This window comes from Taudactylus pleione, unplaced genomic scaffold, assembly GCF_031769625.1.
Source record: "Taudactylus pleione unplaced genomic scaffold, aTauple2 ptg000591l, whole genome shotgun sequence".
Taxonomy (NCBI): domain Eukaryota; kingdom Metazoa; phylum Chordata; class Amphibia; order Anura; family Myobatrachidae; genus Taudactylus; species Taudactylus pleione.
In genome coordinates, this window is record NW_028284993.1 from 4,437 (window position 1) to 76,525 (window position 72,089).

General features: G+C 45.4%; 1 protein-coding gene across 3 annotated transcripts; it reads left to right on the forward strand.

Moving 5' to 3' along the window:
- Nucleotides 1-7,369: 7,369 nt before the first annotated feature.
- Nucleotides 7,370-30,424, forward strand: LOC148481220 (ciliary microtubule-associated protein 2-like). 3 transcript variants are annotated; one of them, XM_088453802.1, is made up of 11 exons: nt 7,370-7,439; nt 8,083-8,295; nt 15,708-15,795; nt 16,291-16,449; nt 16,527-16,649; nt 17,217-17,354; nt 17,421-17,564; nt 26,541-26,708; nt 28,287-28,415; nt 28,788-28,909; nt 30,164-30,423. In XM_088453802.1, the coding sequence occupies exons 4-11, from the start codon at nt 16,402-16,404 to the stop codon at nt 30,252-30,254; spliced, it is 963 nt and encodes a 320-aa protein (XP_088309928.1). In that variant the 5' UTR covers nt 7,370-7,439; nt 8,083-8,295; nt 15,708-15,795; nt 16,291-16,401; the 3' UTR covers nt 30,255-30,423. The 3 variants fall into 3 exon arrangements, with proteins under 3 accessions (XP_088309928.1, XP_088309930.1, XP_088309929.1); XM_088453804.1 differs by lacking the exon at nt 7,370-7,439 and having other exon boundaries at nt 8,059-8,295; nt 16,345-16,449; nt 30,164-30,424; XM_088453803.1 differs by lacking the exon at nt 7,370-7,439 and having other exon boundaries at nt 8,059-8,295; nt 16,274-16,449.
- Nucleotides 30,425-72,089: the final 41,665 nt, after the last annotated feature.

Sequence of the window (72,089 nt, forward strand, 5' to 3'; positions counted from 1 at the left end):
ATGAATGAAGTGGTGCTGTACACACTTGTATTTCTATGGTCTGCACCACTTCTGATGGCAGACACCAGCCATGGGGAGGTGGAATATGCACACATGATGAGGTAGCAGAGGTACTAGATGGGGAAAGAAGCATAGGGACAAATGGAGATGGTTGCAGAGGTACAGATGACAAAGGGGGCAGAGACATAGCAGGGGGAAGTATCAGAGGCACAGATAGAGGAGGACAGAAGGAAAATGTGGCAAAGGATGGGAAACAGGAATGAGGCATACCTGTAAGGGGAGGGGCAGAGGCACAGCATATAACGGTGGCAGAGGCACACATTGGTGGCGGTTTAGGGGAACACGTGGGGTGGGTAGGTGGAGAGGCACAGGTGAGGAACGTCTGAGTGCCTCTATTTAGCCCAGCGAGGGGAAGTAGGGGGCGGAGGAGAAAGGAGGAGCTGTGGGGGACCTTGGGGTGGGGCATCATGCAGAGTAGTCGGGAGAGGAAAGTGAAACTCAGCCGGACAGTGAGACTAAAGTCCCCTGCAAGAGTGGGGGAGGAGAGCACACACCACCAATGCCCCCATCTAAAATCTGGCTGGGTCTAATGATCAAAACTGAGGGGCCACTGGTGCTAACGATCCCAACCCAAGCGGCTTCTGACTCACAGACAGAGACATGTGGCTGTGAGCGAGAGGCAGGCTGCAGCTGCGATCATCAGCACCAGCAGCCCATCTGTCAGATCTGTGCCCTGGCGCTTCCTTTACTTTCCTTTATGGGAGTGTTTAGATCCCCTTCAATATATGTACTTGGAAGTAGCGTTCCCGCTAGGCTGTTTTAGCGGGGCGCGGCGCCCTGCCCTCCTTCTGGAAGGCAAAAAGCGCCCTGCCCTCCAGAAGGAGGGCAAAAAGCGCCCTGCCCTAACAGCCTGCCGGAGCCGTCTTCACCCGCGGGTCGCAGTGTCCCGCGGGTGAAGAAATTTGCGGTGACCCGGTCACCGCCGGAGAATAGACGCCGGGCGTATGCGCCCAGCATCTATTCTCTCTGTCTGCAGGGCTTGGGGGCTGCCCGGCGTGTCCGTAAGTGCCAGGCACGCCCCCAAGAGTGACGAAAAGGGGACGCATCTTATAGACACGCCCCCTTTTTGATGACCACGCCCCCTTCTCGCTCCGGCCCTGCGTCACGCCGGAGCTAGAGTGAACACTATGGAAGTGACGTGGATTGAGTGCAGTAAGGAATGACATTGGACAGTAACTAATGTCAGGGTACAAATAATGAAAGGGATCTATCCACTACCCTTCCTTTATACCCCTCAGCTCCATCTGCCGCCCAGCTCATCTGTCAGCGTGGCCTCCCAGCACAACCGGCTGACTGACGTATGCTGCGTATACGCGCAGCAATTTAAATGAACGATTTGAACAATAACGATATCGTTCATATCGTTATCGATCATTTTTTGCCTACCAACGATCAGCGATGTGCGGGCACGTATGGACGATAGCGATACCGTCCATCGGCCATGCATGCTGGCCAACCTGCTCGATATCGAGCAGGTTACTATAGGGACCTCGCTATAGTCATTGGTGTGCTGGATGATCGATATCGATCATCCAGTACACCAGGACGATCAGCCAGCGATATCGTTATCGCTGGCTGATCGGTCCGTGTGTACGGAGCTTTGTAGAGCACTTTCCGGCCCACTTAGCTCCGCCCACCTCATTTGTCAGCCCGCCCCTCAGCCCCGCAGGATGACTGCAGACTGTAATATATGCCTGGCCTCACACTTTAGCCTGCCGTGTGTAATTTAATGTGGTCCGGCCCCACTGCAGGCTGCCTCGGCTCACCGGGAATCTTCCTGCTGACTCCAACAGCCAATCCACCCCTGGCAGAAGACACGCAAATGCAGAAGGTCAATGCAGCGATCTTTAGCATCTGTGAGATATGGCAGCAAAAGACCCACCAGAGTGCCCATTAACACTACGACACCAGACACAGCGCCTCACCTGGGCTCTTGACGTACAGTCAGGTGAATAAATATTGGGACATTGACAGAATTTTCATATTTTGGCCTCTATTCACCACCACAATGGCTTTGAAATGAAACAAACAAGATGTGCTTTAACTGCAGACTTTCAGATTTAATTTGAGGGTAATTACATCCAAATCAGGTGAATGGTGTAGGAATTACAACGGTTCTATATGTGCCTCCCACTTTTTAAGGGGACAAAAGTAATGGGACAAACTAAACAATCCTAAATCTAACTTTCACTTTTAATACTTTGTTGCAAATCCTTTGCAGGCAATTACTGCCTGAAGTCTGGAACGCATAGACATCACCAGACGATGGGTTTCATCCCTGGTGATGGTCTGTCAGGCCTCTACTGCAAATGTCTTCAGTTCCTGCTTGTTCTTGGGGCATTTTACCTTCAGTTTTGTCTTCATCAAGTGAAATGCATGCTCAATCGGATTCAGGTCAGGGGATTGACTTGGCCATTGCATAACATTCCACTTTTTAGCCTTAAAAAACTCTTTGGTTGCTTTTGCAGTATGCTTCGGGTCATTGTCCATCTGCACTGTGAAGAGACGTCCAATGAGTTCTGAAGCATTTGACTGAATATGAGCATATAATAATGCCCGAAACACTTCAGAATTCATTCTGCTGCTTTTGGCAGCAGTCACATCATCAATAAATACAAGGGAACCAGTTCCATTGGCAGCCATACATGCCCACGCCATGACACTACCACCACCATGCTTCACTGATGAGGTGGTATGTTTTGGATCATGAGCAGTTCCTTTCCTTCTCCATACTCTTCTCTTCCCATCACTCTGGTACAAGTTGATCTTTGTCTCATCTGTCCATAGGATGTTGTTCCAGAACTGTAATGGCTTTTTTAGATGTTGTTTGGCAAACTCTAATCTGGTCTTCCTGTTTTTGTGGCTCACCAATGGTTTACATCTTGTGGTGAACCCTCTATATTCACACTTGTGAAGTCTTTTCTTGATTGTTGACTTTGACACATATACACCTACCTCCTGGAGAGTGTTCTTGATTTGGCTAACTGTTGTGAAGGGGTTTTTCTTCACCAGGGAAATAATTATTTTGTCATCCACCACAGTTGTTTTCCGTGGTCTTCCGGGTCTTTTGGTGTTGCTGAGCTCTCCGGTGCGTTCTTTCTTTTTAAGAATGTTCTAAACAGTTGATTTGGCCACACCTAATGTTTTTGCTATCTCTCTGATGGGTTTGTTTTGATTTTTCAGCCTAATGATGGCTTGCTTCACTGATAGTGACAGCTCTTTGGATCTCATATTGAGAGTCCACAGCAACTGATTCCAAATGCAAGTGTCACATCTAGAATCAACTCCAGACCTTAATTGATAATGAAATAATGAGGGAATAGCCCACACCTGTCTATGAAATAGCTTTTGAGTTGATAGTCCCATTACTTTTGGCCCCTTAAAAAGTGGGAGGCACATATAGAAACCGTTGTAATGCCTACACCGTTCACATGATTTGGATGTAATTACCCTCAAATTAAATCTGAAAGTCTGCAGTTAAAGCACATTTTGTTTGTTTCATTTCAAAGCCATTGTGGTGGTGAATAGAGGCCAAAATATGAAAATTCTGTCAATGTCCCAATATTTATCCACCTGACTGTAGCTAATTTGACACTGGAGTACTGGCAACATGTGGTGTGGTCCGGTGAGTCACGGTTCCAGTTGTTTCGGGCTGATAGTAGGGTTCAGAAATGGCGCAAACAACATGAGGCCATGGACCCCAGTTGTCAACAAGGTACCGTCTAGGTTGGTGGTGGTTTCATAATGATGTGGGGTGTGTTCATCTAGCATGGGTTGGGGCCACCTGAAAATGTCACTGACCGTTAACCTCTACGTTGCATAGCTTTATGACCATCTGCAGCCCTTCATGGATTTCATGCACCCCCACAATGATGGAATATTCCAGCAGGATAATGCACCGTGTCATCGGTCCCAAGTCGTCTAGTATTGGTTCGAGGAGCATTCTGGAGAGATTTGACAAATGGTGTGGCCACCATGTTCTCCCAACATGAAATCAAATCTAGCATTTATGGGATGTGGTGGAGAGGTTCATTCCTGCATCTACAAATATCAGGGAGTTGTGGGAAGCTATCCAGACAGCATGGGTCACATCTCTCCAGAAGTCTTCCGTCCACTTGTGAAATCGATGTCATGTCGAGTTGCTGCACTTCACCAGTCTAGAGGGCTTTCTACACGATACTAGGCATCTATCCCATGAGTTTTAGCACTTTTTGTCAGCAGGGATTTATTACAGACATTGCTGCTGCAAGGGAGATCTGTCTCAGGAGATGTCAGATGCTGTTAGCTCTGTCACATGTAATCTAGCAATTCTAACAGTAGGAAAGACCAGACAGAGGCTCCCAGACTAAGCATATGTACATAAGGTAAACTTTCTAAGGCTGCACAATAGAGCTGGCCCTAGCCAATTTGGTGCCCTAGGCAAAATTTTGACTGGTCTCCCTATCAAATAATCCCACCACCAATCTAAGGCCCCTATTTATCAATGAAGTATAACCCCTTTAGCGCTTGCTAAAGGGGTTATGCCATCTTTTCTAGAGAAAACAGTTATAATCAAAGATTACCGCTGTTTGCCATTATAGCTCTCGCTATGTTTTATATATACACTCATTTACATATATACATATACAATATATATATATATATATATATATATATATTAGTAACAAAAGTCAGGTGGCACTCAGAGTCTCAGTAAATCCATGGTTGCTTGGTTGTACAGTGGGGTAAGTGCATATTGTTTTATGTGTTTATATGCCTTGTTGTATGTGTTTCACTTTGTTATGTTGTCCTGAGGAAGGGGTGGATCACCTCGAAACGTCGACCATTGACCATTAAATCCCTCTGGTGAGGGTATTGGATTTACTGAGACTCTGAGTGCCGCCTGACTTTTGTTACTATTACATTTTGGGGGTGCTGTCCTCCATGGAGGGCACCAGAGCAAGTATTGGGCTTCTTGCCCTATGACACGGATAGTGGGAGTGCCGGTGCGCAGTATTGTATGTATGTATGTATATACTATACGGACAGAGGTCGGCGCCACAAAATATAAACGGCAAGGGTGCACATCCAGAGACCAAAGCTGACCCCAAACGCAGAGAAGCGCAGCACTCCATGAACTTCAAGGAAATGACCACAGCACAATGCATAATTTTACGAACATTAAGCGCCGTATTCAATCAGAGGCGAAATCGGACGTTTTCGCCTTCGTTTGCGAATCGGCCGATTTGTGAAAAACTGCGAAAAACTGACATTTTTCACCTAAAAACTGGAGAAACCTTTTCTCCAGCCTAGGGCAGGCGAAAAAATTTACAAAATCCCTATTTTTGGGTAAAAATGTGGGGATTTCTTACAGAACCCTTTGGACAGCCCCCCTAATGATAATTTAGCGAAAACATATTTCATAAATTGCGTACTTTGTCAAAAATCAGGCGCTGAAATTTCAGTCTAAATTTTTTTTCCCCGTAAAAAATGTGTTTAACGTATCGGGTCTGGTATTTCGGAGGGCCATAAGGCTGCGCCAAGTGTTTTAAACATCGCACGTGGCTGGCGCAGGTGGTTCTTTAAAACCACTAAAAAACCACCTGTGCCGGCAACGTACGATGTTTAAAACACTTGGCGCATCTTTATGTCCCTTCAAAATACCAGTCCCAATACATTAAATGCATTTTTCACAAAAAATAAATAAATTTCAGCTGTCATTTTTCGCCAAAGCACGCAATTTATGTAAAAATGTTTTGCCAAAGTATCATTGGGGGGGCTGTCCAAAGGGCTCTGTAAGAAATCCCCACATTTTTACACAAAAATAGGGATTTTGCCCATTTTCCACCTTTTTAAAAATGAAGGAAAGTTTTCTCCATTTTTACATGATGGCGATAATATCGCCGAAAAATCGGGTGATTGAATACGGCCCTATGCCTTGTGCCGTGGTTATTTCCTTGAAGTCCACAGAGTGCTGCAATTACTTCATTTGAGATAGATGAGAGAGAGATCTCTATCTATATATATATATATATATATATCTATTTGAGATATATCTATTTGAGATACATTATATATATATATAGATATATATATATAATATGCAAATGGCCCGGCACTCTGCAAACCCTAGTCAGGGTATATACCTTGCTCCAGGTGCCCTCAGAGGGTAGAGATCACTCCCCTCAATGAAGTCGACAATGGATCAGCGGCACTCAGGAGTCTTTAAAAGTTAGTGAAGAAAAGGTGTCTTTATTTCGACGTTTCGGGGTCAAGTGACCCCGTCTTCAGGAACACACACAGGTTCCTAAAGACGGGGTCACTTAACCCCCGAAACGTCGAAATAAAGACACCTTTTCTTCACTAACTTTTAAAGACTCCTGAGTGCCGCTGATCCATTGTCAACATATATATATATTATAAATATCTATAGATATATATCTATATATATCCCCAAAAAAACAAAGATATCATAGATATGTTTGTGTGTGTGTATGTATATCTATCTATATATAGATAGATATAAATACACACACACACATATCTATGACATTGTTGTTTTTTGGGGGGGATATATATATATATATATATATATATATATGACAGCTCAGCCCCCCTCTCTGCCAACATTGCCTGCCTACGCAGGTTACACTTACTTTTTGATGCAGGTAATGCTGCTGGGCAAGGGCTGGGCGCTGGGCAATGCGGGTGGAGCGCCGGCGGTTAGTCTGGGAGCAGAGCCGTGAGGTCACACATGGCTCTGCTCCGCAAAGGCACATGGGAAGAGTGGCCGTGACTGGGCACGCGCAGCATACCCTCCGCGGCCATCTTCTCTCCTACTGCAGCCAATAGCCAGAATGAGCTTCTATGCAGACGCTCATTCTTCTGACCTGGCTCACAGTCAGTCACCTGACTGGCTGACTACCGTACTGTAGTGCCCGATCGGAGCTGCAACGGGAGGGGGTGAGGCAGCGTCGCGAAGGGTGTGGGGGCAGCATCAGAGCCCTGGAATGCCTCCCCGCCCCAAGGCGTTTCAGTCGCCCTAGGCATTTGCTTAGTATGCCTAGGGCCGGCTCAGTATTTGTGGGAAGGTACATAAAGCAGTTCATATTCTCTGTAGAGCAATCACAGTAAAATGCACTGACAGGTAGCCACTAGCCAGGGCAGGAGGAGACATCATCTGCAGGTTATGAGGAGACAGGCGCTAACACACACAGGACGCTGCATGGCATCTGACGTCACACCACTGTGCCAGTGCTCTGATTGGCTAGTGAGTGTCATCACGTGATGCGGTAGTAGCAGGGAAGGAGACAGGCGTCTCCGTTGTTATGGTGACCAGGCGCAGGTATGGCGGAGAAGAAGAAGTTTAGTGGAGCTCCCTTCGGCAGCCAGGAGGCCAGGTACAAATGTCCAGCCCAGGACGCACAGGCTGCGGGAATATAATGCTTTTGGGACAGTGGGAAACTAAAGCAAACAGAGACATAACAGCACACCTTGGTGTATGAGAAGGTCTATAATGTTACAGCCTAACTTTCTTTAATGTATCGTTAAGTCAGGGGCGTATCTACATCCAGCGCTATCACACACACACAGCAGCTGGCTGGTTAGTTCTTCTATCATGTATGTGAAACAATGTAGCTGCAGCATGACAGGACACGCTGTCCTGGAGCTGAGCAGCCTAAGCCCGTCCTCCCTCCTCCCTGACTGCTCTGTGTATCGTGTGTGTACTGCTGCTGCGGGGATCACTGATTTAGAGCAGACAGGCAAGAGGCAGCGTCTGCTCTTAGTCACAGGCAGCAGCTTCTATAGCACAAATCCTCCTCCCCAACGCATAAAATTGGCTGGCAGCAAAGTGTTAAACACATAAATTACATACAGTACTTGAAGTTGTCTCTGTCTCTGTCCTCTCTGTCACCCGTCCACTACACCCCACGCTGATTGGATAAGGTCCAATGGTGGGGGTGGGACAAACTTTAAATGACAGGCTACTGGACAAATGATTGCCTGTATAGTGGTGAGTGGACTTGTGCTGTGTGTACACAGGAAGGGAAGTAGAAAGGAATTATGCGTTCCACCTGCACATGGATTCTACTTCCCTATGCTGAGTCTGCATGCTGCATCTGGTTAGACAAGCAACCTGCCAGCCAGGGAGCCCAGCAGCCAGCACCAGCCAGGGAGCCCAGCAGCCTGCTTACCAGTGACAGGGCCCAGCAGTCTTCCAGCCCACCAGAGACCTGCCAGCAATCTGCAACCCAAGTAAGTGGAGTGGGTAGCCAATGATAGCTTTGTCCTTATAGGGCGGTATTCAATTGTTACGCCCCTCGCAGCCCCAGCGGGTTGCGAGCTGAAATGTGCGAAAAGTGACCTGTTTGGGCACCCAAACATCACTTTTCGCGGTCGCGCCCAGCACTTTGGTCAGGGGAAGCTGCTTTACACGGCTAAACCTGAACACTTTGGGCGCGATCAGCGCGAAAAACTGCAACAATTGAAAAGCGCCCTGCGATCTCCTGTCACTTTAGACGGGAGATTGGGAGCACTATAACAATTGAATACCACCCATAGTGTAGTAAGGGGGATGAGCAGGAGGGTAACGGGGTAAGAAGTTTGTGCAGTAGTTAATTTCCTGTGTGCCTGTTATTCATAGCAGCCCCAGATAGCTTCATAAAGAGTTTTTTAGTTCTTTTAAAACTGATTAATTTTGTTTTTATTTGCAAATATTTAAGTTATAATTAGAAAGTATAATTATTCCTATAAAAAGGAGGGGAGCGGGAGGGGGGGCGCAGGTCCTTTACTTTGCCAGGGGTGCTCGGACCCCTAGATACACCCCTGCGTTAAGTAGATGGCTGAAATGAGCCCAAGGTATTTTAAAGGGGAGATAGACAATCATTTATAAAGAATAATAATGCCTACAATAGATAATATGGACAAATAATGTTTAGTAATTGAGTCCAAAATGTGGCAAAATATATGCAATAATGAGAATGTGACAACAGTGGGAATCACATAGATTATAATTGAAATGGCACCAGAATAATAGCAGCATCAATTATAGTAATAGAAGTTGCTTTCAAGTAGAGAACTGTTCTATAATGCCCAGATGTCTCCTGATAAAAAAAAGGTTTACACGGTACAATATTGGTGTAAGTCATTCATGTATAAGCAGCGCAAGAAATAAAGGATAATACTCTGTATTAAGTAAACACACCCCTATTTGCACTTTGGGCCTGATTCGTTACTGATCGCAACTGCGATTATGCACGAAGACGGCCGATTGTTGCGTTTGCATTGCAGTGCGCAAATGTCACTGCGATCGGACTGCGATCGCAGTGACTACACATGCCTATAACAGAGTGAGTGTTTGGGAGTGGTGATTGGGGGGGTGGTCGGCAAAACTCAGACATGCCAGTGCATTTGAACGCCATTACAGTGGCGTGCATAAATGCCACTTCGATGGCATATGCAGCTTGGGATCTCACTGCGTGCGATGAGGTTAGCAAATTCTGACCTTGTGCAAGTGTGCGTGAGGGTCTGATGGTACTCGTTGCTACCGATGATTATGCAGATTTGCAAAGTATTATGGATGTGAGTAAGGAGAAGTGGTCATCCTTATTTTAGGCTGCGATGGCACTGAGATTGCATATTTTCGCTGTGCAATTCGTAATGAATCAGGCTCTTTGACCCTCCACACTGTTCCAATAGTTTGGCATTTTGACATTACACAATGACAAAGTCCATTTATACTGAACTCTACCAATAATGATGTAAATTTGCCTTGATGACCTTGAAAAGACACTTTGAAAATTTTTAGGTGAAATGCCAGTTTCATGTTTGGTAAACAGCGAATCGAATTTTAAATGGAAATATAATTTTTTATGTTGTTGATAAATGTGCACTATTTCCCTAGAGTCTATGTTTCTAAAGCATCATATACGGTTCTTTTACCAAAATAAAATGGGCAGACTAGATGGGCCAAGTGGTTCCTATCTGCCGTCAAATCCTATAGTGTATTTTAGCTAGTGGCAGGATTAGCAGTATGAAAGCTCCCACCCATGTTAATACATTTAAACGTGCAGTTGCAGATATGTTATGCAACTTAAAATTAGAACTAAATGTTTATAGAAAAATAAAGTGAAATTAAACCAACTTAGAAAAATATTTTTTTACCATGAAATGCTCTAGTGCTGTCCTTCTGTTGAGATCTTCCTGTCAGGTGTCATACAACAGGGCACAAAAAGCATTTTAAAAAATATATTTTTTTGGAATAACCGAAAAACTGAAATATGGTCTGGTAATTGATGTATATAATACTGCACCAACACTCATGAAGGGATACACCATAGTCTCCAGCTGAACTCTAACTTCGCACTATAGGGGCTTTATTTACGTAGTGGCAGGTTTTATAAGCTGACACTTCCAGGGCCGGCGCTTCCATTAGGCAGCTTTAGGCAGCTGCCTAAGAGCGTCGGGACCTGATGGGCGGCCCGCTGAGGCTGTCTTGGAGAGAGGGCATTGCCTTCCCTCTCTTAGAAGCCACTATTGCAGGCTGAGACCCGGTGAATCCCAGTGGCGGCGCCCATTACACCCGCTCCCTCCCACCCAACCGCGGAGAAGACAAACTAAACAGACACACATAGAGGGGAATTCAATTAGAGGCGAAAAGCCATATTCACCTGTTTTTTTGTGAAAAATTTGCCTAAAAAAAAATTCGCCAAATTCAATTCCAGGACAATTTCGCCTAAGTGGAAACAATTCTCCAAAAATGATTCTCCAATCAATAGCTGGTGAAAAGAAATGCAAAATCTTTATTTTGGGGTGTAAACGTGGTGAAAAAACTCAGACCCCTTGGGACAGCCCACCAAAGGACAAATCTGCAAAAAAAACAGAAACAAAAACCTAAGAACACCCCAAAAAAGACATGTCATTTTTGGGGTGAGAATTTAAAAAGTGGGGGGATAAACATTAAAAGTATCGAAATAGACTTCTTGGGGGTCCCCAAGTATGGGTCAGGGGTTTTTGGGATTGCAGGTGCATGCAGCAGGTGGATTTTTCACGTTTTTTAAAAGTTCACTTTAGAGACATAAAAACATGCTAGCACCCTTTTCAAGCACCCCAAATTTGACTGGTTTACTTAATTTCACCAAAAAATACAGCTTTATGCCATTCTTCACCACTTTTACAAAGACGCTAATAGCAAGCAATTTACACAACTTAAATACCCAAAATAGTCTTATTAGGGCTATTAGTACACATTTATATTGATTCCCTAGGTTAATATATCTTTTTCTGGGGTACAGACTCATTTCCCCAATTCTTTCAGTATTTTTCGCCTGTTCCGCAGTCGCCTATTTCCGTTTTCGCCTGTCTTGCAATTGAATTAGGCGAAAAGCGGGGACGAGCATGGAATAAATTCGCCTCTGAAACAGGCGAATGAAGCGAACAGTCGGACAGGTGAAAACTACACCTCTACTTGAATATGGCTCACAATGCTAGAGGCTGCGGCAGCTGCCTGGGTCCTGTGCCGGCGATGTCATTGGCCGGCCCAGTCTGCTGCTCCGCCTCCAGTCTTCAATGTTCCCTGAGTCCTGGTGCTATGTATGCGCCCCTCCTGGACTGATTCCGGGGGTGGATGGGGGTGGATTGGGCTGCCGGGACGCCAGGTCAGTTCACACTCAGCCCGCCCTTCAATATCTGATCCCCCTCCATGCGATCAGGCAGCTGGATGCTTGATGGAGTTAAAAAAAAAAAATGGCTGACGGAGCCTTTGCTCTGTCTCTAGCCCCTGCGCCGTCAGCCTCAGACTTCAGACCAGGCAGCAGATGTAATGCAGCACTGAGCCAGGCTGCCAGCGCCCAGCAGCAAACTGCCCAATATTATTGTACAGTACTGCAGCACCAGGTATGCACCAGCAGAAATATATATAATTCTATAGTGTCCTGTGTGGGTGTGTATATATATATATATATATATTAGTGTCCTAGTGTTCACTCTAGCTCCGGCGGCAGGCAGGGTGCCGGAGCTAGAGAGGGCAACGTTGTGCGCGCGCCCAAAAAGGGGGTGTGTGTATAAGACGCGTTCCCTTTTCGTCATACTTGGGGGCGTGCCCGGCACTTACGGACACGCCGGGCAGCCCCCAAGCGCTGCAGAGAGGGAGAATAGATGCTACCCGGCGTCTATTCTCCGGCGGTGACTGGGTCACCGCACATTTCTCCCCCTGCGGGACACTGCGTCCCGCGGGTGAAGACGGCTGTGAGGGCAGGGCGCTTTTTGCCCTCCTGGAGGGCAGGGTGCTATTTGCCCTCGTATTATACGTGTGTGTGTGTGTGTATAGATATATATAAGCAACAACTCCGGCACTCCTTCACGCAGTGTAACTTGGACAAACAGCCCACACCTTGCTCCGGTGCCTTCCTTATTAGGAGGACAGCACCCCCAATACACACTGTACAAAAAAATAGGCAGCACTCGGAGACTGGATAAGACTCGTGAAACCCTCAGCCGAGGGACTTTTAATCAATCATAGGTCGACCTTTCGGAGTCTTGCACCCCTTCCTCAGGACAGCAGAATAACACAATACAAACAAACAGACATATTTATATCATAACTACTCACCACTAAACAGGCGCCATGCACACCTGAGCTCCGTCCAGCAGCCGCACTTCCGGTCGCGGCAAGTCCGCAAAAACCGGAAGTGACGTCACCCGGGCGGGACCCAGCGCCATGGCAACCTGCAATAACATACACAGTGCGATCGTGAACAAACTTAGTCATTATCATAATGCAATAGATCCATAAAGTGTATATATCTCAGCACATGTACACTGTGTAAAAAACATAAGATCTGCGTACAAATATCATGCACAGAAAGGATTATACAAACTTTGTTGTGTATAAAAAGTGATACTTACAAAAAGTGTAAAGTGAATACACATACATATAAATACTCAAATAAAATACACATATTCTAACGTGGACATATAACTAAAGATAAAAAATGCATTAGTAACACTATAAAAAACATTTTGCCACTAATGACATTGCCTCTTATTGTCATCAATATGACAAGTAAAAAATCAATACTACATAATGGAGAAATGGAGCCATCTAGTGGGCACAAAAACACCACTACTACCAAATTTAAATGCATATACAATCCTTAATGAACATATTCATGTCATAGAAGATCCACAACATTGGCATATAAAGCCATCCAAAATTACACAAATTTATAAGAAATTAATAAGACCCAAAGAGTCATTTAACCCTCGAGGAAAAAGAGTATCCAATCTACAGATCCACTGTGTCTCCAATTGCAGGAGTTTCCTTCCTCTATCACCACCCCTTAGTGACAAGGGTACATGGTCAATAATCTTATATCTGAGGGTCGCTATACTGTGTTTGTTATGCGCAAAGTGGCGTGCTACCGGTTGTTCACTACCATTAGTGGAGATAGCTGTTCTAATTGCCGATCTATGTTGAGCCATTCTGATTTTAAATTGGCATTCAGTTTTGCCTATGTAATATAGGCCACATGGGCATATAATAACATAGATGATGAATCTAGAGGTACATGTCAAAGGCCACTTAATTTTATATCTTTTCCCCGAGTATGGATGGAGTATGGTATCCCCGGTCTCAAGATATGAACACGTCGTGCACCCTAGGCACTTAAAACATCCATCTTTACGTGTCAAGAAATTGGGCTTAGGCATAGGTTTTAAAAAATTTGTCACATCAGTTTTAACCACCAGATCTTTGATATTTCTCCCTCTGGTATAGCTAGGTAATAGTTTAGTATTGTGCAAACACTTTAGCTCTGGATCAGATGTAATAATGGGCCATAACTTCTTAGCTCTTTTGTTGGTATATTTGCTCTTAACATCGTATTCATGGACCCATGGTAGCTGATTTAGCTTTTTGTCCTTAGGATCAATTCTCAATAACTCTTCCCTACTCAGACAATGCTTTTTGTCTAGCCTTAATCAATTCTTCCACCGGATACCCTCTCCTCTCAAATTTTTTAGACCTGATATCTAATTGTCACTTCCGGTTTTTGCGGACTTGCCGCGACCGGAAGTGCGGCTGCTGGACGGAGCTCAGGTGTGCATGGCGCCTGTTTAGTGGTGAGTAGTTATGATATAAATATGTCTGTTTGTTTGAATTGTGTTATTCTGCTGTCCTGAGGAAGGGGTGCAAGACCCCGAAACGTCGACCTATGATTGATTAAAAGTCCCTCGGCTGAGGGTTTCACGAGTCTTATCCAGTCTCCGAGTGCTGCCTATTTTTTTTGTACAGTGTATATATGTATATATATATATATATATATATATGTGTATGTATGTAAAAATGCGATGTCTGTCAGAAAACAGCTACAGGCGGCACTCCACGGTCTTTATAAATGAAGAAAAGTGACTTTATTCGCCAACGTTTCAAGACCTGGGCGGTCTTGTCATCAGGGTGCAAAAGTGTGACAAATAAGGAAGCTTACCTTAAATAGCGGTGTATTAACAATGGTGTCCATGAACATCCTCAATCCTGAATATTCAAAATATTCTCCAGTACAAACAGGAATTAGATAATCAACTTTTGGACACTGCAGTATATATATGAAAAATTAACATATGACCCTACTTTAATATATAAGTCGGAACTGGATTCCACTTTACACACGGCGGTACTTAGTCAGCATCTAAGTTCTAATCTGCTAAACAACTGGTGCAACCATTTCCAAGAGTCCCGGTGATTTATACAGACTCTCAGCCGCTGCTGATTACACCAAACACGCAGCAACCGGCTCCGGCGGCTGTGTGTTTGGCAGTGTGTAGCGCTGACCGAACTCCGTCCGGTCAGCGCTACACTTGACTCGGGTATAAGCCGAGGGGGTACTTTTTCAGCACATTTTTTGTGCTGAAAAACTCGGCTTATACTCGAGTATATACGGTAGATCACCTGTGCTCAAGCATGGATATCCTTAAAACATGGACTGTATGGCGAGTTTGGGAACCTCTATCATATGGTCAGGAAGCAATTAGTTACTTATGTAGAATCAGTCATGGCTTGCGGTCACTGGGCCTGATTCATTACGGATCGCAAATCGGCCGATGGTACGTACTTCGTATGCATTGCAGTGCGCGTACGTGAGTTAGCATTGCGATCGATACAAAGCCATCACAGACTGAAGGACAGGAGGGTGTTTGGGGGTGGTGATGGAGGAGTGGCTGGAGAAACGTTGGCGTGCCTGTCCGTTTGAACGCCGTTGCATGGACGTGCATAAATTGTCCACTGCGACGGCATACACAGCTTGAGTACTCACTGCGTGCAACGAGCAATTTGAGTAAGGTCATACCTGCTGTAATTGTGCGTGAGGGGCCGATGTTACTCGATGTTCCCGATGTATACACAGCACTGCAAGGTATTACGGATGTGACATAGCGGTAGTGGGCGTCTGTATGTTGGCTGTGCGACGGCATTGCGATAGCTTTCATTAGCATATTGTTTCAGCACACCTGTGTGCGTAATCGCAGCCGCGATTGCAATAGTTATCCGTAGTGAATCAGGCCCCACTGTTCTTTAATGTTTACACACTTTTTAGCCACGAACCAATGAGTGAACAACAAATACATTTTTTTACATAAATAGTTACATTTAGATTTTCTATCTTATCCCATAGATTTGATGTATCTGCGGTTTATCCTGAATTTAAGAAACCTGGTTCCTACACACAAGTACCTTACTGCAAGAGGGCAACTTCAGAGACAGTGAGTACATATATGATACACCACTGGCTAAGAAACTCTAAAGAACATATTTCATAAAATATTAGGAGGGGAACATGCAGTAGCCAATGGCAACTACATAAATTAATTTGTGTCTCTAGAGTCCTGTAAAGTGATATCTGGTTGGTTGCTGTGGATTGAAACAGTTCATGCTCATTGCACCATGTTATTAAATAAGATCTAGTTGATGAAGTTGATTTTAGATTCAAGAAAGTTTATGAAAGATGTACAGTTCAAGGCTACATCCGAATAACAATAATGTCCTTTTAGAGGTCACAGGACACCACTTACCCCCTCTGTCCCTCATCTACCTAAGCCTCTGTTGATTGCAGGGCTGTATTTTATAGGGTAAGACTGGTTTTCTCTATATGTTTTTCTTGAGAAAGAAAACATTTTTCACGTTTTTTCTTATTTTTAAGTAAGAATGTGAATGTTGGACATAAATTGTATCTGTAAAAAGACTGTGATTTAATCCAGGCAAGACGTTTAGGGCCTGGAACCTATAATCCCTATAATCCTTTCGTTCTGGAGCGAGTTGCATCTACGCCTGGATGGAAAAGAGCAGAAGAAACAGAACGGCTGACTGTGATGCCTCATGTCCTGTACAAGGAAACATGGGAGAGGAACCGTTTGCTGGTGAGGTGAAGCTGTAATTTACACTCTGGGAAACATGAATCAATTTTCTGAAACGTTTGTATGCTTGATTACTTTAGAAGCAAAACATGGGGCCGGGTCGATACAACATAAAGTCATTTCTGGAGCTAATGGAAAAGAAACCTGCCAGCGTGCGAGGACTGTGTAACACTAAAGATGTGCGATTCAAGGACGAATTAAAGGTAGAGCATGTTAAACAGTGATAGAGGAGTTCTAGGAATATGCACAATGATCCCCTACACATTGTGGGTCAGCCAAACTGTAGGCTAGTTCTAGGTACACACTGTGCATTTATGGGACCGATTAACCAATTCCCAGCCTAGTGCTGCCGGCGAACGGTCACAGTAATATAAGCATGCCCTGGCAGCGCCCCCTCTGTTTTACACGGTAGCTTGACCCGACGCTGGCGAAGCAAAGTATTTCCATTTTTGCATGTCCCCGTTGTCGGGTACAGTGTAACGCAATCTGAATAAATTACAGTAAGCTGCCATCTCCATAGAGATTTATAGGGGCGGGGGTAAGCCTCACAAACTGATTTCACTGGTGCTAATCTGTTAATAATGTAATAAAAGCACAGAAAAGCCCTTTGGTGAAAACACCAGAGAAAGGACTTTTCTCCTCTTAATAAATAGACACCTGAATCAGTTCTGTACCCCCTTCCTGGCAGTGTGTGAATGATGTCACATGCAGATGAATGTTTGCTATGTGATCTATTTTGTTCATGATTCCTGTTTCTGTCCTCCACACAGAATTGTACCCCAGGACCTGGAACTTACGGCAAAGCAGGGAATCCACACACACTCCTAGAAGAGAGGGCTTCAGAGTCTGCCAGCTCCAAGGGTATAATGGACAGCGAAACGACTAAATGTGGCTCAGCAAGCAGCAATGTAAGTGATTATGGGATGAGAGGGGCCGTGTGTCATTGCTTTCCTAATGCACTGCTCATATTTCAGGAATGTGTGCCGGGACCAGGAACCTACAACCTAAAATGCTCCATAGATGAAACCTTGAAGCACGTTGTGGGTAAAAGAGGACCTTATGACCTATTCACCGGGCCAAGATCACAGCACATCCTGTACGGACACTTTGCTACACCTGTAAGTATGCTACAAAGTGGAACGCTTCCATTAGAGGTCATTGAATGGAAGATGCTGACCACATATAGTATGTACATGTATAAAACTGAATATAAGAAATTAGGGAACCAGTATATGACGAACGGTACAGGAGGTATACAATAGTATATGCCTGTACTTTTTTATTTTCAATTATTATATAAATGGTATACTTCTCTTTAAGTATTGTTTGTGATTTATGGCTATCATGTAATGATCACAATATTCCCTTGTTTAAAAAAATAAGAAAAAGCAATCTTCTCTGTTCTGTGGCCAACTTGGAAATCCAGAAGACTCTGGGCCTGATCAGAGATGGGTGATAATGCACAGACTGCGACTCTGCATGCAGCGGCTGTGCAATAATATGCTTATGCCACAGGTGGCGTCTAGTTTAAAATGATGCCTACTGTATGCATTGCAGATCCGAGGGGTGCAGCATCGGCTCACTCTGTGGAAACATCTGCCATCTGAGTAACCCTGTGTTGCAAGACGCAGACACTGGCCACGGCGTGCCTCAAAAACGGGGCCGACACATCTGTTTTCAAGACCACCCAGTCCCCAAACTGCCGCAGCTTGTCATTCATGTTGTGGCTTAGGGGGCACTGCTAGCGATCTCTCAGAACGAGATCTGCACATGCACAGATCTCACACCATTGGGTTTGCGTACATCTCTGAATAAGGCAGATCTGACCATCAGGAGGTGAGGTTGAATAACTGCACCCTATACAATACAATACAGTACAATAAAATACAGCCACCCACAAGATTTTATGACCTCTTGATCAAAGACACTGCAGGGGTGGTAAATGAATAAATTGTATGTGGAAATTGCCAGATTTGGCCAACTTTATCTGGAGAAACTTGTAACATTGTAGGTCAAATTGGTGTTATTATTGTCCCACTTGGTGCAGTTATGGGTGGAATGTCTATAATTGTTTACGATTAGGGAACTAATACAGAAAACAACATTTAAATTGTTTATTTAAAATATATTTATGCAGCAGGCTCCATAGGGTATCCACAGGGTTACCTTGGGTTATAGTCCTGGCTTGGCCATCGGGCACCACACAGTTAACTTTGTGCTCCCAGCATGCACTGGGCCCCCCTCCTATAACCCCGCCCCCAGGCCAAGGCACCTCAGTTTCAGTTGGTACCCGGCCATAGTCGGGTCACTGCATGGGGGCTGCTGGCAAAAACAGCCCCGAAGTTAAGAAGACTGCAAGTGCGGCTAGTGGGGACAGTCCAGCGGAAGCCCCCACTACCCCCACCTACACCCCTGCTGGCGCTGAGCCACCGGTACTGAACCAGGGAACTCGGCAGGCTTTTCTGGGGGTCCCAGCTAGCAGGACTGTGGTCAGGTGCACAGGGAGCAACAAGGTAAGCACAGGGGGCGTCTGCGGACGGAGCCCACTGTGGCACAGTCCAGTGTCCTCAGGGCTGGGGGCTACCTGAGGGGTGCAGTTAGTGGAGCCAGGTACTCATCCTGCGCTACCACTAGACCACCAGGGATATGGGGCTGGAGCATTAAGGAAGCGCTCCAGCATCCTGAGGGTTAATGGCCTGCCAGAGAAGGTGCTTTTCCGGTTTTAGACTATGGGAAAGACCCCTCTCTCACTGCACCAGCTGCCTTTCTACTGAGGCTTGGCGCGCTGGTGCTTGGGATCCTTCCCCACGGCTCCGCCTACAGAACGCACGGTGGCCATCTTGGATGCACAGCAACGCTGAGTAGGAATGTGGAGCCTGGGTCCCCCACCATCCTACCTCTCCTACAGCTTAATGTTTGGTCAGGTAGCGCTATTCCCACTTCAGACTTAGCATCTGAGTGGTTGATGATAGCGCTGTTAGTGCAGGCATTTATTTCTGCACAGTATGTGACTTTATGCTAGCAAAGCTGTATATTTTCTTCTGTCATCCATTTTTACTGTCCCTGTTTTCTGCTCTGTTCTACCCTAATTGGTGCACACTACTGTCAGGGTGGATATTAAACCTCACAGTGGGTAGTGTTTTACTTACTGTAAGGGGTCATATACTAACATATCTGGTAGTGAGGATTCCGCACATAGTGCTACCCCCGGTTCACTGTTCCAGGTGTAACATGTGTGGGGGAGGGAGAGTTTCCGCAGGATGGGATATGCAGCACTTGTTTGTCCCTGCCTGTCACCCCTGTAGTGGCCAGCACGTCCCAGGAGCCTCCTTGGGCGGCGCTTAAACTAGCTGTTAAAGCCTTGGTAGGGCGATTGTCCGCTCCTCCTGCGTTCCATCAATTGGGGTTCACGCATCAGGCGGCAGTCCCTTCCCCTGTACTTGGGGCACCGGGGCAGTTGATGGTGGCACAGGGTCCTCCTCCTCAGAGGCTGTCCCAAGAGGAACCTGCCTGGGTGAGCACTCTGGACCTGATTCAGACCCGCTCGCAAGCGCCGGCTCTGACGTGCGCACGCGTGAGACCCGGCTTAGTGACGAGCGCTCCGTTGCTCCGGGTCTTGCACCAAAACGGGGCGGCTATCAATTTTGATCGACAGCTCGCACCATTTTGGAGGCGTGGCGGGGGGGTGGCTTCACAAACTGAGGCGTTCCCAAGCGAACGCCTGCCGTTTGTGGGTGGCCCCACTGACATCACCAGTGATGTCAGTGGGAGAGCTTCCGGCTCTATTAGAGCCGGAAGCTCTCTGAGGCTTGCGTCCACAAGACCCTACCACAAGCCCCGATGGTCGCGATGGCCTGGCCGGTCGCAATAGCTGTGGGTGGTCACCCACAGCTATGCGAGTTGCCTGGAGGCCGCACAAAAAAAAAAAACGCCCTGAATCAGAGCGAGCGCTCTTTCAGAGCATCCGTCTCTGAATCAGGCCCTCGGTCCGCCACAGTACAGAACTTAACGGACGTTTTGCAGGTGCCCGCTCTACGGCCTGCTGAGAGACCATTAGTAGCGCCACTGTTACCACATTATGACGATGATGATGTCAGATGAAGGGGAGCTCCCGGAATCTGACTCGGAACGACCCACTTAAGCGGTTGAGTATAAGTGCAGGATTTATGTATCCGGGCTAATTAAAGCTTTCCGCAGGGTTATGGAGGATGACTGTCTCCCTGAGACTGCATCGTCTTACGCATACTTTAAAAGGTAAGGCGTCAGTTTTTCCTCTCTGGTCAGCTGGTGGACCATATGGAGGAAGCGTGGAAATTCCCAGGCAGAATGTTTCAGCCCCAAAAGAGACTCATATTCTTATCCCTTTGCAGAGGATTACTTCACTAAGTGGGACACCCCTCCTCAGGTGGATTCCCATGTGACACGCCTGATTAAGAGTGCAATCTTACCCATGCCGTCTATGTCCTCATTTAAGGACGTTTCGGACCGCAAGGTAGAGATTTACTTAACATCCATTTACTCTTTGGCCGGGGGATCCGCCAGACTGCTCATGGCGGTCTGTTGGGTGGCTTGGGCCATGGAAAAATGGGCTGATGCTTTTTAATCGTCATTCTCCTCTGATGCTTCTGAGGAGCAGACGGTGCTGGTAGTATCCGTGATTCTGCTACTTATATTAGCGAAGCAGCGTTGGATGTTAGCCTGCTTACTTCCAGGATTTCAGCAGCAGCAGTTTCGGCTTGCCGATCGTGGTGGTTACGTTCTTAGATTCCACGTCTGCATTCAAAGAAGGGCCTGGAAGGCTTGCCGTTTAATGGTCTGGTCCTCTTCGGCCCAGACCTGGATAAAATTGTAAGTACATTGGCAGCTGCAAAGTCTGCATGTCTGCCATCGCCTCAGGCTCCGTCTAGGACTGCTACTTAGGCTGAAAAGACGATCGTCCTCAAGGTAAGCAGAAGGTGCAGTCTTTTCCCAGGCCATCAGGAGCCACCAGGAAGACACCCTAGTCCAAGAAGCGACCTTGGAGTGCTAGACGCCTTGTCACCAAGCCTAGGGCAAACTCTCAGCATGAGTTGGGCCTCCCCTTGGGGAACCCCTAGGGTGGGAGGCCGACTTCTTTGGTTTGCCCAGCACTGGTGGATGATTATCACAGACACCTGGGTCAGAGAAGTGGTTTCTCACGGGTACGCCCTCTCCTTCAACAGAAGGCCTCCCCATCAGTTTTGTTTCCTACACTCCGGAGGTAGGCCTTCATTCCACAAAGGCTCTGGAAATCCAGAAAGTGGTAAGTTCTATGCTCCAAGACGGGGTCATAGTTCCAGTCCCCCCGTCCCTCAGGGGGATGGGTTCTTATTCCAATCTCTTTTTGGTACCAAAACCGAACGGTTCTGTCCGTCCTATTCTCAACTTCAAGGCTCTCAACAAGTCTCTGAGGGTCCCTCGGTTCAGTATGGAGACTCGACGTTCCATTATATTAGCTATGGAACCTGGGGATTTCATGGTGTCCCTGAATATTCAGGATGCCTACCTGCATATCCCCATTGCTACGGCTCCTCAGAGGTTTCTCAGATTTGCTGTATTGGATCACCATTACCAGTTTCAACCGCTGCCGTTTGTTCTTTCCGCGGCTCCGCAGGTGTTCACCAAGGTAATGGCGGTCATGGCGGCTCGCCTGCGGTTACAGGGGGTTCGCCTGTTACCTTTCATGGACAACCTGCTTTTCCTAGCAGGGTCTCCGGAGGTACTTCGCAATCATCTGCAACTGACAATATCGGTGTTGCATACTCACGGCTGATCGATTGGAAAAAGTCCTCACTGATGCCATCTCAGAGGATGATGCATCTGGGAGCACTGTTGGACTCTCAGCAGCAGAGAATCTTCTTTACAGAGGAGAAGATCTCAGCCCTACATACCAGGTTACGTTCCTGTCTCCAGGGTCGCCAGGTGTTCATTCACTTGGCATTGAGATTACTGATTCCCATGGTGTCGACATTCGACATGGTGGAATATGCCCAGTTTCGTTCAAGACCTCTACAGAGGCTGATCCTCTTCAGATGGGATGGATCACATGGTCGGATTAAGGATTCTGCCTTTGAACCTCTATACACCCCTGCCTATACCTTCTGATATCCTGCCTATAAACCTCTAAGGACGACGCTATTTTGCGTACGCAGTTATACAGTAAATAAAGACTCCAGACCTAGAACCTGTGGTTCCAAAGCACAAAATATTATTCAAGCAAAAGTACAGTCAGTTACACGCTAGTTATAAGTACAAATTTAGCGCAAAGGAATTATACAGACCCAAGTACAGTTATACATACGCAGCGCTCTGGACAGATGTAGGCATCAGCAAGAAACCCCTCGTCAATCAGCATTCAGCACGAAGACTCGAAACCCAGGGTCAGAGCACACATATTTATACCCTCCAGAAATAGACAACACAATAGAGAAGTTTGTTGCTAATACCATTGGTCCTAAAGGAGAGGGCATATGTTACAAGGCATTTAACAGGTTGGTTCAAATATACACAGTCCAGCCTCTAACAACTGGTGGTCTCTGGTTTCCCACCTCATGCAAATCCTAATGGTTGGTCATATAATGTTCATTTTGTTGCTTGAAGTCTCTGCGGTCCATAAGTTGAGAATGCCTGTTGCGATCTCTACATCGATGTTACCGGAATACTGTTGAGAGAGTATGCATCAGTACAATACCAAACATGGCTTACTTATCACATATAAAACCTTAGTTACAAAATAATCTTTATTTCATAGCAATTATAGTAAATGTGCATACTTGAATCTTATACCTTAAAGCGTTTGGAACCTTGTATGTGAATATGTAATGTGTGAGTATGTGGGGTTTGATGTAAAGACGCTAGTTAGGTTTATCTGATTTGGGGCAGATGTGCACGCATGCAGCTAATAAACAGCGTTCGCATGCAGGATATTGTGCATTCGCTACTGAGCGTCATGTTAGCAGCTTAACTGTGCATAATGTGCGGTGTTCATGCATGAGATTCCATACGGCAGTGTTCATTCCAGGAGTACTCAACTCTGAAGCGGACTTCCTCAGTCGACACGATGTACATCCAGGGAAGTGGTCACTTCACCAGGAGGTCTTCCAACTCCTGGTGGACAAATGGGGTTTTCCAGAGATAGATCTCATGGCCTCCAGATACAAATGCAAGCTAAGAGTGTACGGGTCCAGAACAAGAGACGCAGAGGCTCTCCTGGTAGACGCTCTGTCGGTTCGGTGGACCTTCCAGTTTGCGTACCTGTTTCTTCCTTTCTCCCTTCTTCCTCGGGTATTGAAGAAGTTCAAGCAAGAGGGAGGCATGATCCTGCTGGTGGCTCCAGTGTGGTCGGACGTCACTGGTACTCAGATCTTCAGAGTCTCTCCATAGACGCTCTGTTGCTGTTTCCTCAACGTCCGGACCTGTTGTCTCAGGGTCCTTGTGTTTACACGGATTTGAGTCGTCTGTCTTTGACGGCGTGGGTCTTGAGACATCCATGCTTCGGAAACCTGCTTCTGCCAGGATTTACCACAGGGTATGGCATACCTTCTTTGAATGGTGTCGCCCCAGGGGGTACGATTCCCAGGTATTTCGGATATCCAGGGTTCTGGCTTTTCTCCAGGCAGGATTAGATAAGGGTCTTCGTCTAGCCTCATTGAAAGTACATGTTTCCGCACTGTCTTTGTGGTTTCAGTGGAGGATTGCTCCACTCTCGGATGTTCGCACCTTTTATGCAGGGTGCTCTTCCCATACAGCCTCCCTTTGTGCCTACTGTGGCTCCTTGGGAATTGACCTCCATTTGAACTACTGGGCTCAGTGGATCTCAAATGGCTCACAGCTAAGACTGTGTTTCTCCTGGCTATTGCTTCCGCCAGGAGGGTGTCAGATTTGGGGGCTCTTTCTGGTTTTTCACAGCAGCAGGGCAGTGCTTCGGACTTGCCTTGGGTTCCTGCCTAAGGTGGTCTATAGTTTCCACATTAATGGGGAAATTGTAGTGCCGGCCTTTAACTCACAAGACCTTGTGGTACGAGCTCTACGGTTTTACCATACCAGTTCCCTTAGGAAGTCGGACACTTTGTTCGTCCTCTATGGTTTCCATAAGAAGGGTTGGCCGGCCAACAAGCAAGCGTTGGCCAGGTGGATTCGCATGGCGATTTCTGAGGCTTACAGTCATGAGGGCATTCCTGTTCCGCCCTCTGTTACTGCTCATTCTATGAGGTCTGTGGGTCCATCATGGGCAGCTCCTTTCTGCACAGGAGCGCCCCCACCGTTGAGGATACTGCTTTGGGAACTCCCAAGGTATCCCTGTGGATACCCTATGGAGCCTGCTGCAGCAAATAAGAGAGATGGTAAGAACTTACCTTTGTTATCACTATTTCTGCAAGGTCCATAGGGTTCCACAAGGAGCCCACCCTGTCGCCCTGTGCTTCATATGGGTCTGGTTCTGGTCACCGATTTTCCGTCTCCCTGTTGTGAGAATGTGATTCTTGTGTATTCCAGACTTCCTTCTCTCTTTTTCTCTCCTCCTATGGCCTTGGCTTATTACTGAATTGAGGTGCCTTGGCCTGGGGGAGGGGGACCCAGTGCATACTGGGAGCACAAAGTTAACTGTGTGGTGCCCGATGGCCAAGCCATGACTATAACCCAAGGTATCCCTGTGGAACCCTATGGACCTTGCAGAAATAGAGATATCAAAGGTAAGTTCTTACCATATCTCTTATTTTATATTATTTATATATATAATAATCTCACAAGTTTCACACTATGGGGCCGATGAGGGGTTGAATGTAAGTTGGATGCAGTTATACGCTACTGTGCGCACAGGAAACTAATGTGGTTGATCACCTGTTTGCAGAGCTGTACGCATTTATTTATTTACATTTAGAATATATAATGCTACGCTTTACAAAGAACAATTCAGTCCTTCACTGCCCCAATGGTTCTTACAATCTATGGTCCGTATCCCATGAACATACATACACACTAGGGTCCTTTTTTATCAGAAGTCAGTAAATCTACGCTATGTTTTTTGGAGTCTGGGAGGAAACTGGGAGAGCCGAAGGCCTTGGTCAGGAACTGAACTCCTGATCTTGGAACTGTGAGTCTGCAATGCTAACCACTATACCAACTGTGCTGTCCCATCTGTTCAGCCCACTGTCCCTATGCATTTGCTCGCTTTCATAGACACCATTGTTATGAATGCACCAGTCTGATAACAGCCATATCGCTGTGTACACACTACTCTGCATAGCACGCAATTCTGTTGATAGGCCTGCGAAGCGGTCATGCGACTGAGTTGCATAGGACTCAGCTATGGAGCATACACAGCACAAAAACACTCAGAAGCCAATTGCAAAACAAAGTTACGTTCAAATCTGCATCGGCCCTTACATTGGGTTTCCTGTTCTTTGGAGAACTGGACACAAACTGCCTCATCTTTTTTGCATTTACTTTATAAGCATAGATACTGTTTTACATACCATGCCTACCTATAAGATTAGTGCTTTGAGTGGACATCAGGGACATGAATATCCACAGGATTTTTTTTTTATGCAAAACTCGGCCTTTCTGCTATCAGTGCTGCTACGCCAATCATGTGCACAAAATTCTACTAGGGTCGACCAACAACGGCTCTGTTATCCATGGCTAATGGTTTCAAACCATCAGTAAGAAACCATCAATGATTGAGCCATCAATGGTTTAACTCTGCGCATGCGCTGAACACAGCCGGCATTAGCCATTTGGATTTTGCCATTGATGTTCACCATTGGTGGCCTCCGATTGACGGTAAAACTAGTTATGATCGACATCAGACCATCGATGGTTGCCAATCATCAATGGTCGATGGCCAACCCTAAATTCTGCTTCTAGTATTCCTGATTCAATACAGATGGAGGTTAAAAATATGACTGAATGTGCTAATAGAAGTGTATGAAATATATTCACAGTGCACATGATATAGCTTCAGAACATCACGTGCTAGACTCAACCCACCTACATTCTCCCAAAAAGGCAAAAACAAGTGGCCAGAATATGGTGGTTATTCTGTGTGTGTATTTATGTCTGTTTCATTATATCCCTAGGAATGTTATCAGACAGAGCTAGGATACTTTGATGCAAAGTCATTCATTGAAGATCTTGAAAATGATCAAAAAAAGAAACATGGCAAGTTTGGAACAATTCATCGCTTTCCAAAAACTCCAACGGACAGGATATTCTACAGCTCGCTTGCCCACTGTCCCCGGCCACTTGTCAGTATTCAGGATTTGATTATCCAGTACAAACCATTTGCAGGATGTCTGCTTCAAAATCTAGCCTGTATTACCATGGAAACTTGGATGGGTGTGAATGTATACAAATGCACCCTTTATGCAAATGTACACAACTATGGATGGGCCATATAATATGTTTCCATTACTTAATTGCATATTAAGACTTAGCATGATAAAATAGTATTTTGACTCCTGGCTGTAACAAGTGTTTTGTGCACTAACATTCCTGTAAGCTCAGAATTTGGGTTTAGTTGGCTGAATCCCATGGATCTAAATGAATCCCAAATGTTTGAGTTGCTGTTAAGGTCCATCCAAGTCTCCAACAGAATCCTGAATTTGATACATTCCTTAATACAAAATGTATGTACTGTACATATAGAACACAGCTTTCCAGAGCTGGTTATTTAAAAGGACTGCACATACAGTATGTTAAAGATGGAAGGAACTGAGGGGCTAAATAAGGCATTGGAACTGCTGTGCTGGTGTCTATTGGGCAGCATGAATCGTGCAGAAATGATATATTGGGGAAGCTTATACTTGGCCATCCCACTCTTGCGTCTCATATATAATTATAGTAGCCCACTGATGCTGGCTGGTGATCACGTACTTTCATGCAAGTGCTACACCACATATGCTACATAAAGGTAAATGAAGACACTAGGGGATATATTTAATAAAGTGAGAATTTTTAGAGGTGGATATGTTGCCCATAGCAACCAATCAGATTCTACTTAACATTTAACTAGAATCTAATAGTTAGAATCCGATTGGTTGCTATGGGCAACATCTCCACTTCTAAAAACTCTTGAGTAAATGTACCCATTGAGCCCTATTATGAGTATGTTCCAATGCCGATATTCTCGCATTGGTCAATGTTTTTTCAACTTTGCATGCGTTTAAATTTCAGCTTGAGCGTCCCACAGTATGTGGGTACAAAGTCGCAGGACCCAATGATACCTTTGCATGGAATCAGAAATGTATTGGGCATTCCTGAACGGTAACTGGGAGGTGGCTCTTCTGACACAGGAAGATGCATCTTATGGGTGTGTTATGGGAGTTTTGCGGGTGTGTCGCAGGAGGGGTTTTGGAATCAGATGCTTAATTGCGTGCATTGGAGGCCACACTCTGACGGAGAATCTGCACCTAGCAGTGACGCACCAAGCAGTAATGTAGCACCTACAGATGCACAAAGTGGCTGTCTCAGTCCTTGCACATTCCTGCGCACGGCTGTACACCAAGTGCTTATTGTAGAATTAGCATAAAGTCACAGGTGAGACTGTGACAGAAGAGCGCAAACACGTACGCCACTTTGTCTGGCTCAGAATCAGTCCCTAGAGGGAGCAATAAAGTGCACATGGTTAGTGGGGTGATCTGTGACAGTCCTCCTAGTGACTAGCTTCCAGTATCAATACTAATGACACCTAGGCAATAACATCTGCAATGTTTATGTACGCGCAGCAAGAGTTCTTACAGGAAGTGTCTGTGCGGCCTGTTATGCCTGTGTTATACTAATATACTGTGTGTCACTGCATCTTGATCTATTGTTTTTCATGATAGCATTCCCCAGGTCCTGGTTCCTATGATGTAAAATCAGTGTTCGCTTCTGTGAGGCAGTCCTCGGTTCCCTTCCTGACCTCTGCTAAGCGATTTGACAGAAAGTCATGCAGAGTCCTCTTTGGAAGTAATGTAAGTTTATTGTGCATAGAATATAGATGTTCTTTTTATTTCTGCATTACTGGTGCTGACTCGGCCTAAGTTAGCTCTTCCTAAGATTTTGGGTTGCTCTGCACAAACTTACACAGTAACTCCCTGAGATCTATGGGTATTTCGCACTCACATTTACAGCAAGCTTTTTATTTTTTTGCTTTATAGTATAAAAATAGTTTCAAATACTTTTAGCATTTTCCTTCTGTTCGCCACGTTTATGAATATGGACCCTGAATTAGTACTGTCTTCAAATTGAAAGCTTATGTCTTAGACAGAGTATTAGAACCTCCGGATTATCCAGTCCCCTTGTTTCTCACATTCAGTTAATCTACTGTACTTGTCACATTGCAGAACCCAGTCGGCGTTGGTCGATACGATATCAACAAACCCACAAGTGGCCAAACTTACCGATCCGCATTTCTCTCAAAAACCGCACGCTCTTTCTCTGATCGGGAAAAAGAAAAAGCTTTCAAGTGAGTTACAATTTGGTTCTTTTGCATTCAATGGTTAACATACCCTAGTACAGTGGTTCCCAAACTTTGTTTGGTACATGGTCCCCTTAGGTCCTCAGCATTTTTTTCACAGCATCCCTAGGCCAGGGGGGAGCTATTTACTAAGATCAAGTGCATTCCAATCAGCTCCTAACTGCTGTGTTTGAAAAATGACAGCTAGGAGCTGGTTGATTGGTACTTTAGCTTTGTCCACTTTATCTCCATCTAAAGCTTAGTAAATAGACTCCTCCATTAGCTTCGAGGTTCTGTTGGAACCTTGTGCACTAATACAATGTGGGTCCTATGACGGGAATTCCTAACACGTTTTTTCTTGCACCCCATAGAGGTGCAAGCAAGAGTAAGCTAGACTTTTCATCAGTAATAACCTGCTGTGTGCACAGTTGGAACTTCATACTTAAATGAATCTCCCCCCAAAAAAACATAGGGGGAATAGCTGGGATGAGGGACAATGGGAGATATACCCACAAAGGATTGACAGAGAAACAGGTACATATTACATTTTGGAGATAGAGAGGGACAGATAGGGACACAGAGAGGGAGCAGAGATGCACACAGAGGATGTGACAAACTTGGGTGGGTGGACCAAAGTCAGGGCTGGACTGGTGAAGAAGAGACAACAATGAATTTTCCCATCAGGACAGGAATCTGTGCAGAGCGCTCATTCACCCTTGTTGTATTGGCAGCAAATATTTGGTGCTCATTAACCTCTTCTCACTTTGCTGCACAGAGAAGGAGGGAGGAGAAATGAGAAGACAGATGGGGCTGTACAGCACAGCCACACACAAGTAGTGCAGCCTGTGTAATTGGCTGCACTCTGACGTTCTAAGGCTAACAGGTAGCACATGGCCCAGCCTACAAATATGGTGGCCCAAGTAATTTATTTGCACCCCAGGTACCACAGAACCCAGTTTGGGAACCACATCCTTAGTATAATATATACTAACATGTGATTAGCAACCAGTGGGCTCACTGAGGCTAAAGAGCTCTAGATGCTGCCTTTAATTTATTCAAACTGTACTAGAAAAACTGATTGGTTGCTGAGTTACAGCAACTTTTGTGTTCTGTTATCTGTGCATCAGTCTCAGAAATGTCCCCCTCAGTAGTGTATTGTTTATACATCCTCTTAACATGTAAGTTGTGCCCTACAAGAAGATGGACTTGAATTCTCATTCTGACGGCCATTATATTTTCTAATTCCACTGTTTGTTGTTCTAGGGAACGGATCCAGAGATCACACAGTACTTTGCCTGTTCAGCCATTAGTAGCACCGGCTAATGGTCCTCTACTACAATCTACTACTACATGAGAGAGAGGATGAGGCTTACCGGACATCATTTTGGCTGAGAACTTGAAATGATGGATAATCTAATGTTTTATGTGTTAAGAGGAACTGTGGGAATTAATCATTAACATCTTAATGCAAAAATCTGTCTATTGCTATTAATTGCACACGTTACTCATTTTCATCAGGATAATTGTTATATATAGTGGTCTGTTTCTTATATGTTCCAGGAGATATTCAATAGTTATTACCTCTTGTTATTTTATGAAGCACTCCCAGGTTTTCCAACAGCTCAATTCATAACACTGTCCTTCAGTGTAATTGAGGGATTCAGCATGGATGGGTAAATGAATTAGAGTCCTATGAGGGAGTAGTCACTGCTGTTATCTTTCAATAATAATTGTTGGCAATGATATCCCCCTCCGATTAAATAACTTCACCATTGACACTATAACAGATTTATATTCAACTCATAGGGTGCTACCGCTAATAACTACAACATGATCATGTTCAATGAAATGAGAAAGGAAGTTATACTATGGTGGTGTACATAAGTAACCCACTAATTATATACTGCAATACAAATTTTAATGATATATTAAATAATAATATACTAAAAGCCCAACAAACAAGAAAAAGAGGTAAACAAAGGAAAGCCATAGTAAGTTTTTCAGCGAATAGAACTCACAGTATTATGCTTTAACACACTAGAAGGATCCAATTTTAAAACCACACTTTATATACATGAGTGCCTCCAACTTGAAGTATAAATGAATGACAGCACAGTAGAAGCAGATCTCACTACTTGTACTTATGTGGATGACAAAGGAAACGAATCTGAGGAATCTCCTAGTGGTGCAGGACATAACCCTGCTCTCTGGTAGGAAGATGTGCACTACTATGGTTGGAGAGAACAAAGATTTTATGCAGGGCTATATTTTATTGTTGTAAATGTGAGTGTTTTTTATGTGAAAAATGTATCTGTAAAAGGCAGAATACCAGATCTGTTGTTTCCCTTCATTTTCCACCACAATCGCAACCAGAACCAGAACCAAACCCACCACTTATTAAATGTACCCCATGGTCTATAGAGGAGATAGTTCTCCTACACAAACTACAGGGTCAATGCAGAGTTGAACGCAACTCTACCGCAGATGCTCCCTCTTTACGTGCATGGAAAAGGATGCGTATGTTCGCCTGGAAGCAGAGCTGTACGCATCTGTGCTCTGCCCTGCCCACTATCCATATGCGTAGCTTATTACTTATCAACATCAGCTCACACGTGCACCAGCCTATACTTGGGGTAAAAGAATTGTCTGAATTAGCTGTATTTACGCTTCCATCCAACTTTGTATAGCCTGCAATTATGCACTGTAAGGAAATGCAAATATTCATACCACATAAATTGATATACAATTAATTAAAAAGGAGGACTTATGACTGTTAGAGGGAAATGAATCAGACCCTCTAAAGTAGGGGTGGGCAATAAGCGGCCCCCCAGCTGTTGTAGAACTACAAATGCCAGCATGCCCTACTAAAACTGTTACAATGCATGCTGGGATTTGTAGTTTAACAACAGCTGGAGGGCCTCTTTTGCTCTAAAAAGAGTGGACAAGTGAAGTTGCCCATAGCAACCAATCAGCTCCGAGGTAGCATTTATCTAGTATATTCTATAAAATGATAGGTAGAAGCTGAGTGGTTGCTAAGCCCAACTTATCCACTCTTTAGAATGTTTGATACATCACCCCCCAAGTCATCTACTATAGCATACACTACACACATCACATCTCACACACAGAGTTGTGGAGGCTTACGCTACTTCTCACAAGGTTGCCTTATAATTACATCTTTCTCACTTTCCTGTACCTCTGTTCAATTCTTTTGTATTTTTTTCCCTAGTATTTAAAGCTCTAATATAGGTGGCGTGATCCTGCAAGTCATATTGTAGGACATCAGAGCACCCATGAAAGTGTTACAGGAGCACAGAAGAGAGATATATGTGGAATCTGTAATAACTAAATGTGCGAAAGTTGTAATATTCTGTTAAAAGGACTTACAGTTTGATGTGGTCTTTGATGGAACCAAGTAAACACCTGCTGTCACAGCACCAGCAATATACCCACTTTCTACTAGTAGTTTGTGCTGGCTCACATGGGGGATGGGTCTAGTGAATACCCCAGTATGGAACAGGGCCACCCTAAGGACATAATTTGCTTTGTTGTGAGCTATGCACATTCTGTGGCCCCCTGGCTCCTCCAGGCAGCAACTGAGAAGTTTGGGCCGAGGTGACAATAGAATCATGAGACATGTTGTTAGGGATAGGCCGGGGGTCAGGAGCTGGCAGCACAGCACTGGGAATCAGTACACAAACCAAAAGTCAGTCATTAGCAAGTGTAGGGTTCAAAGTTGTACGCTAATCTGATGTTCACGCAATTGAGCGATTATCGATGATCTACGCATGCGTCACAGCCACAATGAGCACACGTGGCGATTGAATTGCGATTACGGTGCAGTGATTTGCAAGTGATGGACAGGAAGCGAACATTTTGTGGGAGGTAACTGGGAGTGTCAACTAAAATGGAGGTATGTTCCGGGCGGTTCTCCAGCTGTGTCTGTGATCCAGTACGCAGATAACATGGCTCTGGTGGACATTCTGATTGGCCAAAGACTCACTCAGGGAGTCGATGTTTGCATTATCTGTGTCCGATGCAGCGAATGTGCACGCAATTGCGGCAGGTGTGATGGCTCAGGTGGGCATCTCAGTACAAGTCCCGGCCGCTGTGCCATTAGCATATTCTCACAAATCCTCAACTGTGAAAATCTCATCTGTGGCAGCAATAGCGCACAGCTCTGAGTCAGCATTCATTCATAGATCTCCGGGGAGCCAATACATGGAGTAATGACCGGTAATCATCAGAGACGAGATGGAATACAGCGAGACCTGCAGGAATGCCAGGCTTGGTACTGTCAATAAGAGAGAGGTTATTTCATTTAATAAATAAAATTATCCACCATCCATGCGCTTTACCATCGCAAAACGGCATATAGCATCCGCCTGCATCGTAAATCTCTTCTTCCACCAGATAGAGATGAGAGGATACTTGTGATGTGGGCACTCCTGTAACTGCCTGATATCACATCGCATAGAACTGAGGGCCTGATTCAGATCTGGTCGCAAGCGCTGAGCGCTCGCAACGGGGTCGATGGTGGCCCACAGCGCATGCGCACAACGGAGCCAGCTCCGTCGTGCGCATGCGCGAGACCCGGCTAGTGACAGGCACTCCGTCGCTAAGGGTCTTGCAGCAAAGGGGGCGAGCTGTCAATGTTGAGTGACAGCTCGCCCCCTTTGGTGGGCGGGCCGGGGGGGTGGCTGCCCAAACGGAGGCGTTCCCATGAGAACGCCTGTCGTTTGGGGGCAGCCCCACTGACATCACTTGTGATGTCAGTGGAGAGATTCCGTCTCTGTTAGAGCCGAAATCTCTCTGGGGCTTGCGGCCACGAGACCCTACCACAAGGGTCTCATCGCAAGCCCGATGGTCGCGATGGTCTTGACCATCGCGACCCTCATCATGGCCGCTCGCTGTAGCTGTGGGTGGTCACCCACAGCTATGCGAGCGGCCAGGAGGCCGTTCTAAAAAAAAAAAAAACCCCGGCCCTGATTCAGAGCGAGCGCTTTCAGAGCGACCGGGTCTGAATCAGGCCCTGAATTCCCCCCAAATTACTTCCCAGAAGTTAAACACCACAGCTCTAGAGCAAAGCAAAGATAATTAGCAGTTTAATCTCACTTTAAGATGATGAGCAACTGCATGGAAAGTCATATGGAAAGACTGAGCTGTACGCAGATAACAGGCAGATATAGATGTAGATGCGAGAAGATCACCCAATGAAATGTTTCTCTCACTGCACAATGAGAGATTCTATAATTATGGAAGTTACTAAACATAACAGAGGTAACGGGCCTTACTCCGAGGTGGAGGCAGGAAGGTAGCGGCTGTAGGGTAATGCTGCGGCGGATGTGTGTTTTATAGAGAAGCTCACCGGCTGCAACGCGAATCCATGGCCGCACCATTGGACCTGCAGTGGGTCCATGGCTGCCAGTGTCACGGGCATGACCGCTGCCGTGAGCCCCCACCCCACAGTCATCGCCCAAGAGCCCCACTGCAATTGCATGGATCTTTATGCAATATTGATCTGCGATCCCTACTGGTAACCATCAGGACACACGTGTAGTGCTTCTCGGACGCATGCGCAATTGTGCCCAATGCTTTGCTCTGAATCGGGCCCACGGAATGATTTGTACAGGCAGATGCTGTAAGTATATTGGTGTACGAGCATTGCTCATATGCATTTCATAAATAGTCATAGGTGGCTACACACAACTCAATATTTATTATGACATAATAAAATATAGAGAAACAAACAAAGCACTTGATTAAACCATTATGCTTGTTGGCACTTCCCAATACACAAACATTACCATTATTTGGTTTCACATTTCTGAAAAAAAAAAACTCACATTCAGCCCCGGATAGAAATTCGGTCTTCATTTCCCAAACTTGTGTTCCGTTTTGGACCTCTTATCACAATTATTATGTCTGAATTACATGGGTCCTAAAAATCAGTGGCGTTGGACAACAATAGGTTACTCTGGGACTGCCAAGGTGTAATTGCACAAGGTTGTACAAGGTGCAGCTTCTAAAGAGTCTTTGCGTCAGTGATGGCACAATATTAGGCTCAGAGCCCCTACAAGCGGCTGGGAAAAGGCTTGTAGTATGGGTTTTTGTATACAGTCCATTTCTGTAGCTTATGTCTTTTGCCATCAATGACGTGCGGCTTTACAGATTTTATTATACACCTCTGGAAAAGCGTTTTTGCAGTTCAGTTTCTCTCGCAGCTTCTGATACAAAGAAGAGTCAAACATCTCCCAGAATTCATCACGGCTCATGTAACAGTCTGCATACAGCATTTGGAAGCTGAACAGAGAAAGAAATAATTATCATTTGGAGGCAAATAAACAACTACAGGATGTAAATATGCATTTGGTCTGCTTGTATATGCGCACCAATGGCCTGTGTCAGAAACGGATGGAAATCATACAGTTGCCGCGTCTTTGTACTCAGCAGCTGTGTGATAATAGACTAATGCCACAGGAGGCGTCTTCTGTAAATAGACGTCACCTGTAGGCTTCTCTGATTCGCTGATGCATCCGAGGACGTTACCTGTTGCCACCCCCAAATGCCAGCAGCAAGTCAATCATGCTGCAGCATGTGGGGCACTGCAAGCAACATCACAGCCCCAGATCTGCGCATGCGTAGTGCGGTCTCTGCGCAGATCTAAAAACATCAGAGATGTATGTAAACGGGTTTCCGTACATCTCATGAATCAGACCCCAAGTAAATTAATGTTGCAACATCAGTTAAAGCACCAGTTAAAGCAACCACAGGAGGGTTATAATAAACAAATCACACTCTATGCTTCCGGCAGCTGTACAACAGATGCTACAGCAATTAGGGGCCTATTCATCATCGGAGGCCGCATGGCCCCTGATGATTAAGTATTGATCTCGCTGCAAGGGATACTTAAGTATCCAACTCGCAGCGGGGAAAACTTAATTCATCATTTCTTCGGTGCGGGGACAACTGCTCTGAAAGGCAACTGTCCCCTCGGTTAGTATCGCAACTAGAGAAGTAGCTGCATTACTTACCTCCTCCACGTTGGCGCGGCTACGCATGTGCAAAGGTAGCGAGAAGGCGGCAGAGGGATCCGCTTGGATCCCTCTTCGCATCCCCGGAACTCCTTCCCATAGGAACCCATATGAAGGAGCGGGGGATCAGAAAACTAGCGCCATCTGAACATGGCGCTTGTTCTTGCAAGCAAGCTCCAAAAAGTTTTCGGAGTTTGCTGAATATCAGGTGGCCCATTTGGGACCCCTAATGATGAATGGCCCGGTAACTAAAATATGCGGAAACTAGCGTTTCCACATGATTACCGGGCCATTTATCGATGATGAATAGGCCCCAAAATTCTATCCATTTCCTCAATAGGCAGATCAGTGATTAAGGGTAAAATAGTGTAGTATTGCACATTTGTACTGGAATAATATAGTTTTTTGTGATACTGACCAAATAAGTCCAGGCAAATAATACAGGTAAAGTAACTGCCCAATGAGGCTACAACTGGAATTTATATCGGTAACTTACCCATGAGCATCTCTGACAAACATTTCTAACTGGCGCATTGAAGCCTTGGCATCAAAGTGCTTTGTCTTGGGTTCCCCATATGCTCCAATATCTACATAGGCTCAGCCTCATTGCCCTTGGGATGTACCATGCCTGGCTGACTTGGTAATATGAATGGACAAAGCCAAAGTGGGTAAACCTGTAATAAAGAAAAGAACATATGCCTCAAAATGTAATATACAGTTACAGAGCAGAAAGATAAATGTGCTGCAACCTGGGACTCAGGAGTCCTGACAAAAGCCCAAGAACCACGGTTTATTACCCAAGATTTACATGATTTAAAACCCAACAAAGGGGCTGATACAGGGTTAGGAACAAAGCAAAAAAAGGAGTTTGAGCGTTGGAAAACCACATTGCACTGCAGACAGGGCAGATTTAGGGCCTGATTCAGAGCCGGTCGCTATTTGCGGTCGTTCGTTCAACAAAAAGGGGTGGCTATTCAAATGAACCGTTCGCTCTTTGCGGTCTGTTCACGCCTCTATGTCTGAACGAGCGAACAAAACTTGCGGTTGTAATTTTGAAAGAGACGCCCCCTGGCCGCTCGCATCATACATCATGTCTGCTATTTATTAGATTAATCGAGTACATCGACCAGCGTATGAACTGCTTGCTATTCTTGTGGCTGGTGTTTGCTACCACAAATTTGCGAGCAGTTCTGGCTATAAAATAACCCAGTGACGTGGTCAATGACGCTCCAGTATTAATTATGCACACCCTTAAAACACCCGTTTTGACCTTTAAGCACGCCTGCGTTCGGATCTCCACTCCCCGTTTTCAAGCACCTTCCCCTGTTACCACCCACAAACGCCTCCTCCTGTCACTCATTAGCAGGCATTCGCTATTTAGCGAACAAACGATTTTCAGCCGCACTGACTGGTTCGCGCATGCGTATAACGATCCGTACGCATGCGCAGTTGGGCAAACATCGCTCGGAGCGAACGACCGGCCGCTTACGAGCGGCTCTGAATCAGGCCCTTAATCTGCAGAGAGATTTAGGGGTAAAATGTACTAAAGGTCGATTTTAATTCTAAATCAATCAAGATTGATTTTAGGGGCTAAATCACACATCTACTAACACTGAAAATGTATATAAAAAATTGTCTGTTAGTAAATATGTGATTTAGTCTCTGAAACACAACATCGATATTGATCGATTTTTTAATAGATTAAAAACGACCATAAGTAACTTTGGGGGTCATTCAGACCCGTTCGCGAGCAAAGGACGCTCGCAAACGAGTCGATGTTGCCCCACTGCGCATGCGCACGATGGAGGGAGCTCCGTCGTGCGCATGCGCGAGACCCGGAGAGCGACGGGCTCTCCATCGCTCCGGGTCTCGCACCAAAGGGGGCGTGCTGTCGATGTTGATTGACAGCACGCCCCCTTTGGTGGGCGTGCCGGGGGCGTGGCTGCCAGACGGAGGCGTTCCCATGGGAACGCCTACCGTCTGAAGCCGGCCCCACTGAGATCACTAGTGATGTCAGTGGAAGCGATTTTGGCTCTGATAGAGCCAAAATCACTCCAGGGCTTGCGGCAGCGAGACCCTACTGCAGGGTCTCTGTCGCAAGCCCGATGGTCGCGATGGTCTTGACCATCGCGACCATCATCATGGACGCTCGCATAAGCTGTGGGTGGTAACCCACAGCTATGCGAGCGTCCATGAGGATGCTCCTAAAACAGGTAGGAGGGCCCTGATTCAGAGCGTTCAGCTCTGAACCAGGCCCTTTATCCCCTAGTTGGGAAGAGCACGTGCTAGCTCAAATTTAAATTCCAGTGTAAAAACAAAATTGCTCCTGGACATAGCTGCATCAAGCTCAACTCATAGGGCCTGATTGATCACGAATCGCAATTGCAACCTCTTGCGCAGATTGGTCGATGGGGCGTACTGCACTTGCGTATGAAACGCCGTATGCGTGATAGCATTGTGATCGCACAGTGATCACCCACGCAGAAAGAAATCCATCGCAGAGTGAGTGATGGAGGTCAGTGTTTGGGGGTGGTGACGTGGGAGTGGTCGGAGAAACGCAGGCGTGCCAGTCCTTTTGAACGCCGTTGCATGGGCGTGCATAAATTAGCCACTGCGAAAGCATACGCAACTTGAGTACTCACTGCGTGCAATGCGGATAGCAATTTCCGAGTAAGGTCAGACCTGCTGTAATTGTGCGTGAGGGGCCGATGTTACTCGATGTTCCCAATGTAGACACAGGACTGCAAGGTATTACAGATGTGAGATAGTGGTAGTGGGCATCTCTATGCTGGCTGTACGACGGCTTTGCGATTGCATTCATTAGCATATTTTCACAGCAGACATGTGTGTGTAATCGCAATAGCGATCCGTAGGGAATCAAGCCCTTAGTCTAGAATTCTTGACACTAAAGCCAGGTACACATTACCCGACCCGCCAATGCGACACCTGATGGTACGATTGGAACGATATACCGGGCAGTTCGTACACACTGCACTATCCGGTGTCCCACCGACCGATACATTGTTCACCCTCTTGGCTTCGGCAGATGGCTCGCTCCATCTGCCATACATGCACGGTCAACGGAATGACCCCCATGTCGCTGTGCAGGGGTGCGCATAGTGCATACACGCTACACGATCCAGATGATATGTCTGTCCAATTCGCCATATCCTCCGAGAAATCGTCTAGTGTGTACCCAGCATTAGGGGTATATTTGCTAAAAGTTGATTTTAATTGATTTCGAAAATCACTCAAAATAGATTACCATCGATGTTGTGTGTGGGGCTAAATCACACATTTACTAATACTTAAAAACACAATAAAAATGTTGATGGATTTTGAATGATTTTCAATCGATTAAATATGATCTTCAGTAAATATACCACTAACACTGACTACAACTGAAATGAAATACAAACAGGATATACTGTATGTAGAAATATTGCACCAAAGATCCATCAACATGATAAGCTCTCACTAATATCTAAGTATATCACATTTAAAAGAGTTAGCAACAAATCAGGCTACAAATAAACACAGCAGCATTTGAGTCTTGCACACATGACGTGTTCAATAGTAGGAGTTATAGAAGCAGTTTCGGACTGGTCGGGGACCTTGCACTTTACAGATGCATGTGCCTACTATCTATAACCAGTCTCCCAGTGCTTCTTCCTCCCAATTGTCCTGCCACATCAGCCTGCATATGGACCGGACCAATGGTAACTACCCAATGAGGATGGTCTCCTGTTTGTTTCTTACCTACTCAGGGAAGGGTTTTGTCCTTTTACTCTGACAACTAGAAAGCCTAAATCATTTTAGTGATCTACAGGATTGTCTTGAGCCTTAATCCTTGCTTGATGCAGATAATGGCTGTGACAAATGTCAGAGTAAACTACCTGCAGATTAATCAGGACTTTGTCCTGCCTGTATCCTCCTGCAGTCCTGGATAGCAACCCAGGGCAACCTGCCTTCCTACTATAGATAAGGGAATGATTTAGCAGAGAGTCTTCTCCAACAGCTAACAGGCTACAGAGTGTGGCTCTATTGGGGCCTAGTAGACAGGGCAAGCAGAACTCCCAGCGAAAATTGGACGTGTGTTTAAAAGGTGGAGGTAATTCCATCTCTGGGTGGTGGGGTGCAAGTTCCACCACTGTCCACATTAGGGGTGTCGCACACAATTTTTTTTTCTTTCTGGAAAGGGTTCAGACTCTGGGATCCGATATATTTCAGGTTTTCAGTGCATGAGGGTTGTCAAAACCCAGGTTTCAGCTGACCTCCAATGTCCATTCCTTACTAGCCTCACTTTCTCACAAAATATTAAGTATTCCTTCCTGTGGTAGCAGGAGGGGCACCATCTGTCTACAGGTGAGCCATTACCAACAGTGGCGTAACGAGGCCAGGGTGAGCGGGGCACGTGCCCTGGGTGCCATGACAGGCCCGGAAGAGAGGAGCGCCGCCGGCCAGGGCAATGTAGAGTGTGTAGATGTGCTACACACTGGGATCGAGTGTGTGATTCCAGCACCAGCAGTCCAGTGAGAGGTGTCCCCAGTGGGACACATCAGTGGCCGGCGCTGGGACAGTGGACCTGATTCAGCGGGCGATCACAGCTGTGAACGCTAATTGGCAAGCATTTGGCTAATGCTTGCCAAAGCACCGCCGACATAAAGACTCCCACTGCTGCTATCTCACATCCGTCCACTGTCGGTCTTCTGTATAAACATCGGTACCATTGATGCACATCGACCACTCACGCAGCATTTACAGCTGGTCTGACCTGATGCAGACACTGCAAGTGTCTTAGCACACAGTGGGCTCTCAAGCTGCATATGCAATCGCCGTGGCTGATTTAGCAGAAGAATGCAGCAGAGGACTGGAGAGTGGGAAAGTAAAAGAGCTAACGAAGCTCTCCACTGCAGCCTCTCCCGCCAGACAGGTAAGCCTTCTATGAGGCCTTCCCGTCATTAACCCCTCCCTAGACCACCAGGTTGTCGGGCACTAGACCCGTGGTTGTAATCAGGCCTTAGGTCTGTGGCACTGATTAGTGGGCATCAGGCCCATGCTCCTGTAAGTGACCTTGGGCAATAGGACCAGGCCACACATTTTTTTGGAGGGGGCGCCATTTTTCGATTTGCACTGGGCGCCTAAACTCCTCGAACACCCCTGATTACCAATTCCTAACTGGTAGGGAATAATCATGGAAGACTGTTTCAAGGATTGTGGGACATAACGTTTTGGGGCAAGAAAAGCATCCAAATCAGATCCAGTAGTCTGAACATTTAAAAAAAAATTTTTTGCAAAACAATAAAAAAAAAGGACACAGAGGAAATCATTTATCAATAACAAAAATGTATTTTTTTTGAAGCTTGCCATATTCTCTGTACATTGCAGTAATAACTGTTTAGAACTCACATTAATCTCCTTGTGGAAAGCAGTGATGGATTTTTGTAGGCATTTCATGGGAACAAGCATATCCTGAACCACGTGGTGCTGCTCATACAGCCTTCGGATGGTCTCGCCCTGGGTGAGCTTTAATAAGGAGATTTTTGGAGGAACCATCCAACCAAACAGGTACCGGAACACTGGGTGATTACCAAAAGGAATTATGGCCCTGATTCAGAGCCGGACGCTCTGACCAGAGCGCTCGCTCTGAATCAGGGCCCACCTCCATAATTATGGAGCGTCCTCCTGGACGCTCGCATAGCTGTGGGTCACCACCCACAGCCTATACAAGCGTGCAGGATGATGGTTGCGATGGTCTTGACCATCGTGACCATCGCCAGTGCGACCAGAAGCCTGTGGTTGAGTTTCTCAACCGCAAGGCCAGGAGTGATTTTGGCTCTATCAGAGCCAAAATCACTCCCACTGACATCACTAGTGATGTCAGTGGGGCCGGCTTCTGACGGTAGGCGTCCCCTTGGGAACGCCTCCGTCTGGCAGGCATGCCCCTGGCACGCCCAACAAAGGGGGCGTGCTGTCAATCAACATCGACAGCACGCCCCCTTTGATCAGACACTACGAGCGAAGGAAAGTCCTTTGCTCGTCGCGTCTCGCGCATGCGCACAATGGAGCTCCCTCCGTCGTGCGCATGCGCAGTGCACACCATCGACCCACTTGCGAGCGGACAGCCACTCGCGAGTGGGTCTGAATCAGGCCCTATGTCCTAAAACAAAGGGAGAACAAAAAGAAAAGTTTATTACAAATTTTTTGACACACGGTTAATAAATAATTTATTAATAAACGATAAAGCTCTTAATACTTCTGTAACGTTTTGGAACAGGCGATGTTTATCGACATGATATTACAAATCTAGTCCTACTAGCAGCACTGGTACAATCCTATCTTTCTAGAGCACTTGTGCACTGGCGGAGCTGTACACCTACCTGCAACTCCCAGAAGATACTCCGTGTGTGTCTGTGATAGTAATGCCGTAGGGGGATGTACTCTGTTCCACTTCGGTTACTCTTCAAATAAGACTTAACATGTTGGAAAAACCAAGGTTTCCAATAATTTCCAATATTATTGATCTTTAAAATGAAATAAAAAAAAGTTAAGGATTAGGTTTGGGTCAAAAAATAAGACAATTTATAAAAGAATATTAGATATGGGAAATCCCTAAGCAAAACATTACAATATGCTGGTATTACACCTCTCCAATGTTGAAGTAGACAGGACCCGATTCAGAATTAAATGTGAGTCAGTTTCACAGACAGATCTTACAATTTTTAGCAACAGGAGCTGAAATGTATCTATAGGTGATTCTGGGCCATGCAAATCTCAGTCACGTTTTACTAGAGGTTGAATGGGTGTAACTGGGTAGCAATTGGGCATTCGCATGTAGACGAGGTTTACAGAGGGGCGTGTCGTTGGCGTATATGCAGAATTGTGATCTAAGCAGTGTTGAGCATTTGCAGAGGTCCATCTGATAGCAGACGGATCTTTTACACCATTTATAGGACTGACGCTGATAGTGATGACGGCTACGTTCACGGTAGGATGGATAGGTGCAGTCGTATAGATGCGCCCAACTCTGAATATGGGACAAGATCCGGATTTATCTCCGGGCACACAATGCAGCTGCACTTGCAACCAACTAACATTAACTCTAAAACAAGTCCACAGTGAGTACATTTAACAAGTACATAATGGTAACCCATTCATAGTCATTGGATCTCACAAATAGTCATTGTAAAGCAATTCTATAAGCGGCTTTAAATTGTCAGAATACCCTTTAATAATTGTAATGCTCTCTCTGCATTGACATGTAGGATTTACTAAGAAAGCAGAGGCAGAAACTTGGGGGTAGATTTACTAAAACTTCTAAAAAGTGCAGGTGTTGCCTGTAGCAACCAATTAAGAGTGTAGCTATCATTTAACTAGTACATTGTTGGTTTTTCTGCGCCTATGCTATTATTAACCTCAATAACCTTAATTTCCACTCATTTCCAGTCTATTCTGAACACCTCATATCTCACAATAGTGTTTTTATGTCCAAAAGGTTGCACCGAGGTAGCTGGATGACTATGCTAAGCGACACGAGTGGGCGGCACAAACACATAGTTCATCTAGGAGTGACACTGCAGTGGCAGACAGGATGGCAGTTTGAAAAACTAGGCCCCAAACAGTACATAATGCAAAGAAAAAAAAGAGGTGCAAGATGGAATTGCCCTTGGGCCCTCCCACCCACCCTTATGTTGTATAAACAGGACATGCATACTTTAACAAACCAATCATTTCAGCGCCAGGGTCTGCCACAAGACTGTGGCTGAAATGATTGGTTCGTTTGGGCCCCCACAAAACAAGCTGGCAATTAATCTGTCCCTGCACAAACTGGCTCTACGGAGGCAAGATGTCGTCCTCATCCTCCTCATCCACCGATTCCTCACTCTCTTCAGTGTTGTGTACATCCTCATCCTCACAGAGTATTAATTCGTCCCCGCTGGAATCCACAACCACAGGTCCCTCTGTACGTTCTGGAGGCTGGTCTCCCTGGAAGAGTTGATAATTCATTTTATGAACATCTTCTTCTCCACATTTTGTGGAAGCAACCTCCTACGCCTTTCGCTGACAAGGTTCCCGGCTGCACTAAACACTCTTTCGGAGTACACACTGGAGGGGGGGCAACTCAGGTAAAATAGAGCCAGTTTGTACAGGGACCTCCAAATTGCCTCTTTTTCCTGCCAGTACAGGTACAGGACTGACATGCCTACTTGGATGCTGTCACCGATGTAATCCTTTAACAGACAGACACAATTCACAAAGACAGAAAAAAAAGAAGAATTTTTTATTTTTTGTGGAGTGCACTTTGAGGGTTACACCACCCTTTAAGAAATGAACCAGCCAGCCCTTTACTTATGGGACACAGGCGCACGCTTGGCGCTGCTCCTTTGTTGATGCACGTGCAACCACAGTGCACACAATTCACAAACACAGAAAAAAATATTTATTTTGTTTGGAGTGTACTTTGGGGGTTACAGCACCCTTTAACGGTCAAGCCAGCCGGCCCTTTACTTATGACACAGGCGCACGCTTGGCACTACTTTGTTGATGCACATGCGGCTACTGCGCACACAATTCACAAACACAGAAAATATTTTTTTATTTTGCTTGGAGTGTACTTTGGGGGTTACAGCACCCTTTAACGGTCAAGCCAGCCGGCCCTTTACTTATGACACAGGCGCACGCTTGGCACTACTTTGTTGATGCACGTGCAGCTACTGCGCACACAATTCACAAACACAGAAAATATTTTTTTATTTTGTTTGGAGTGTACTTTGGGGGTTACAGAACCCTTTAACGGTCAAGCCAGCCGGCCCTTTACTTATGACACAGGCGCACGCTTGGCACTACTTTGTTGATGCACGTGCGGCTACTGCGCACACAATTCACAAACACAGAAAATATTTTTTTATTTTGTTTGGAGTGTACTTTGGGGGTTACAGCACCCTTTAACGGTCAAGCCAGCCGGCCCTTTACTTATGACACAGGCGCACGCTTGGCACTACTTTGTTGATGCACGTGCGGCTACTGCGCACACAATTCACAAACACAGAAAATATTTTTTTATTTTGCTTGGAGTGTACTTTGGGGGTTACAGCACCCTTTAACGGTCAAGCCAGCCGGCCCTTTACTTATGACACAGGCGCACGCTTGGCACTACTTTGTTGATGCACGTGCAGCTACTGCGCACACAATTCACAAACACAGAAAATTTTTATTTATTTTGCACTTGGGGGGAGCACCCCTGATGGACAGAGCACCCCCTGGACAACACTACAGCACCCCTTTAGGACTGGGACTCTGCACAGGACTTTGGAGTGGACACAGCCCCTATGGACAACTGACTGCACAACACAGTCCAGCCAGCCCCTATGGACTTTGGAGGAGTGGACACAGCCCCTATGGACAACAGCAGCACAGCACAACACAGCCAGCCCCTATGGACTTTGGAGGAGTGGACACAGCCCCTATGGACAACAGCAGCACAGCACAACACAGCCAGCCCCTATGGACTTTGGAGGAGTGGACACAGCCCCTATGGACAACAGCAGCACAGCGCAGCACAGCACAACACTACACTGCACTATACTACACTACACTACACAGCCCAGCCAGCCCTAACTCCCACCCTCCCTCTTGACTATCCACAGCCGAGTGAGAAAATGGCGCCGACGCGGGTACCTTATATAGGATCCAAAACCCGCAAGACCCGGAAGGCGGGACGATGACGTATTGCCTCGATTTCAGATCTGAGTCAGGCGGGAAAAGTCGAGTCTGACTCGGATCGGGAGGGGTTCGGATTTCAGAAATCCGAACCCGCTCACCCCTATATATATATATATATATATATATATATATATATATATACACACAGCCACATATAAACGGAGATAACCATATATATATATATATATATACACACACATAGCCACATATATACACAGATAACCATATATATATATATATATATATATATATATATATATATATATATATATATATACACACACATAGCCACATATATACACAGATAACCATATATATATATATATATATATACACACAGCCACATTTATACCAACACTGAAATATAAGGAACATATGTGCTATTATTACCTTGTTATGGTACCACGTTATCCCTGAGCCGGGTGCTCTCCTGTGATGTACTTAACAACTACCTCCACAGCCTGCACTCTGCCTGTCTCCACCTCAGCACTCTCCCCAATCAGTTCCCTCTTACAGTCTCACTAATAGCTCGATCCCCACAGCTCCTGGACCTCACCTAACAGAGAGGAAGGAAAGGGGGGGTGGGGGTGTATTCAGCATGCGGGACTCGGGAGCCGGGCATGCTATCCTGATGGGAGATGGTCCTCGGGAAAATGGCTGCCACTCCTTAACTCTTGCACACACACCTGTTACTATACATATTCACACTCTAGTGCCCAGACCTCCCCCTAGTGCCTGCTTCAGCGTGACATGACCAGCTGCTGGATTCTATGGGGACGCGGAGCGCTGTCCAGCGGCAGCGGAGTCTGTGCTGCTAGGAGGTGACTTCTAGGGTGGGGCGATCGCCACAATCGCCCCCCCCCCTGGATCCGCCAGTGAGCCATGCTGCAGCACAGATGGTTAAATCAAATTAACTGGGATACTAATTAAGTCACCTGTGCTCAAGTATGGCTATCATTAAAACCAGGACTGTTAGTGTGCCTTGAGGACCGTGGTTGGGAACCCCTGGCTTAGTGAATAGACCCCCTTGTGCCAAACCACCACTGCTTCCACCGCCTATATTCCCAGCCCAGGGCTAAAACTGATCTCGACAGGACTTGGACATTGCGGTAGTAGACGGGGCTGACAAAGTGTTCTGCTGCTGCCTGCATGTAAATCACGCCATCTATTCAGCACCTAAATTAGACCCAAACAGAGCAGACGAAGATGGGTACCAGGCCAATCTCAGGCAGAACTGGCTAATACGCTAGATTGTAAGCTCTCATGAGCAGGGCCCTCTCTACCCTCTGTCTCAGTTCTGCTCCTTCTTTAGCTGCCTCATATGTTGTGGTTCTGCTGTAGGATTTTTTTTTTTTAATGTATGATTTGTTAAACCGACCGTCCGTCACTGAGAAGTTTTGTGTCTCCTTACAAATAACGGATAACCTACGGAAAAAAGGGGGAGAAGGACAAGCGCCTGATAGTGTAATATACAGTATTAAGTAACAATTAGTCCAAATTAGGTATTCCGATGTATATGCGTGCCCAGGGGCGTTTTAAGAGAGGAGGGGGCCCGTGTGCACTCCTCGTGCGGGGCCCCCTCCTCTCTCCCTGGTGGCTGGCAGCCGACTGACGCGGCTGGCCAGCCACTGGAGCATTAGTAGACTCCGGGCACTAGAGTGTGCCCGGAGTCTACTGCGCATGCGCAGAACACCGGAAAAATGGCCGCGGTGGCCATTTTTACGGTGTTCAGAGCAGCAGTGACACCCGATGTGGGACCTCGGACAGGTAAGTTTAAAAAAAAATGTGGGTGCAGTGTGTGCGGTGCGGGGCCCCCCTGGACCCGGGGGCCCTTGTGCCCCGCACACACTGCACCCATTATAGATACGCCACTGTGCATGCCATGTATACACTTGTCAGTTAAGCATATAAAGCAAATCTAATGCTGCCCATCCACTAGGCGATTAAACCTAGTGATGGATCGATAACGACGGTCGTTATCGCTCTGTCGCTTGGTAATCGCCTGCAAATCGGGCAGTAAAATGTTAAAACGACCAGCGATACGCACGCCCGCTGGTCGTTTTTAACATCAGTCATCGCCCGAACATGACGGTCAATCTGACGACCGCCATCATGTTGCCAAGTTCGGGGACAATTGATCTGCATACACTGAATGTTCAGTGTATGCACTTCACCCCGCGGGAGACGACGACGTCGTAATCGTGCCGTCATCCCCGCATCGTGTAGTGGATGGACAGCATTAAACAATCAGCTTCAGGGCTTCCCACCAGGGAACAACTTCAGATACCTCCTTCCGCTTAGATATACGTTCGTCACCAATGATATCACAGCAACGATTTATGGATATCTGACGCGTATACTGCTGTACTGCCAGTTGCAGACGGTCTGTCTTCGCTCTTCAAATAAAGACTGCCTGCGGTGCCAGCTCTCTTATTTTCTCCTATCCCACAATTCTCCTTCTGGTTGTTACTGATAGGCAGAGGGAGGTTGGATCTCATCTCCTCATCTCACAGCAACAACAAAATGGCTGCTGTGGAGGATAACCTACAACTGAATGGACAGATGTTCCTCTGACGTTCCGGCCAATGATATGGCTATATTCTGGACAGATAACTTGCTAAGCCTGAATTTAGGAATCAGCGTTTGCACTGCTCTATAAGAAACCAAAAAGGCAATTGCAACTTGCACCAGTTAAAAGCCAATGGCCGATCAGTTAGTAAAAGTGCACGCAAAAGTACCGTATGCCATCGAGCCATGGGGTCTGATTCTGAGCCGCACTCCACGCCGATGTTCCCGGAGTACAGTGATTTTCTGCTACTGTGCATACGCAAAAAAAAACCCTAACAACTCTTACAGTGCATGCGTTCCACTGTGTGTACTCAGAGAGGGGCAGATGACACGGAGAAGCAAGGTATCAGAATTGTACTGGAAATTTGCTGGGCGGTGACTGTGAGGCGGCTATTCACAGACACGGAGATGGTCCATCTTGTGGGCGTGTTATGGGAGTGTCAGGGGCGTGCCACTGAACTGATTGCACACACAGATGCTTAATCGCTCACATTGGCGGCCATTGGTGTGGATTAACAGATAGACAGTAAAAAGGTCGACAGTGTCTAGATAGACACCATATGTTAGACAGTCAATAGGTCGACACTAAATGTCGACATGTAAGAAGGTCGACATGTACAAATCGGCGACAAAAATTGTCGCCACATGATTTTTTAATATTTATTTTAGCCATAATCTTCACCCTAACCCTCCCTCCTGGTGCTTAACCCTAACCGTCAGGGTAGGTGCCTGAGCCTAACAGTCCCTTCTAGTGCCTAATGGTGCATACACACTGTCAGATTTTTCTTTATTTAAAAAATCGTTCAATCGCTCATATCTGAAGGAAAATCTGACATATCTACAAATAGAAAGTATGGTGGTCGCTCAAATCAGCTTAATGATATTGCCCAGGTGCTTGTAAAGGGCGGGGTTTACACTGAACCAGAGAAAAAAAAGGGATATTCCCTCCAGCACACTGCAGCAATATTGGCAAAAATACTTGAATCCTACATGATAGTCAGAGGTATTAGTTGCATACATTTGCGTGAGGTCACTGGTACCTAGTGAATTAGGCTGCAGTCTAGCAGACGGCTTTCACTTTGAGATATTCCGTTTGACATTAGCTGAACAAGAATATAACACCAGAGCACAAATACATAATATTATTTTTTATTATTATTATTAATAATGAATATCCTGCAAGTAAACACGTCCGCTAACTAACGAGTGACATGCAATCAGGAAGCCTGATTAGAGAAGATAATTACTGGTTTCTGAATATCAATGCTACTCTTTGGGAAATATTAATTGAATAAGTCATGGTTTACTTAAAAGTAAGCGCCATCTGGAGACGCCTCGAAAACGCTTAGTCACAAAAAAATGAATAGATGTGAGCGATTTGTCTGAGTAAATAAAGCAATATAATTATACTAATGATTAAGGCTATTAGTAAAATAGCTGCAAACTACAGCAAAACATGATGCACCAAGCTATAAAGCATGCCCATCTGCTCTAATGATTAATTTGGCATTAAACAGAAGGATGAAGTCCACGCTTGCACTCTACGTGAACATAAGGCGTGGACAACATTGCACATCTGGGTCTGGTAGTGGAATGGACATATACAGATTATGGGGGCAACCATGCTGGCTGGACCAGTATGTACCTAATCATTTACTAGGAACCAGTGACATCATAAAGGCACTGCCTAATATTCATGAGGCCTGCCTAATATTCATGAGGCCTGCCTAATATTCATGAGGCCTGCCTAATATTCATGAGGCCTGCCTAATATTCAGTGAACAAGTAGATCAGCATGCAAAATAGCTGCATTTGTCATGAGGTTATGTAACAACTGCACAGCATTCTCATACCCATTTCAGGCATACACCAAAAACCCGGGTTTTCGCTATATGTGAACAGAAATGACCCGGGTCGAAGTCCTGGGTCCATGACCCTGCTCTGTACCAGGGTTTTCCCGGGTGAACCCCTGGTAGGCTGTAGTGTGAATACATCCAACTCAGGTTTCTAGACCCGGGTTTTAAGAAAACTTTCTCATTGGCTGTTCCGTGCACCTGCAGATGACATCAACTGCAGTCACCCGGACCACGACAGGGGAGCAAATTAATTCAAGTGTGTATTATTTTACGTTTAACTTTTTTATGTGAAAATTTTGTCTTTGTATAGACCAAGACTTATATTCATAATTATCTTATATTGTAATGTAAACATTTATTGGTTTTCAATAAAAAAAAAAAACACATTGGAAACAAAGTTTGTGGCCTTTACTCTAAAAATGGTAATTTTTATACTATGTCATTACTGTGAATAAAAAAAATAAAAATAAAAATGTTCCTTTTAAATCCATACCAAATTTCAGGGCAGACCCGGGTTTAGTGTTAATGTATCCGACCCTGGAATTTCCCGGGTTTTGGTGTAGTGTGAATGGGGGTCTCATCGATTTTGTCCCTCACTATTCTACCTTCTCCATCCATCGACTTCAGCTTTGTCCCTCACTATTCTATCTTCTCCATCCATAGACTTCAGCTTTCTGCCTCATTATTCTACCTTCTCCATCCATCGACTTCAGCTTTCTGCCTCATTATTCTACCTTCTCCATCCATTGACTTTGTCCCGCACTATTCTACCTTCTCCATCCATCGACTTCAGCTTTGTCCCTCACTATTCTACCTTCTCCATCCATAGACTTCAGCTTTCTGCCTCATTATTCTTCCCTTTCCTTCATTATAAATCATTATTCTACCTTCTCCATCAATCGACTTTGTCCCTCACTATTCTACCTTCTCCATCCATCGACTTTGTCCCTCACTATTCTACCTTCTCCATCGACAATGTGCCTCACTATTCTATCTTCTCCATCCATCAACTTCAGCTTTCTTCCTCGCTATTCTACCTTCTCCATTCATCGACTTCATCTTTGACCCTCACCATTCTACCTTTTCCATCCATCGACTTCAGCTTTGTCCCTCACTATTCTACCTTCTCCGTCCATCGACTTCAGCTTTGTCCCTCATTATTCTACCTTCTCCATCCATAGACTTCAGCTCTCTGCCTCATTATTCTACCTTCTCCATCCATAGACTTCAGCTTTCTTCCTCATTATTCTACCTTCTCCATCAATCAACTTTGTCCCTCACTATTCTACTTTCTCCATCCACTGACTTTAGCTTTGTCCCTCACTATTCTATCTTCTCCATCCATCGACTTCAGCTTTCCTCCTCGCTATTCTACCTTCTCCATCCATCAACTTTGTCCCTCACTATTCTACCTTCTCCATCAATCGACTTCAGCTTTGTCCCTCACTATTCTACCTTCTCCATCAATCGACTTCAGCTTTGTCCTTCACTATTATTCTACTTTCTCCATCCATCGACTTCATCCTTCACATTTCTACTTTCTCCAACCCATCAACCTTAGTTTTGTCACTTAGGATTTTACCTTCTCCAACCCATCATCATCACCTTTGCCTCTTACGATTCTACCTTCTTCAACCCATAGACTCCATCAACCTTAATTTTGTCCCTCGCGATTCTACCTACTCCAACCCATCAACTTCAACATTGTCCCTCACAATTCTACCTTCTCCAACCCATCAACTTCATCCCTCGCAATTCTTTCTCCATACCAACAACTTCAGTTTTGTTGCTCACGATTCTACTAATTTTTCTGAAAACTTCTAAAACAAATTATAAATAACCAATACTTAAAATAAATTGTTTTTGCAGCAGTCACCTACAAGCAACTGTAGCAGCTATTTTGTCAACCGATACACAAGAACGCCGTTACGGAACCAGCGACACCACTGAGGAACTTCACAGCTATCCCGTATTGTACCTGTAACACTCTTTTGGTAGTGTCTACAAAGCACCACGCAATGACCCACAGATAGCACTACATGTAAGGAATGAGACTGTGCTTTTGTGCACAAGTTACTCTATGCTATAATCCTATCTCGCTGCGGATCTCACCTTTTCTGCAGGGTCTGTGCTCGCTTTGTCAAACTTTGAGGGTTTAGGAGCCACGATGGATAGCAGCTGAAAGAAACCAAAGTCAAGTAATCGTTATCACGAGATATAGGTCGCTTCCAGGTATTTTCAAATCAGAGGCCCTGCGCATTTTCAAGAAATCACACACTACAATTATCGGGGCGTTTAGTGGATATCGGGTGGGTCGCTCCGATAATTGCATTCTAGGGTGTAGAAGTTAATTTTATTTATTTTAAGTTAAAAAAAAAAAAAGTATCAAAATCTGCACTAATGGTTGTTTTGATGCCATCTAGTGGTCAGTGTTAGAAAATGCCAAGTCCAGACAAGAGATAACAGGCCTGATTCATTACGGATCGCAATATTGCGCACTCATGCATGCAGTTCAACTGCGATAACATGCAAATCCATTGCAATCGCAATGCAAACTCAGCACTATATAAGGACGCCCACTTTACATTGCACACATGCGTAATACTTAGCAGAATAGCGAAACCATCGGTACAATCGAGTACCATCGCAGACTCATGCACATTTGAACAAGCCCTGACCTTACTCAGAAATTGCTAACAACCACGCACACTTTGAGACCATGTATGGTAATGGACAATTTATGCACGCCCCTGCAACGGCGTGCGAACTGGCACACCTGCGTTTCCCTGACCACCACCCCCAGTCACCACCCAGAAACGGTGCTTCCTGTCAGTCTGCGTAGCCTCTGCGATCGCAGTCCCGATCACAAAAGCTAGTTTGCGCACTGCAAAGCATATGCATGCGCGGACGCAACAATCAGGCGACTGCGTGCGTAATCGCCGTTGCGTACGGTAATGAATCAGGCCCAATGTTGGGTTTGTATCATGGAGATGACCAATCCAAGCGCATTCCGTATCTGAAACCCCTAATCCTGGTTTCCCCGGTTAAAATTTTTTAATTCTGTTACCTACACATCTCAATTCATATGTTCAGACAATAGTAGCCGTTTAGCATGTATGGTACACAATACACGTACAGGACCAGAAAGCCGTTTAGCATGTATGGTATACAATACACGTGCAGGACCAGATAGCAGTTTAGCATGTATGGTATACAATACACGTGCAGGACCAGATAGCAGTTTAGCATGTATGGTATACAATACACGTGCAGGACCAGATAGCTGTTTAACATGTATGGTATATGATACACGTGCAGGATCAGATAGCAGTTTAGCATGTATGGTATACAATACACGTGAAGGACCAGATAGCATTTTAGCAGGTATGGTATACAATACACGTGCAAGACCAGATAGTTTAGCATGTATGGTATACAATACACGTGCAGGACCAGATAGCCATTTAGCATGTATGGTGTACAATACACGTGCAGGACCAGATAGCCATTTAGTATGCATGGTGTACAATACACGTGCAGGACCATATAGCCATTTAGCATGTATGGTATACAATACACTTGCAGGACCAGATAGCAGTTTAGCATGTATGGTATACAATACACGTGCAGGACCAGATAGCAGTTTAGCATGTATGGCATACAATACACTTGCAGGATCAGATAGCCGTTTAGCATGTATGGTGTACAATACACGTGCAGGACCAGATAGCAGTTTAGCATGTATGGCATACAATACACGTGCAGGACCAGATAGCAGTTTAGCATGTATGGTATACAATACACGTGCAGGACCAGATTTTGGGAGTAGCCTCAGTCACATTAATTTCATCCTTGACCCTTCTCTCACTGGTTGTGAGCCACAGAAAGAGTACAGGGTGGGACACACTCCCACCTATAATGGTAGGACCATTTACCATGTATATAATTTAAAAGACTATTTCTGTGCAAACTATCACTCATTAACGTGTGGAGGCAGCTAGGTTACAACTATTTATTTTATGTACTTCCCACCAGTGTTCCTCTCACAGCCAGGTCTGTTACACATTATTTTATGTACTTCCCACCAGTGTTCCTCTCACGGCCAGGTCTTATACACATTATTTTATGTACTTCCCACCAGTGTTCCTCTCACGGCCAGGTCTGTTACGCATTATTTTATGTACTACCCACCAGTGTTCCTCTCACGGCCAGGTCTGTTACGCATTATTTTATGTACTTCCCACCAGTGTTCCTCTCACGGCCAGGTCTGTTACGCATTATTTTATGTACTTCCCACCAGTGTCCCTCTCACGGCCAGGTCTGTTACGCATTATTTTATGTACTTCCCACCAGTGTTCCTCTCACGGCCAGGTCTGTTACACATTATTCTATGTACTTCCCACCAGTGTTCCTCTCACGGCCAGGTCTGTTACACATTATTTTATGTACTTCCCACCAGTGTTCCTCTCACGGCCAGGTCTGTTACACATTATTTTATGTACTTCCCACCAGTGTTCCTCTCACGGCCAGGTCTGTTACGTATGCACAGCAACCCAACAAAATATAGAGCTCCCTTGCTCAGGGACGAATAACTAATACGCCATTTGATACAATGATCTCTCAGCATTTGGCGCTTTCTCACCCGTAGGGCAGCCGATAAACTCTGGATGACGAAGACGACGGGAATTCCAGCATTTTTAATGGCCTCCACAGCTTCATCGTGTCTGGTTTCTCTCAGATCTACACCCGACACCTGGAAATTATATTCAGAGGCAAATTATACACCTCAAATACAGGTTCTGTGTCACTATTCTATCATAGGAAACATTTTTAACAACTGAAACACATAATCAGTTTTATTGCAAATTTAGTAATGTACAAATTAGTACCAACATTTAAAACAATGCAACTGGAAGGGGGGAATGATCTACATAATGGCCAGACAGGGAGTACAATAATAAAATGCAATAATTCTAGATACCATAGCTTAAACTAATATTTAAATTCACTAGTTGATAACGAAGGCAGAGGTTTTACGGTACTCTGTGTTCGTGGGATGCAATTCCCACACTTGTCTGGGGTAAAAGAATGGTGAGAATGGTAACATGATGGTAACAGGATGGTTGTAATGGTAACAGAATGGGTAAAATGGTAACAGAATAGTTAGATTGGTAACAGAATGGTGAGAATGGTAACAGAATGGTGAGAATGGTAACAGAATGGTTAGATTGGTAACAGAATGGTGAGACTGGTAACAGAATGGTTAGAATGGTAACAGAATGGTTAGAATGGTAACAGAATGGTTAGAATGGTAACAGAATGGTTAGCACCTGTAAGTAACACCAGCGGCGATAGAGGCAGATAATTTATGTAATTGCAACTATTATCCAACAACTTGGTTACCTCTCCTACGGTCTCTGCTATGACTATGCTAAATACTAACAATACAATTATGTCATACAGAAGATTATGGAGATCGTCACAAATATTGGGGGTTGCAAAAAAAAGCTTTGAAGGGCCGCAGCAGACTAAAAGAGCCCTGTATCAGAACATAAGTCATCCGACAGGTCCTTATACTCCTGGCAAGAGACACATGAAGAACATTGAACCTGGTAAACGTCTCAATTGACATATGTAATACTTTAATATTTACAGATATTTTCAAACTTCGCTGCTAAGCAGATGCATGTAACCACACCCTATAGAGTCCTGCACTACACGATTAAGCTTCCTTGCAATGCAAGATGCTACCTAAATGAAGTTTGTATATTCATCATATTCTAAAAGGTCCTCCCACAAGTCAAAAATATATTGTTGGGTTATTGGGCTTCGCTTCTGACTAATTTTTCCCTATTGTTTGTGCGCACTTGTGTGCCTATGGTCGGGGGATTAGATCATAGGCTCCACAAATTGTACTGTACAAATGGTTAGATTGAAAAATACAGAAACTGTACAGGAACAAATCTTTAAAGCCTTGAAACTTAGGGTAAGTTGGTAACTATGCCATGGAATTCCCAGGGGTGAGGAACCGGTAGGCGTCCAGCTCAGTGGAATAAGACGGGAAGGCGACGTCACCAGGAGGAACAAAATTTACAGAACTGTTCCACAAACTATTAGTCCCATGGTGCATTTACAGTGCATCCGGAAAGTATTCACCACGCTTCACTTTTTCCACATTTTGTTACATTACAGCCTTATTCCAAAATGGAATAAATTCATTTTTGTCCTCAAAATTCTACACACAATACCCCATAATGACAACATGTAAAAAGTTTTTCGAGATTTTTGCAAATTTATTTAAAATAAAAAAAACTAAGAAATCACATGTACATAAGTATTCACAACCATTGCTCAATACTTTGTTGATGCACCTTTGGTAGCAATTACAGCCTCAAGTCTTTTTTGAATATGATGCCGCAAGCTTGGCAACCTAACTTTGGGCAGTTTCGCCCATTCCTCTTTGCAGCACCTCTCAAGCTCCATCAGGTTGGATGGGAAGCGTCAGTGCACAGCCATTTTCAGATCTCTCCAGAGATGTTCAATCGGATTCAAGTCTGGGCTCTGGATGGGCCACTCAAGGACATTCACAGAGTTGTCCTGAAGCCACTCCTTTGATATCTTGGCTGTGTGCTTAGGGTCGTTGTCCTGCTGAAAGATGAATCGTCGTCCCAGTCTGAGGTCAAGAGCGCTCTGAAGCAGGTTTTCATCCAGGATGTCTCTGTACATTGCTGCATTCATCTTTCCCTCTATCCTGACTAGTCTCCGAGTTCCTGCTGCTGAAAAATATCCCCACAGCATGATGCTGCCACCACCATCCTTCACTGTAGTGATGGTATTGGCCTGGAGATGAGCAGTGCCTGGTTTCCTCCAAACATAACGCCTGGCATTCATGCCAAAGAGTACAATCTTTGTGTCTCATGGTCTGAGAGTCCTTCAGGTGCATTTTGGCAAACTCCAGGCGGGCTGCCATGTGCTTTTTACTAAGGAGTGGCTTCCGTCTGGCCACTCTACCATGTAAGCCTGATTGGTGGATTGCTGCAGAGATGGTTGTCCTTCTGGAAGGTTCTCCTCTCTCCATAGAGGAATGCTGTAGCTCTGACAGAGTGACCATCGGGTTCTTGGTCACCTCCCTGACTAGGGAGGTGACCAAGATCCCCCGATCGCTCAGTTTAGACGACCGGCCAACTATAGGAAGAGTTCTTGTGGCTCCGAACTTCTTCTTTTTATGGATGATGGAGGCCACTGCTCATTGGGACCTTCAAAGCAGCAAATATTTTTCTGTACCCTTCCCCAGATTTTTGCCTCGAGACAATCCTGTCTCGGAGGTCTACAGACAATTTCTTGGACTTCATGCTTGGTTTGTGCTCTGACATGCACTGTGAAGTGTGGGACCTTATATAGACAGGTGTATGCCTTTCAAAATCATGTCCAATCAACTGAATTTACCACAGGTGGACTCCAATTAAGCTGTAGGAACATCTCAAGGATGATCAGTGGAAACAGGGTGCACTTGAGCTCAATTTTGAGCTTCATGGCAAAGGCTGTGAATACTTATGTACATGTGATTTCTTATGGAGCATACACATGGTCAGATTTGTCAGATCTGTCAGATGAACGATTGAACGATTTTTGACCGCATTAAAATGAATGGAATCGTCCAAGTCTGACTGCAAACACATCAGATGTCAGATATAGTTATCTGACCATCGGGAACGCGCATCATTCAAATCGTTCATCTGACAGATATGTCAGATTTTCCTTCAGATATGACCGATTGAACGATTTTTTAAATCATTATCGTTCAGATCTGAAGAAAAGTCTGACCGTGTGTATGCTCCATCAGTGTTTTTTTTTTAATGAAATTTGCAAAAAAATCTCAAAAAAACTTATTACACGTTGTCATTATGGGGTATTGTGTGTAGAATTTTGAGGACAAAAATTAATTTATTCCATTTTGGGATAAGGGTGAACATAACAAAATGTGGAAAAAGTGAAGCGTTGTGAATACTTTCCGGATGAACTGTAGCTGTAAGTTTTGAACATTTCAATTTTGGAATTTACTCTTAAATTCTCCTATTCCCAATCCAACCACATCACCCGGTAGAATGAAATGATCGTGGCAGTTCTGCAAACCATACTGCAAATTTACAAATACAGTGCAGAATTGAAAAGGAAAAAGCTGGATAATGGGGCAATTCAATTAGCGGCCTGGCCGTGAAGTGCTGTCCAGGAAAGTTACATCGCGACCAGCAACATCGCTAGTTTCTCCTTGCACCCCATAGAAAACTAGCGATGCTCAGCCTACCCTAATAGGCAAATAGGAGCGCAGCCAAACATTGCGGGATGTGTACAGCGGCACAGCGTCTCCAATTCAATTGGTCGGTAAGACTGTATTGTTTGTATTTGCTATTACACTTACTTCTAGAATTTTATCTCCAGTCTTCAAGGCATTGGTTCTCCCCGCGGGACTGTCTTCCAGGACCTGCTTAATAAAAATCCCTTTCAGCTCCTCCCCATTTTTGAGGCGTTTTATAACGGTTTGCCCACCAACAATGCTGATTCCAAGGGAAACTTCAGGCTCTCTCCAAATTTCTACCCTGAAAGGAGATCAGAAAACAGGAGATGGTTGGACAACAGTAATGCAGTTATTGGAAGTGGTTAAAGACAGGGACGCACACTGACAGCTATGACATACACACGTGGGGCGCTCCAGTGGCTGAATGTTGGGGTCTCCTCTCCTTCCCCTTCTTCCCGTTCAGGTAGTTTCCTATAGATAGAATAAAAGTGACAAATGTAATACAGAGTACAAGACAGCAGTGCATCTTACTGCAAATGCCATTACTGCCATGCAAGTACCATGTACCAGTACATCCATGCCCTGCACCTGGGGCGAAGCTGGGAAGATAGAGACTTCCATCGTTTTGTGCTGTTCTGCATAGCACGGCTATAGGCTACATGAGCTATCGTATACTACTGGAAAAGAAGGATACAACCGTATATACTCGAGTATAAGCCGACTTTTTCAGCACATTTTTTGTGCTGAAAAAGTACCCCCTCGGCTTATACTCGAGTGAAGTGTAGCGCTGACCGGACGGAGTTCGGTAAGTGCTACACACTGCCAAACACACAGCCGCCGGAGCCGGCAGCTGCGTGTTTGGTGTAATCAGCAGCGGCTGAGAGTCTGTCAGACTCTCAGTGGCTGCTGCTGCTCCCACTGCGGGAGCCATCTTCCGGCTCCCGCAGTGGGTAATGGGAGACACGTCGTCATGACGACGTCTCTACCATGCAAAGCGGCCGGAGGAGTGGATAGCGGCGGGACCAGGAGTGGGAGTTTCAGGTAAGTGATTTTTTTTTTTAATTCTTATCACGTCTCTCTCTATTGGGGGGGGGACTACAGGGGGCACTACCAGGGGGCGTTTACTACAGGGGGCACTACCAGGGGGCGATTACTACAGGGGGCACTACAAGGGGGCGATTACTACAGGGGGCACTACCAGGGGGCGATTACTACAGGGGGCACTAAAAGGGGGGATTACCACTGGGGGCACTACAAGGGGGGGATTACTACAGGGGGCACTATAAGGGGTGATTACCACTGGGGGTACTGCCAGGGGGGGATTACTACTGGGGGCACTAAAAGGGGGGGGATTACCACTGGAGGCACTGAAAGGGGGGATTACTACTGGGTGCACTACCAGGAGGGATTACTACTGGGGGCACAACCAGGGGGAATTACTATAGGGGGCACTACCAGCTGTTGCCATTTCCCACACTAGGCTTATACTCGAGTCAATAAGTTTTCCCAGTTTTTTGGGGTAAAAGTAGGTACCTCGGCTTATATTCGGGTCGGCTTATACTCGGCGTATATACGGTAATACAACATTAAAGGCACTGTACCATCATTAACGTAATGTCCAGACAAGTTATTATCCTGCTTTAAAGAGACACAGAGGAGAACACATTTGGTGCTTCTTACAAAGTTCGTACAGTGAATATAATGGAGAAAATAACTTCATATTAACTGCTGGCTCGTAAAATAAGTTATTAGACTTCCAATGAAAATCTGGGAAGAGTAACTGTGCAGCCTTTGGCTAATCACTATTGGTACCTGCGATATGGGACCGTTAAAGTGCCCCCCCTTCGTCTACACACAGTGAAGACCGACAATTTTGGGGCAATATTCATCACCGAGGCAATAGGCAAAAAAGTGCCTTGTGCCTCAGTGATGTCACTGATCATTAGGAAATAGCTAAATCAAATATGGGCTCTTCATGCAAAATGTTCCAGGCGCCCTGCAAGTGTGTAAGCGACATTAAAAAATGCACAGTACAGGCAACATTATTAACCATGACAAGGAATTAACGCTGCTACTACAGAAAAAAAAACTTCCAAAATACTAACAGGAAGCAAAATTACAACAAAACTCTACATCTATCTATGTTAAACAAAATTGATTCAAAGACGCAGTCTCACAGCTTTAACATTTAATGCGATCATGCCCAATATATTATTAAGTGTGACACCTACTGTATTTGCCTGAATGTATAACCGTTTATTAGATATCTAGATAGAGCCAGGAGCAATGCAGGTTGAGTCTCCCATATCCAAAATGCTTGGGACCAGGGGTATTTTGGATATCGGAACATTCTGTATTATCTCCTGGATAAATGTTAGGAAGTATGACATAAGGCAAGCTGTACCTTCGGTAGGGATTTCCATTGAATGCAATAGTGAGGGGGTATATTGTGCTTGTGTGGGCGCTTCCAGGGTCAGAGCAAGCCTAAACTATGACTGTGATGAGTATCCCTAGTATAAAACTCACAGGAAGGTCAATACTGGCAATGAAAGGGTGTCATCCCATTGAGTGCTCTGCCATCAATAGCTGAAGGTTTTGAACTATAGTCGGACAACAATTTATGGCTGAAACATCAATAGTTCGCAGCCACGCATGCGCAAGCCTCTGAAACCAATGGTAAAACTAGGGGTGTTAAAATGGTAATTGAAGGCTCCATAGCAAGAGTTTGTAAGGGGCCCTTTGTACCACCCAATGGTGAAAAATATATAACACACTTAACTTTGAGAAGGAAGATGAGCCCCCCTCAGCTCTGGGCCCCACTGCAGCTGCATCCTTTACACCTATGGTAGTTACGCCCATGGGTAAAACCATCTACCTTTGCCAGCTAACCATTGATGGTCAACCCTAATTTTTGCCACCTACATAGGAGACCCATGGGATTTCAGGTACCTTTACCATAAGGGTCTTGTGTTATTATTTATGGTCCAATTCCAGAATTTAAGCAAAGGCTTTGTTCTGTCTCTTTCTGTGTGATCGATCAGGATCTACGAGATCTGCTTCACTTTCCTGCCAGCCCTGATTATCACCTTCACCAGTCCACTATCTGCTCCCAAGGGAGATTACTACAATAGGGGCTAGAACAGGGCAGCCAGTCCGCTAATAAACTGCACTAGAAAAACATTGGCCCTCATTCAGAGGCGGTCGCAAGAAGCGATCGCTCTCTCTGAATGAGGGCGGCCGCTTCCTTTTTTTTTTAGTGTGGCCTCCTGGTCGCTAGCTAAGCTGTGGGTTACCACCCACAGCTTAGCAACCGACCAGGGTGATGGTCGCGATGGTGAACACCATCGCGACCTGCAACGAGACCCTAAGGTTGGGTCTTGGCAAACGCAAGCCCCAGGGAGCTTCCTGCTCTGATTGAGGTCAGTGCGGCCGCCCACAAAACGGCAGGAGTTCCTTAAGGAACGCCTCCATTTGTGAAATAACCCCTCGCCCCCAAAAAACAGGGTGAGCTGTCGATCAACATCGACAGCCGCCCCTTTTGTAGAGAGCTCCGGAGTGAGAGAGATTCTCTCTCGCTCCGGGGCTTGCGCACGCACAGCGCGGCACATGCTGCGCATGCGTAGGGCTAACCATCGACCAGGTTGCGAGCGCATCGGCGCTTGCGACCGGGTCTGAATGAGACCCATTGTTTCTTATTGTCAATAACAACTTTTTTTTTTTTTTCAACAGTTTCCAAAATTGGCCCCTACAGTGTATCACCGGTATAGGGGCATATTCAATTAGATGCAAAAAGTCCCGTACTTTTCGCTGACATCACTGGTTTTCAGTGCGAAGAAGTATCGTGCTCGTCCCCGTTTATCCCCGTAATCAAAAAGAAATCAGCGAAAACGGGACCCGGCGAAACTGTAACATGCGAAAAGTGCTGTCAGATTTGGGGAAATCAGCCTGACACCCCCCAAAAGATGCATCGACATTGGGGATCACTATAGATACCCCCGAATAGCTCTGCTGAAGGTATTTGGGGTTCTTAAATGGTCTCAATAGCTGCTATTTAGTGTCTTTGCATTAGTGGTGAAGAAAATTATTTAGCAGGTTTTTTTGGTGAAAATAAGTAGTCCCAGCAAATTTGGGGTACATGAAAATGGGTGCTAGCATATTTTAAAGTTGCTAAAGTGAACTTTTAATAAACGTAAAAAATCCACCTGCCGCGACCACCTGCAAACTTAAGAACACCTGGGGCATACTTGGGGACCCCCTGGAGTCTATTTTGCTAGTTATTAAGTTTGTAACTCAACTTTGGACTTTTTCGCCCCCAAAATGAAAACACTTTTTTGGGGTGATCTAAAGTATTTTTTAAACTTTTTTTACGCAGTTTACCTTTGGGGGACTGTCCCAAGGGTGCAGGGAGGTTTTCCGAGGTTTGCACCCCAAAACCCCAATTCTGTACTTTTTTTTGACACCTATTCATAGGCAAAACTTTTCACAGGTTCAAATACATTGGAGTTTCCGCACCGGTGAAAAAGTCTCCAAAATTGAATACGGAGGAAACTTTTCGCATGGCGAAATGTCACTCGCGATGCAGTTTTCTGCGAAAAAGTTTTTCGCACCTAAGTGAATATGGCCTATAGAATGGTCGATGTAACCTCCATAGCTGCATCAGTCATGTACCCAGCATCCCAATGCACCCGATTTAGGGGACTGTCCCGCACATCAGGACTATTGTCCCAATTCCAGGAGAACTGTGCCCCACTAATGGATTCCCCTCAATGCTGTGTGTGTGAGGGACAGGTGGGTGGGCACAGCAAGGGTGTTTGTAGAGCAGTATAGAGAGGACTGGGAGTGACCCAGCACTTTGGAAACTCTGGGTATACCCAAGGGGCACATGGCCCTGTTCTATTCTCACACATGGTCCTGAATACTATAATATATAATCTGTGAGGATCTGCCACCTCTTTATCTGGCCTAAGTTGTGTTTTTTCTGTCATTTATGTACCTTGCAATGCCCAAATAATTCTCCCCCCACCTTCCCCCCAAAAATTATATTACAAAAATCATATAACTAGGCCATTCCTTCAAGATATTGTATGAAGAGGCGATGATCACAAAGAAGGCAGTACAGCAGCAGGATTTACTGTAAACTGAGCATAGGGAAGAGAAGGCAAACAATGGCACCTCTCCTGAACGAGAGCTCAGCAAGCAGATTATACTAGCACCAACAGAAGTTGTTCAATAGCATGAATAATTATTATTATTATTAATCATTTCAGTTTATATTAGACAAATTATAGGGTTACAGTTCTTTTAAATATTTTTCTTACGGATACAACTTTGGTAAAATAGACGACAGCTCATTAATTCTCAGCTTGGAGGTTTGTCCTACACGCTCATGCTGTAAGCAGATCTACTTGTGTCACTCAGAGTCTTCAGATGCCCTCCTGATTAGGTCATAACAAAATAAAATAAAATTCTACCCAAGGGAGATGAGAGAGCATAAAACTCGATTGGCAAAATAGACGTTAATGGCACTGCACGATACCCTTCTGAAACCGAATTTATCATTCCATTACCGAGTCAGAAGTAGGGAGCTCATTATATCGTAATAAAATTATACACCTTCTGAAATGTTGTTAACGAAAACACAATAATGTTTTATGTGCCATCCTTACAAAAGCCAAATAGATCAAGCCTCGGAAACCCTTGCCGCTCTGTTGCCTCTTCTAGATCGTCAAATGATTGATCAGACTTCAACAGAATACGCATAAATATACCGGCACCTCCAGATTTTATACCCAGTTTTTAAACTGAGAATATGCCAAGTTTAATTTCAGTCCAAAAAAAGAGTAATAAAAGTACAGAAGCCTTTGGCCCATTTTTATTAATGATGGAGGAGAGACAAAGATACAGTTACAGAAATTGGCTATTAATGGTTGGTGTAAGGGTCTTCAACCTTGGCCCTCCAGCTGCTGTGGAACTACACATCCCAGCATGCACTGCCATAGTTTTAGCATGCTGTTATATCAAAAAGGTGGCAGTGCATGCTGGGATGTGTAGTTCCACAGCAGCTGGAGGGCCAAGGTTGAAGACCCCTTTTCTATACTATATTACTGGGTACTTTGCACTGAAATTTGTCTTTTTGTGATCAGTCTACAACAGAGGTTTTCAAACAGTTCCCGATTTCCAGGTCACCCAGCAGGTGCACAGGTGTACTCATTACTCACTGACACACTTTAAACGAGCCACAGTTGGAGCTAATTATTTCACTTGTGATTCTGTCAGGAGACCTGGCAAACATGACCCGTTTGGGGTCCTGAGGACCGAGTTTGAGAACCTGTGCTCTACAAAGATGATGTTCAAACAATTGCTTGAAGAGCCTTCAAAATACTACAAAACTTCTCCTACTAATAAAGTGTGTTTCAATGTTTTTATTTGGATGACACGTCAGGCCTGAGCCAAGTCTGTCCCTTACAGCCAATATAAAAAGGCTTCAGGGAGATAGATGTGTCCTCCTAAATCTATCCTCAATACGCCATGCAGCGCGACATGCCTGACGTGAGGGAGCCGTCAGGTCCTGTGCAGCACTGGTCGCATCGGTAGTCTTTTTGTGCCGAAAATGCAGATCCTACAATGTGACCCCTTCCACCTGGTACAAAAAGCTCTGCTCCTGGATTTCTCTCTTAATTGATGACTGCAGCTACTTGTGGTGAAACACCTGCCTCATCTTTTAGCTAGCTCTACACAGGTGTCTGTAATCATTAATTAAGAGAGAAATCCAGGAGCAGAGCATTTGTACCGGGTGGAAGGGGTCATGTTGGAGGGTAGGAAAATGCATCTAAGGGCCGTATTCAATTAGGCTGCGAAAAACCCGTTATTGGCGATACTTTATCGCCGATGACGTCATTTTCTCAGTTTTCACTTTTCCCCGTATTCAATTTCAAAGACTTTTCACAGGTGCGAAAAGTCTTTGGCAAAATCTAGGGATAAGTTTTCACAATAGAATAGGTGGCGAAAAAAAGTACAGAATCGGGGTTTTGGGGTACAAACTAAAAAAAAGTACCCTGCACCCCTTGCACTGTCCCCCCAAAAGTATTCTGTGTAAAAAAAAAAAAAAAGAGTTCCACAGGACAGGACACTCCACAAAATGCAAAATGTATTTATTTTTGGGAGCAAAAAATAAAAATTGGGGTGACAAACCTTTTAAACTAGCAAAATAGACTGTGCGGGGGTCCCTAAGTTTGCCCCAGGTGTTTTTTGATTGCGGTTTGTTGCGGCAGGTGGATTTTTTCACTTTAGGGACTTAAAAATATGCTTGCATCCATTTTCATGTACCCCAAATTTGATGGGACTAGTTATTTTTCCCAAAAAATGTTTGTCAAAGACGCATAAAAGCACCTGTAGAGACCGTTTAAAGACCCCACATACCTTTAGCAGGGCTATTCGGGGGTACTCATAGTGAACCCACATGTCAGAGCATCTTTTGGAGGGTGTCAGGCTGATTTCCCCTAAAATTACAGCACTTATCGCAGATTTCCTTTTCGCCGGGTCCCGTTTTCGCCAAAATGCAACGGAATACGAGGAATTGCGTGGACAAGCGCGATAACTTTTCACTTCCAAAACCTCCTTTGGCTCCGAAAAGACCGGCAACTGACTTTTCGCCTCAAATTGAATATGGCCCTAAGTCGCAATGCAATGTCACTAGGAAGCACCAGGAGACTGTGCTGATTAATATAATATGTGACACTTGTATATCTGTGTCTGCGACTGAGAATGTAAACGGTGCTTGGCGTGGGAAAAATCAGTGGTCGCTGCATTGTCGCACTTTGCGCGCTGATTGAGACAGCCAGTCGCACACAGAAATACAAGTGTCACATATCAGACTAATCAGCACACTGTCTCCTGGTGCACCCTAGTCGCATCGCATTGCGACTTAAGGTGCCCACACACATACCGATGTCCTCACGATACGATTTTATGGCCAATTTCCTCATGAACTTTCACGGAAGCTCCCTTGCCGTCGTGATCACTATTTTGGAAAGAAGACACCCAATCTGTGTTGCGATCTCACGATCTATCGGATCGTACACATCGTGAGATTGGCCATAACAAATCGTGAGTTAAAAAAAAACAAAAAAACAGGCTCTTGACTATTAGTGGGAAATTTAAATAGCCATAACAATGGGAGGGGCTATCTAGGGAGTATAAAAAGCAGGCATCCTTTAAACTCTGTGTACATTCTGCTCTGCTACTAGATGAGGCTAGGTGTATTCCTGCTGAATCCTGTACATTGCTACTGTGCTCTTTGTATTTGGCTTGCCTTTTATAAAGGTTATTCTACCTGCAAGTGTGAGGTACCTACCTGCATTCTAACCTGTTCCTGAATTCTGTACTGATGCATCCCTATCGGTATAGAGTGTTGGTCGCTGAAGCTGGCGTCCTGGAGATTAGGAAGAGGGCCCAGCGAAGAAGGACGAGAGCATGCTGGACCAAGGAGTGGCTGCTACAAAGGGATACCCGCTCTCACATGTCCCTGCTGATGGAAATCAAGGAGAATAACCCGGACGACTATCGGAACTACCTGCGCATGGATGACGCCAGCTTCCAAGAATTGCTGCATCTGGTGACCCCCCACATCCAGAGACAGGACACAAGGTGGCGGAGGGCAATCCCTGCTGAAGACAGACTGGTGGCTACCCTAAGGTACCTGGCTACAGGAAGATCACTGGAAGACCTAAGTTTGGGACACTCATCTCACCTCAGTCTTTGGGCGTCATCATTCCGGAGACCTGCAAAGCCATCGTAAAAGTGCTACAGTACCAGTATTGCAAGGTAAGTTAAAAAAAAACACCACACATTGGTTTCTTGTGCAAAGAATAATTTTTATTTTTATTTTTTACTCAACATAAAGCAAAAAATTGCCTTCTTTTAGTACAATGTGCACTGACCTGCAGGCAACTGAAAGTGTGCACTAAACTGTGTGCAATATACTTTTTTTGTAACAAGTTCACAAAAGAACATTATCACCAAATTTTATGAATCCCAATAGGTAGCCGGCTGTATGTGATAGGGTGGGTCAGACGCCAGTTTGAACAGGCCAATACACATATGGCACAAGTGTACATTGTGGCCCCAGCTTCCAGCAATGTGTACTTGTGCCATGTGCGTAGTGACCTTGTCCAAATAGCGTCATCACCACCCTATCCCATGCAGCAAGCACCTATTAGAATTCATAAAATTTGGTGACATTAAAAGCAAGACAGAAAAAACAACCAAATTACTTATCAAATAAATTTACATCTCTGTATATTGGGGCGACTCATCTGCATCCAGCAGAGCATTATACAAGGTCGTGCTGGTGCTTGGTGGGGGAGTAATATCTAACTGGGCAGGGGGGGGGGCGGACATACCTATTTGGGGCAGGGGAAAATAGCATTGGATCTGCAATGTATGTAGAATTTGTGAGATTTTTGCTCATATAGCGACTCAATAGGTCGTGGGTTAACTTTAGAAAATTTATTTGGATATCTGTATCCATATTTCTCAATGTGCTGTTCACATGAGCTGTGAAATCATCTATTGCATCTGGGGGTTTCTGCAGAAGCCGTTCTGCGTTTTGTAAAATATTGTCCTCACGTTCAGTAAGATTTTCCTTTCTCCCTTGTTTTTTTTTCTTTTTTTGGGGTTGTTGAGAAGATGAGGGTCCAGGTGGAAGTGGAGTTTTCACTTGTGTGCTATTCTCCGGATCACTGTCACCACCGAGCAGACTGAGGTCCGGTGTGGATGCTAAATCAGGGTGTTGGGTGGGAGTCTATATAGGAAAAAAAGATATGAAAAAAAATTATAGTCATGTTTTAACCCCTTTTTTACTATTTTTACAGTTTCCTAACATCGTGGAGGAGTGGACCAGCATCGCGGAAGATTTTGAACAATGTTGGAATTTCCCTAACTGCGGAGGAGCCATCGATGTGAAACACATCCGCATCAACCCACCTGCCAACACGGGATCATACTACTACAACTACAAAGGATTCTTCAGCATCGTTCTCATGGCAGTGGTGAATGCCAACTACGAATTTCTGTTTGTGGATGTCGGCAAGAATGGCCATGCTTCAGATGGTGGGTCCTTCAAAAAGACGGCTTTCTACCAGAGACTCGCCAACAAAACCCTCAACTTGCCCTCACTGGACCAGACAAAGCACGGCCTAAATTACGTTTTCGTTGCAGACGAGGCTTTTGCATTACATGAACATGTGATGAAGCCATTTGCACACAGGGGCCTGACCAGAGAGAAAAGGATCTACAACTACCGTCTATCCCGGGCACGACGCATTGTGGAAAATGCGTTTGGAATAATGAGCAACCGCTTCCGCATTTTCCACACCACCATCAATCTACATGTGGAGAAGATAAACTGGGTCGTGATGGCGTGCTGTGTGCTGCACAACTTTCTGCGAAGAAAATCTACTCAACGAGGACCTGTCCCAGCTAGAGCAGAAGATGTAGGACCCCTGGAGGACATTGAACATTTGACATCTGTGTCTGCACCACCAATTACAACAACATCCACCGCACGTGCCAAAGAAGTGAGGGAGGAGTACATGACCTATTTCAATGGACCAGGTGCTGTACCATTGCAGGAGGACTGTCTGTGAACTACTGACTAAATTGGACATTTGGGATTTAACAACAAAAACATTAAGGATTTTGGTTTAAACTGTGTCACTACTTACCAAGACTTCTGCAACCTCCTCTTCTCCCTCACGCTCAGACATCAAGATGATAGATTCCCTTTGAGGCTCTTGTTCACTGATGAATGACATCATATGGTAGTACCACAGTGCAGGAGTATATATTTCATCTGTGCCCGCTCCTGATTTTTTGGAGTCATCCACCTTCTTTTTTTCTTTGATGTACACTGTCCTGAGATTTTGAATCTTTTGCCGTGCAGTTTTCAGGTCTGCATCAGATATGTATTTTTTCGTATACACCAAAAGTTCCTCTAGTGCGGCCAACTTGTGCGACTTATTGTGGTACTTCCGAGAACTGATCTTCCACAGACACTCTTTCGAGTGCAGGATTTCAATGAATCCTGTAACGAATTCACGTTCAGAATCCATGGACATTATCTATGAATAAGAAAAAAAAGGAGATTTAAATATTTGTGTATATAGTTTTGTTAAATGTAATGTTGTTATAGTTCACATTTTTAATGTTTTAATATTATTTTTTTTACAGGTTTTTAAAGGTTTGTTATGGTATTCTAATCATGCTTTCTTTTACAGGAATGTGATGTGTTTATTGTTTTTCTTTGTTTGACAGTATGGGTTTTCCACCTTTGGGCCTGTTGTTGTGGTAGAACTACAGATCCCAGGATGCCCTAAAAACAGTTTCAAAGGTGGGTGGCAGGTCATCCTGGGATCTGTAGTTCCACAACAGCTGGAGACCGAAAGGTAGAAGACCCCCAGCTTTAAATAATGTGTTTTTAAATGTAATGTATGGTGATTTTGTAAAATACGTGTTTATTTATTTTTTTGTTATATTACACACATTGGTGTGTAGTGGGAGCTTAAATGCATGACCCAGCCACCGCCCGCCTCAATACGGCGGGCGATGGCTGGGTCATGCATTTATTACCTGGGGGCACACATTGGTGGGCAGTGAGAGCTTAAATGCATGACCCAGCCACCGCCCGCCTCAATACGGCGGGCGGTGGCTGGGTCATGCATTTATTACCTGGGGGCACACATTGGTGGGCAGTGGGAGCTTAAATGCATGACCCAGCCACTGCCCGCCTCAATACGGTAGGCGGTGGCTGGGTCATGCATTTATTACCTGGTGGCACACATTGGTGGGCAGTGGGGAGCACATATTGGTGGTCAATGTGGTTGTATTTCAACTGTACCAATACTCACCAAAACTTGTCCAAAACAAGAATCCAGTGTGCAGGCTCCTCAATGTGCGACTGTCTTGCTCCATACACGATGCTGCACAAGATGGCGATGGGGCGTGTCCAGGCTTCTGTCAGTCAAATTCCGCATTGTGTGATGAATCGTACGATTCATCATGAGGGAAAAAACCCTCACGATCTGCTTCCATCGTGTTCATGGTTGGCTAATCTGCCCTACAGCACGGCAGATCAGAAAATGCGATGTACGACGAGCGGGGACGTGCATCGGCATCGTGCCCGTGAGTATAAACTCACGATTTGTACTTTTTTTACCCGATTCGTCGTCACGATTCGTCGAAATCGGCCAGATCGTGTAAAATGTCGCTATATGTGTGGGCACCTTCAGTGTCTTCCCTCACATGCTGCCTGCAGGAGAGAGAGCCAGTCCAGGCAGAGCAGGAAGGGGCGGGGACTCGGGATAGGGACTGGAAGGGTGCAGGGAGGCGGGGCTTCACACTCAGCTTGCTGGGGAGGACAGGCAAAGCAGGAAGGGGCGGGGACTCAGAGAGGGGGTGGGGAGAGGGGATTTATCTGTCTCATGATCATCCCCTGCAGAGGAGAAGTATGGACAGGTCATGCAGAGACACTATAAAGCTGGGATGATGTCGGCACGACATGTCTCTTACGAAAACAAATCGGAATGAAATATCGGCCGGATCGTACGATCGCGTGTACACCCAATCCATGCCCTCCCGTGGTCGCATGCGATATCGTCTGGTCGGCCATGCTACTCGGTCAACCAGATGATATAGTTTGCGGCGCCATTGCAGGTAATCGGGCGTTTCTAGAGAGGAGGGGGCCCGCGTGCAGTCTCCAACACGGGCCCCCTCCTCTCCGCCCGGCAGCGCACTGAGCTGTGCGCTGCCAGTGCCAGAGTTATAGACTCTGGGTACTAGAGTATGCCCAGAGTCTACAGTGTCTGCACAGATCACCGGGAAAATGGCCACGGTGGCCATTTTTCCTGTACTGCGCATGCACAAATGACGGGAAAATGGCCGCCGCAGCCATTTTCCAGTCGTTTTACAGCGCCGGACCCCCGCGCCGACATGGGACTTCGGAGAGGTAAGATTATGGGTGCAGGGTGTGCAATGCGGGGCCCCCCTGGACCCAGGGGCCTGCATCCATTATAGATACGCCCCTGCAGGTAATGAAGAACGGAGCAAGGGATCATTCTTTTGTTCATTACATCTCTCTAATGTGCACTCGCGGTACTATATCTCGACCTGTTGGGCCAATCTATTGTCCAGGTACACATCGTCCAGGGTGTAACCACCTTAAGTTGTGCAGTCTTGCAGCCTCTGCTTTGCTCTCCTATGAGAAGGGGCACACATCTTCCGCTAGCCAGTAGTCACAGTGACTGACACTGATAGGGGGGCCCACAGCTTACCACTGATCCTAGCTGCAAACTGCTTTGTCCTCACAAGCAGACATGTGTCTGTGACTAATGCTAGGTACACACACTAGACGATATATCGCCCGTTCCCGCAGATCGGAGCCACATATCGGGTACATTGTCTAGTGTGTACCCATGATATGTGCGCTCCCGCAGGTCGTTAGCGACATCGCCCGTCGAGGATGTTGTTAGGTCCCATTGCACTAGGTATACATCGTCTAATTTGTACCCAGCATAACAAGCCGTTCACAGGCTGTATCATCTGCACTCTGCGGGCCCCCCTCTGAGTACGGGCCCAGCACATTAGTACCGGCAGTACCCCCCTGATGCTGGCCCTGGGACTAAATGTAATAATGAGTATAGCTAGGAAAGCCAATC

Bases quoted from the DNA above. Each gene is read 5' to 3' on its own strand.
- LOC148481220 (XM_088453802.1), top strand. From the start codon at position 16,402: ATGCCTCATGTCCTGTACAAGGAAACATGGGAGAGGAACCGTTTGCTG. The intron at 16,450-16,526 runs GTGAGGTGAAGC...TGATTACTTTAG, and splicing joins GGGAGAGGAACCGTTTGCTG to AAGCAAAACATGGGGCCGGG. The intron at 28,416-28,787 runs GTAAGTTTATTG...GTCACATTGCAG, and splicing joins GAGTCCTCTTTGGAAGTAAT to AACCCAGTCGGCGTTGGTCG.